Consider the following 72,089-nt stretch of genomic DNA (forward strand, 5'->3'; position numbering starts at 1 on the left):
ACTCAAGAGGCAAATTTATAATTTTACTTTCCACCTCCAGAGTTGCCCTTTGTATAGTCCTATTAATGGCAATGTCTGATTTAGAAGAAAGCCAAAGCAGGAAGTCCCTTCAGCTCAAGGCCATTAGGGGTTGTGATTCCATCCCAGGGACCTTCAACCCTCATGCAGTCCCACTTCCAATTGCTGTGCTTGTAGCAGAGGGGGCAAGCTATGCAGGACTTTTTGCCATTTATCCCATTGAGACAGTTTGGCCTCCAGTGGCCTGGTTTCCCCATACTAATGGCTGTCACCTGAAGGGGTGTTCTTAGGGCAACCTGGAGGGTGCTGGCAATCTTGTAAACCAGCCAGTCATTGAGTCTTCCTCTCATCTCTATGCTTCTCTTTCTCCTTAGCCCTGTCCTCTTTGTCCTTATCTCAGTTAAATAACTGAGGAAGTTAATTTGAGAATTTCCTATATAGGGGCATTGGGTTCTGAGGCTGACTTTTGTAATTTTCTCCCAGTTCATTTTTAGGCCAAACCATATTACAAACAAAATCTAGCTTTTTGTTTTAAAGTTTCAGGAAACTGAACTTTCCCAAGTTTTTGAGGATGCATCAAAGGGGTATCGCATGTGGTATGGAGATATGATTGCTCATCTGTGAAGAGACAACAGAGGAGAAATAAAAAGAAAAGAGAAGGTGTCCCCTCTTATTTCCCTGTTATTCTTTCCTCAACAGGATGTCTCCATTCACCCTTAGGGTTCTGGAATGAACCAATCTCACTAGGTACCCTTAAGTTTGGTCCTATCTCATCAAGATTACTTACTAGAAAAAAGAGGAGATAGTGGAGTAAACAGGGCCCCCCCTATTCATCCTGGGGGTTTGAGAATGAACCAGTCCTACCAGGTACCCCTAACCTTGCCTGCATCTCTGTTCTGATGGTAATCTGTTCTGTGCCTGTAGCCTAGGACCAGCCTTCATCTCTGTCCAATGCATACTTTTGTCTCTTGCCCTGTGGCTTTGGGCCTGCTTATATCCTTGTCTCCAGGACCTTATAGTGACTCTTGCTTGGAGCATTCTAGGAACAAAATGATTATCTCTTTTCTCAGATTACCACTTCCCATGTTCTCTAAGTAGATGAAAAGCCTGTTTTTCAGCTAACTGCCACAAGGAGCTGGACTTCTCTACCGTTGAATGTGACCTTGAAGGTCTTGATGCCTATTGAGAAAGGCTTGGAAGTGATTCTGGAAAAAGGTAAAAATTTCTATTTTGGCTTCCTCTTCCTCCTGGGGTAACATGCAGAACAAATGCTTAAACAGACAGGAAAATCTCCATGCTGTAGAAGGAAGTAAGAGGAAGTGAGAGGAATACTTGGAAAGCCTTCATATGCTCTCAAAAAATGGAATCCCTTTTATTTGAAAGGGCAATGTTTATTTGCCCTCTTGACATAAAGGAGGAACCTCTGAAACACTTGGGGCCTGGGATAAGGGCTCACAAATAGCAAAGGAAGAATTTTTCTTCCTCACAAGGGAGTGCTAACTCAAAAAAAAGCAAGTTGGTTGAGTGCTTAAAGGGCCACAGAATGAGGTCTCATGCAGACAAACAAAATACTTCAAAACCCACCAGAAAATTCAACCCTGGAGTGTAACAGGGATGAAAAGCTTATTGTAAGTCATAAGGAGCTGGCAGAATCGGGCTTCTGATTAGTGTCTGTCCTGGTAATGAGCCAACAGACATCTGCAAGGGAGCCCATTTCTTTGCTGCCATGCAAAGCAGCAAGTGCCACAGGTGCACGAATAACAAACAGTGAGTGTGTATTTAAGGCAGAGAAGGAAGTAACCTGGTATGCAAAGTGAAAGCAGATAAAAGGCACACTTGCCCATGAGGTAGTGTCCAGCCAGTGTGCAAGCCCATTTTGGGTTACATACAGAATAAAACAGGAGGGTAGGCAGTGCAGGTTTTGGGGAAAGAGCCAAATGTAGTTGAAAAAGCAGAGGAAAACCCAGACATTGCATGGTCTTAGGCTTTACCCCTGTCACTGTCTTAAGCGTCCTGTCCAGGAGGCCATTAGTGTCGCAGGTCCACTTGGTGCAGATGCCCAAGTCTTTTCCACCCCGTGAGCTGAGAGATCTGCCAGGGGAAGTAGAGCCACTGTGGCCATGAGGAATCATTCTGGGGGTTGTTTAGTAAGCAGGAGAGTGAAGGGTGAGAAGCAAACCATTTACGGAGGTTGATCACCTCCAGGCAAAGAAGGCAAGGCATAGAGGTATCTTACCACTGGGAAATGTATCCAAGTCACATGCCACCAAAGTATATTAGCAGTGGCAAATCTATACAGGTCTGCAGCAACTCCATTCTTGCCTCCTCAAAGATAAGAATTCCTCCAAGGGGCATAAGGCAGCGTGAGAGACCAAGAAAGTTTTAGAGCAGGAATAATCTCTTATTAAAAAGTTTTAGGACAGAAACAAAAGGAAGTAAAGTACACTTGGAAGAGGGATAAACAGGTGATTTGAGGGATCCAAATGTACTGCCGGCCTTCAACTTGGGGTTTTATACATTGGCATGGTTCTCTCCTCCCTTAATTTTACCTTGGGGCAGGCTGTTCTCATGTGCAGTGGTGCATAAGCAGTGTGTTAACTGAAGTTGTGTGCATGCTTATTAGAGGCATTTTTTTCACTTACCAGTCAAGTGTTCCTAAAGGAAGATAATTTACCAGTTAAACTGCCATTTTGCCTCTCAGTCCACATGCTTGATCCCACTCACCCAACTCCTGTGATCTCTTTAGGAACCTGCTCATAACCAGCTTCAGGTGTTTTCTATCTGTTGGGAGTGTGCCTTTTCCTGGCACCAGCTGTGACTATTTATTAGTTTAGAGAGACAGTTTAACAATTTCCTGACCATCACCTGATGGTCATCTGATATTCCTTGGTGGGGGCGCTCTCCTGCCTTGCTCATGTCTGCCTGGCTACCTCCTCTCACACACTGAAAAGAAATTCCTATTGGATCCTTCTGGTTCTGTCAAACTTCATTTTATTCCTTGTTAGGGAAGGCCTATTTTGCTTTATGTATTGGAGTTAGATTGTGGTAATTGCTTTAGGTGCTTTATTTACTCCAAAGGCTTGTCCTTTCTGGGATCAAACCAAGGACTCAGTGAGGTTTCTTCACTCTGGATGGATCATAAATCTAATGTTTCCCCATACTACACAGCCTTTCCTAGCCCCATTCATCTTTTAGCTTTGTAGCAGGTAATCTTGTAAAGTGTGAGCATAAGTTGCCAAGACCTTGGTTAAATATCTGTGATGAATCTTCTTTCAGACCCCCTTCTCCCACACAATTCTTCCTTTTCAGAACAACCGTCCTTAAAATTCTTGTCAGTTTTTCAGTTTGCAACTCCAGTATTTGTGTTATCTGCTCAGTGAAACCACAGTTCTGCTTGGATTTCATCTCCATGAACATTGGCATAAAAATGTCTCCAGGTAGAAACCTCTTGATATCATGGCACTGCCCTCATGTGTTTCTCTTCTTTCCAGGATTATAAGCATGAGTGGTCCGTTGGTCAGTGCCTAAAAACTGTTGCCTGATACATTTTGTCCAATTTTATCATAGTTTTTGATGGAAGGATAAATCTGGTTTCAGTTATTCTATTATAGCTGGAAGTAAAAATCCAACTACGGCCAGGTGCCTTGTCTCATGCCTATAATACCAGCATTTTGGGAGGCCTAGGTGGGCAGATCACCTGAGGTCATGGGTTCGAGACCAGCCTGGCCAATATGGTGAAACTCCGTCTCTACTAAAAACATAAAAATTAGCTGGGCATGGTGGTGCACACCTGTAATCCCAGCTACTCAGGAGGCTGAGGTAGAAGAATCACTTGAACTCGGGAGGCAGAGGTTGCAGTGAGCCAAGATCTCACCATTACACTCCAGCCAGGGCGACAGAGCAAGACTCTCAAAAAAAAAAAAAAAAAAAAAATCCAACTACACCTTTGGAATATAGTTGAGGAAACACAGAATAATCAAATTTACATCTCTTTTATCATAGGATTTGAAGTTATATAACAGTAAAGCTATGTGCGGCCCTTTAGTAGGAAGTAAGTAGATATGATTATGGACAGTCATGTAATTCTTATGAGTAAAATTTCCCCCACAGTTTCTCCTATCTGTAAAACACAGATCCTAATACAAATGTTTCAAATTTGTTACCAGTTTTTAATAAAGTAACATTTGTAAGGTATCTGTCATATTGGAAGTACATAGATTTTAATATTTTCTCTAATTAAAAAAGTATATAAATATAAATTATTACAAATGCTGAAAAGATTAGTTGCACAGATGTCTCTGTTTTCCCTCAGGTTTATTATTTTTGTTTAATTTCACCAAAAATAATCTGTCGGTTATGACCGTAAGAAATTAAAATTGATGAAACTGCCCAGATTCCTCATCACAGTGGTTGTGTGTCTCTGAGAGTATTTTCAAAACAGGATTATGTGTCAACCAATATAATCTCCTTTTTCATTTTTTAAAAAATCTCTCCCTAATTCAATATTACACATTTATTAGTCCTTGAAAACCGAGACATTCTACTTGCCTCATTTTTTTTTCTTGCTTCACATACATTTCAAAGTTTTCCTTGTTCCACTCAGTCATCAATGCTACTCTGCAAATTTCATTCTCAATCCAACACTTTAGAAATTGTGAACAGCTCCTTAGTGTGTTTTTTATATAGCAAAGAGCATAATCTGCATCCATTCCCTTTTTTCAAAACATTTAATCCTAGAAATCTTTGCTTTTGTTGACTTCTTTCCCTTTATTCTCCTTCCCTGTAATCCTTTCAAATAAATCCTTTTACTGTTCTTTTCATTTTATAATTCTACAAGCACATTATCTTGAGAGAACTTTAGTGTCCTTTAAAGTAACTTTACTCACTTTTTAACTCTCATGATTTTCAAAGACAGAATCAAAGAGGGAGATAAACAAGGGTTTGCTTCACTTTGTATTTAGTAAGTGAGGTACACTACAGGTAATAACACTACATGCCTGATTGGTAGTTTAGTTGTCAGAGGAAGACAGGGCTAAGGGGCACTTTATCAGAGCAGTTATAATACTCCAACAATGGAAATTATTTCATAACCCCTCAGCAAGAATTTCTATCAGCTCAGTAAAAGATACATTTAATGAAAATCAAGAAAGAATGGCTGGTTAACTTTCTATTTAAATAAAAAGCCATGTGACTATAATTGCCAATTTTTTGGTCTTCTGGTTAGTGCCTGATGTTCATCGTTGGCCTAACTCATAAAAATAGAGGGATTCTTGACCTTCTATGTCCACATTTGTTGGGCATCCTGTATGAATTATGGTCATTCTATATCCTGTTTGTCAGAAGTAGTCCTAACCTAGAGCCTCCTGATGCAATTCCAGTTTTGGAGACTGGGGTTTTTTGTTTGTTATTGTAGGTTTTGCTTTGTTTTGTTTTGTTTTGTTTTTTGAAAGAACCAATCTGAGAGGAAAAAAAAATCCTAATATAGAGAATAGTGGTCTCAATTTATAGTTTTTCTTTATATTACTTAATAAATAAATGTACTCAAAATGTATTAAATGTGTTTAAGAATTTTTTATTACTATAGTAGATAGGAAACCAGAACTAACTGCCCATAGAGATGGTATAAAATTAATACGATTAAAACATATTATTAACTTCTGACCAAATACCTTCGCTTGGAGAAGGCTATGCAACTAAGGCCTACCTCTCTTTTATAAAAAGGGAGATTAGCGAAAACTGAGGGTTGTTAAATAGATCTTAGTGACAATGTGAGAATTTTCTCATGATGCAATCAGAAAGATTGAAACCAAATTGAAAAGAAAATCATTTTCTCCCCATGTAATCCAAGGTAATTTAAAGCTGTGTCTTTAATACTTAAAATCATCTCTATACCAATAGTAGTACATGTCACACATATTTTGGAGACTACCAGAAGAAAAACCCTCTTAATCTTAGCATATAGATTTATCATAGCTGTTTTAAAGTCCCCTGCATTTTTCATCTTTTCTAATCATTGAACACAAAGCATTATTCACTTAATATAGAGGGCTAATAAAAATGTCAGTGTCCTTTGAAATATTTACTAATTAATAGCCACTATCAGTCATTTTTTTTTCTTGTAGTTATGGTTTCTATCATGGTAAATAACTATATTTAGTTTTAAAGTTCTAAAAAATTAATCATGCTTAATCAGCATGACAGGTCTGAACAAATTGCAATCTTGTCCAGAACTAAAGCAAATATCTAACTAGGGAGAAGAGCAAATGTTTTAAAGTCAAGTTTTTAAAAGAGACACTAGTCCTCAGTCATATAGCTCACATTCATTTTCTTTAACTTAGTAAAGAATCCCTTAGTAAATCTGTAGCTTCCTGAAGGCAATTATGATTGCCCTGAAGATTTATATTATGCTATGAAAGTCATATTTATACTCATACACAGACACACACACATCCTTACCCACACATATGCAAACACACAAATAGAGCCCTGGGCAGAGTCCAAACTACATCAGAAAGGAAACAGGAGACTGAAAACAGAAAGTAGGCACAAAGTGACAAGAAAAGATGTTTCACAGCATAAGAACTTAAAAAAAAATCTCTGAAGTCACAATTCCAATACAGCCCACAGAAACCCTCTTTCCTTGCAATATTGTTTATTACAACACACATTTTTCTTTAGGTCCAGTGCAATAGACGGGCCTCCAGCATACTCAGAAACATCTCAATTTCTGAAAACAGGCTTGGGCTCAAATTCAGACTTGCTTATAGCAGAAACTCGCAATATGATTTGAAAAGTATTCTGAAAAAGTCCTTTACCCACAATAATTATTGATCATTTCTTATGCATCTATACACAGATTTTTGCAAGATATTTCAATCTGGAAGGCAACTCCTTACATTTATCTACCTAGAAAACTCTTACTTAGCTTTAACGCCAGTCCAACTATTTCCCTTATAATAATCTTTAGGCTTAAACTTGTTTTGCTTGTGCTCACACATCCCTATTCTTTAGGCTTTATTACTTTTATGTATTTTACTTCATTGCCTCCCTCACTAATCTAGATTTTGAATCAGCTCCTGATAGTTTCAAGTATCAGCTTGGCTTTTTAATTAGTTTAGAGACTTAAGGAAGGCTCAAAAATTTTTTTAAACTTATCTTTTATAGCAGCATGATTTATAGTCCTTTGGGTATATACCCAGTAATGGGATGGCTGGGTCGAATGGAATTTCTGGTTCTAGATCCCTGAGGAATCGCCACACTGACTTCCACAAGGGTTGAACTAGTTTACAGTCCCACCAACAGTGTAAAAGTGTTCCTATTTCTCCACATCCTCTCCAGCACCTGTTGTTTCCTGACTTTTTAATGATTGCCATTCTAACTGGTGTCAGATGGTATCTCATTGTGGTTTTGATTTGCATTTCTCTGATGGCCAGTGATGGTGAGCATTTTTTCATGTGTTTTTTGGCTGCATAAATGTCTTCTTTTGAGAAGTGTCTGATGTGGCATTATTCACAATAGCAAAGACTTGGAACCAACCCAAATGTCCAACAATGATAGACTGGATTAAGAAAATGTGGCACATATACACCATGGAATACTATGCAGCCATAAAAAATGATGAGTTCATGTCCTTTGTAGGGACATGGATGAAATTGGAAATCATCATTCTCAGTAAACTATCGCAAGAACAAAAATCCAAACACCGCATATTCTCACTCATAGGTGGGAATTGAACAATGAGAACACATGGACACAGGAAGGGGAACATCACACTTCGGGGACTGTTGTGGGGTGGGGGTAGGGGGGAGGGATAGCATTGGGAGATATACCTAATGCTAGATGACGAGTTGGTGGGTGCAGCGCACCAGCATGGCACATGTATACATATGTAACTTACCTGCACATTGCGCACATGTACCATAAAACCTAAAGTATAATAATAATAATAAAAGAAAAAAGAAGGAAAAAAAAAACAAACTTATCTTTTAAAATTGTAATACCTTATATTAAATTAAAATAAACAAAATAAAAATATTATCTGTATTTTTCTGATGTTTAAATAAATTTATATATTACGTATATATGTGTGTGTGTGTGTATATATATATATATATAGAGAGAGAGAGAGAGAGAGAATATATACACAAAATGTCCAGCACGTTTTTGAGACTCAAAACATGATGGTGAGTAGTGTTATTTTTTTAACTTTACTATAGAAAACAGTTAAAATCTTATCCTTAAGAGCTATAAGTGTATATTATGCATTTATGTATATAACATAGGTTATATATCTTGCTATGCTTTAAATGTTCATGTCCCTCCAAAATTTATATGTTGAAACCCACACACCAAGGTGATGGCATTAGAAAGTGGGACTTTTTGGAAATGATTAGGTCATGAGGGCTCTTCCTTCATGAATAAGATGAATATACTTATCAAAGGGGCTGCAAAGACATGCATGGCCCATCCAAGTATGTAAATGGCTTGCAGACCCACTGTTTGACCATATACTTACTAGGTATGTTTGATAAATTCCATTTCCTTAGCATGTCCTTCTTTAAATTACATTCATAGATCCATTTGTATGGATTTCTTTATTAATCTACTTTAGTAGCTTACAATATGACTAATTTTGCATCTTTAATTATTATAATTGAGTTCTGGAGCTATGATTATCTAGATTAGCATCAGTCTCACTCTTTTCTCTCAGTATCTTTCTTCCTTCATCCTTAACCAAGAGTATCTGGGGCTTATTCAGTCCAAAAGAGTTTAGGCCTGCTTCCAAACACTAGACATATAAATAAAAATAGAAAATGAATTTATCCACAGTATTAAACTTTTTTCCTGCAAAGTTTATTATTTTGACAAAAATATAATCAGATTATTAAAGCAAGAAGACAAGAGATAAAAATATTCAACACTAAGTGTTTTTTGACTTCCAAAATAAATAAAATTGGAACAAAATTCCCTTCCTTTTTTCTATATCGCTCCCTTTGTTACAAACTGATATTTGCTTGCTTGTACAAACCAAAGGAGTTGTGTATGTTACTGCAAACCAAGTAGCTGTGCTGATGTTAGGTAACATTTAGTCTCCATCTTTCAGAGAAAGATATGGGAATGTCACCCATATAGAAATAAGTATATTTATAGATAAACATAAGCATATAAAACATTTTATTTCTATACCTGAACACAATGCCTGGAATGTTTTAAGTGCTAAGCTATAGAAATATTTTTTAATTTATTCTATATCTATCTCCTTGTATTTTTATAGATGATAGGTTCAATCAATTTTAGTCGTATTCTCAATTCAAATTTATAAAACATATACTTCTTTCCAGAAACTGTGCTAAGTATTTTACATATATTTTCTCCTGTTGTCTGTATATCAATTCTATGAAGTGAATATTATCTCCATTTAACAGAAAACTGAATCTTAAAAGGTATATCTGAATTGCTCATAATACCTAATGGAACCAGGATTTGAATTAATTTCTCTCTAAATCTGGAAGCAAGATGATTAGCCAGCATGCTAATAATACTAACTCTCTGCTAATTAAAATGCAAATAATCCTGGATGAATAACATGATAAATCCCATAACATTAATGTAAATGTGTTTCTCAGATAACTTTCCTCTAATGTAACAAATTGTACATTAGAAGGACATGATATGAAGGCAAAGGATGAATTTAAATATTAGAACAAGTGATAAAGGGGAGGAAGTGTGCTACACTCAGCCAATCTGATCTTTATTTTCTACTTTATTATTCTGCTTTGCCTAAGATATTAATATGCAATCAGTTTGAAAATTAACATATTTAGAAAAGAAGTACTTTTACAGTTTCATTGTATGACACACATCTGACACATAAACACAGATACAAGAGTGTGTCAAGCTTACATGCAGACATAGTATAGACGAATTAAAGTGGTATAGATTACTAATCTGTTTTTTTCTTTCTAACAGTTCTGGATTATATAAAATAGGAAAATTAAAAATTCTGATGGAATATTTTTCATCCAAATTATATAGGAAATGTTAAGATAAAATTGTATAACTCTACTATATTTGATTTCTACCAGTTAATTTATCTATCTAGAGATCTATCTCTATTTAACTGGAAGCCCTCCACACCAGAGGACACCAAGGATTATATACGCACTTTAACTTTTTAAAAATGGAATTTGAAAAATTACTCAAGGTTGTTTTTATTATGTAATACATGTTTGCAATAACAAACTAACAATGGGAGATAAAAGCATAAGGGTAAAGCCACTTAATATTTTAAACAAAAAAATTAATCAGGTATAATTTTCATTAATAGAGTATATAGGTACATAAACCATTTTAGAAGTAAAAAAATTATTTATGCACATTGCTTACATTTTCATATATACACATTGTGATGGGTTTCTATCTATTTAACATCTCTCCCAGTATGAAACGACAACAGGAATAGGGGCCACTTCATAAATGTGCTTAATGCTTAAGATAATGATACTTCGGTAAACTTTAAAATTTAAATGTTATCTGGGAACAACTTGAAAATAGGGATCCTGCCATGTTCATCTTTGAATACTCAGTGCTTTGCAAAATGCTTGACTTATAATAGCTGGAGATGATATTCAGAATTAGGTTTCCCCCTAATATTTCTTAATATTGCAACTACATTTAGACATTAAGAATTTTACATCTTGCTGTCACATTCAACAGTTACATGTATATAGTGTTCAACCTACCCTTGTAATGATCTAAATAATACATTTTAATCTCAGAATTGACTATGAGCACTTAATCTAACCTTTGATATGCAGTTTATATAGATCCTGATATTTCCCTCTTACATTGTTATCAATCTATTTATGATATAAAAATTTTCATGGCATTGCATCAAAATATTACTACTCCTTAGACACTATTAGTCACAACTTCTAACTCAGTCTGTCGTTTATCAATATACATTTTGTAAAGTAGAATCTCTGGACGAACTCAGCATATTGTGCAAGTGCACTTCTGGACCAGTGACCAGACTCTGAACTACTTATGTTTGGTTATGATGTTTACCCTTGATCCAAAAAGGTCTGATTAAGTGGATGATGGCGTCACATGGTGAAATAAATGACTGAATAAGGACAAGAATGTGTTGATTAGTTTGTCAGCCAAGCAGACATGGAGACTGGCATTAATATAACCATTTCCTGCTTCTTAAAAAGCTTTCCTATTCTTTATGTTTATTTTGTGAGACTAGGTCTCCCTCTCTTGCCCAGGCTGGAGTATAGTGGTGTGATCATTGCTCACTGTAACCTCAAACTCCTGGGCTCAAGCAACCCTCTTGCCTCAACCTTCTGCAAGCTAGGACTACAGGCATGCTCTGCTACAATAGCTAATTTTTCTTCTTCTTTAAAAAATTATAACATTTTGACTTTTTTTTTTTAAGATGGAGTCTGCTTCTGTCACCCAGGCTGGAGTGCAGCCGTGTGATCTCGGCTCACGGCAACCTCCTCCTCCCGGGTTCAAACGATTCTCATGCCTCAGCCTCCTGAGTGGCTGGGATTACAGGAGCGTGACACCGCATCTGGCTAACTTTTGTATTTTTAGTAGAGATGGGGTTTCACCATGTTGGCCAGGCTGGTCTCGAACTTCTGACATCAGGTGATCCACCCACCTCAGGCTCCCAAAGTGCTGGAATTACAGGTGTGAGCCACTGCGCCCGGCCTGTTTTATTCTCTGAAGATTTTACTTCAGATTTCTCTGTTGATAGGCACCTTAAGGTTTTGTCCTTGGATGTACATTATTTTTCTTTGGTTTTTCTCAAGACATAATAATTCTTATGAATTCATTTATCACATATTTTATGTGTAGTTCTTGAGTCTGTAATTTTGGCTTCAACCATGCTCTGAAATGTTAAATCTACTTTTCCAACCACCTACTTGCTTTATGTGCTTGAATGTCCGCTATATTTATGTATATTTGTTCAAAAACAAACATATTATTCTTAATAGCCACTAAATTAATGTCCTCTTCTGAAATTGATATTTTCATTCCTGGGATGACAATTCTCTTAATTGCCAAGATTTGTCCTTGGATTACCCTTTCATTCTCTTGTCCTTTATCCCCTACGTTTAGTCAGTTGCTGAGTACTATGTAGTCTGCCTCCACATTATTTCCTATATCACCTTTTATGTATTTTCATATTCAGTACGTGGTTTATGCCTTTATTATTACTCTTAGCTGGACTAAAATATTCAACAATTTTCCACTCTACACTACGTATTACTCGCAGATTAATCCTCCCATGAGAATTTTAATTATATCGGTCTTAATTTCAGTCAAGACTCAGGACAAATAAATGGCACTCTCAAAGTTGTGAATTTTAATGGAGTTTCATACTAAGATTTAAAAAGGTGCTGGTCAAGTGAAGAAAAAACACAAGGGATAATACTATACCCAGGGGTTTACATCTCACTGTTTTTTCCATTGTTATAGCTGAAGGAGATAAAAAAGAAAGTGATTATTAGAATCTAATGACACAAAAGGCTGTGTGCAAAGGCCACCTGTCATGAGGGAGGTAGCAAGCCCAACAAGAAGGGAATCTAGGTATGTAAACCACTTTACTCTCCTTCCATCCCCTAGATGGCCTGCAACAGCTTCTGATTGGGCAAACCCAACTGGAAGCCCAAAGCCAGATGGTTCCATGAATGTGGTATAGATAGGTGGGCTTCCTAGGGTAAGCAGTGGAAGGTGTATCTGAAGGGGAAAGTAGAGAACAGTGCAGCCACCTTAAACATTCACTAAAGTGCTGTTGCCTTCTAAAACAAGCAAAATGCATTTAAAACCTTTCATTGAATGACCTATATCTTTACCATTAGGTTTACTGGCCAAGTTGACCTACAGAATCAGTCCTTGCATTTTCATTTTCATTACATTATCTGACTTGTTCTTTGTTGAAATACATTCTTTCTTCCCTTGTCAAATCTCCTATCACCTGAAAAAATATATATGCTTTAATCGTTGCATCACCATTTCTCATCTACATTTATTTTCCACTATATATATAAAAGGCATAATTTTAATTTTTATCAATCCAACTTCTGTCTAATTGCACACTTAGTTTTTTTCCTTTTTACACTTTGTGGTTTGCAGAATTCTTAATTCCCCAAAAGACTCCACCTTACCCCAATGTGCATGCCCTGTATAATCCCCTTACCCTTAACTGTAAGCAAGACCAGTGAATATGATGGAATATAATTCCTAGGATGATACTATCTTACAAGGCAAAGAGATTTTTCAGATATAGTCAGTTAACTTTGATGTAATCAAAATGGAGAAGCTAAGTGGACATAACCTAATTAGATGTACCCTTAAAAGATACTGGACACTTTCTTAGAGAGATGTAAATCATGATAGATTATCCTGGCAGCTGGAGGAGCAGAATGCCATGTTATGGAGAGGACTACATGCAGGAACTGGTGGACAGCTTATAGAAGGTTTATAATTGCTCCCTGTTGATAACCAGCAAGAAAGCAAGGACCTCTGTCTCATAATTAGAAAGAATTAAGTTCTGCCAATAATTAGTGAGCTTGGAATAGGACATTGAGCCTCCACTGTGGTGGCAGCCTCGGCCAGCATGTGGATTTCAGGCTGATGAGACCCCAAGCCAAAGATCCAGCTAACCCATACCCAGAATCTGACCATGGACATCATGAAATAATACATTTTTGTTGTTTTAAGCTACTGAGTTTGTGGTAATATGTTACACAGCAATGCAAAACTAATATATACTTCAAGCATGTAAGTATCTAACTCAACTTTCTAAACTTAAAACTTACTTGAAGGCTGTGATTGTCTTCTACTTCTAGAAGATAGAATACCCTCTGAAATTATAATCAAAACCATGCTCTTATAACAAGTCAGTTACAGAGTGTAGGTGAAAATTCACGCCTTATGACTTACCACACAGAGCAGCCTTTCCACCTCCATTCTCTAATTGTTCTCCTGATGAAAACAATTAGTCTAAATAGACAGATGGAGACCCAAGAGTTACCTAGGTGGGTTCAAAATATTAGGTAATGGAGATAATCTAGAGTAGATAACAGCAATCTATTTTCAAGGTGCCAAAGGGTAGTGTGGATTTAAAAAATGAATAATATTATACATATACAGCAGCATCAGTTTGGCTTTGATTTTTTCAAACATAAATATTAGTTTTGCTGCTGAAAATAATTTTTTTACTAAGCAAAAAGATAGCTCAAGCTTATAAATGATAAAAATATTAAAAAGTAGTTTTTCATTCAGAACCCTCAAAAAAGAATGATGTTAGATCTCATAGTATTGAATGGTCAAGATAAGATGCCTCAAAAAAACATTGAATCAAGAGGAGACTTGATGGGAAAGGAAGGAGGTAGCACTTCAGAAGATGAATGATTTTAAAGACAGCATTTTCTTCCTATAAATGGAGTTACAAAACAGAAGGCAGATGCTGCCTGATTATCTCAGATTCAGCTAAAGTGGGATGTCATTTGTTATTCCAATTTACAGAAACTGCACAAAACAGTCATAACCAGAGCACATTCTCTTTCCCTGCAACACGTTAATCATCATTACATCTTTTTTCTGATCACTCCGGAAAGAAAAGTTGCAGATGTTCAGGGAATGGGTCACTCATAAAAAAGAGAACAATTCTTGAGATTAGTGCTTTTCTGCAGATGAAGTGAACAGAAATGAAATTTTATAATTTTGAAAATCAAATTTGAAGTTGTATCTATTTTCATGTTAATCACATTTTAATAATACAAATAAATATGAGGGAAAGAATTTTGTCTTTTGTTTTCTACTTTTTCCCAGGGTACTTAAATTTTGAGACAAATACAATGAGACAAGTTCGCTTTTGTTCTAGTATTGTTTTTGAACTCTCTAATAGAGGATTATATTAAGTTTGTACTTTAATTCACTGTGGTATTTTAGGAAATCATTTTTATAACTCAGTATGATTCTGAAACCCAAGTTTCCAGTTGACTTCAGAATAGGTTGGAAAATTAGTATATTAATTCATTTACTTTGCTTTTATATGTTATCTCTTCTCTGTTGATGCTCACTGTTAAAATTGAGATTTATAAAAACACAAAGGATAGATTTATAATGGGTGGGGCAGACACTGCATTCAGAACCGAATTCTGAAATAATGTGGGACAGAAAGACAGGGAACCTGAAATGTTGGTGTATTTATTAGTCTGTTCTCATGCTGCTAATAAACACATACCTGAGACTGGGTAGTTTATAAAGGAAAGAGGTTTAATTGACTCAGTTCAACATGGTTGGGGAAGTCTCAGGAAACTTACAATCATAGCAGAAGGGGAAGGAAACACATCCTTCTTCACATGGTAGCAGGAAGGAGAATGAGTGCTGAGCAAAGGGGGAAAAGCCCTTCATAAAGCCATCAGATCTTGTGAGAACACACTCTCTATCATGTAATATATATTTTATATATATTTTATATATATATTATATATAATATTATTACATATATATTACAATATATTATATTATATATATTATATATATATCTTGCGCTATAACATTTTCACAGTTGTGTCTAAGTCCTCCTCATGCTCCTAATCTATATACATAGAAAAAATATAGACAGCATTATATACTTATCTATCTATATCATCTATCTACCTACCTATCTAACTCTATCATCTATGTATGTTTGTATCTATGTATCTATGTATCTATCTATCTGTCTATCATCTTTCTATCTATCTGTCTAATGTATTTATCTGTCTATATGGAAAAGAGAGAGAGAGATCATGGTAAACCTGTGCGTGACTTTTCATAAACAGATTGTCTGCTTCCATTTGTTTACCTTTAGATTATTTTATATCTCTTTTATATCATCAAAGGACACAGGATCTGATAATGTGGCTTCAGAGCAGATTTTTAATCAATACCCCTTGAATCAAAAGAAATTATATAGTTAAATACTTTTAAGAATTTATTCACCTTTTTGTGATCAAACATGGAAAAATTTTCTCTGTAAAATCCAATAGAAACGACATCACTGCTCACATAGATGAATGCACACAAAGCAACATAGACTATAATACATTGAATAACACAAATGAAGGTTTTATCTAAGATGTTTGCCTTTACTTCTATAATTAAATAGACATCTATTTTTATAAAACATAATTGAACTGTATAATAATGCTAACATGGTCAACATAATGAGTAAAATTTGAGTTGAATTAATCTGAATACAAAATAATTTCTTTTCTAAGAATAGAATTAAAGTAAGGCATTTACTTCAAGTGGTGATTACTATAACAAAAATAATCATTTGCACCAAAGTTCAAAAATGCATATGCACATAGAAATCAAACGCGATTCTTTAAGAACAATTATATTACCTTTTAACATGAACAGAGTTATACATACCTTAGCTTGATATATAACCAGTATTTTTTGTTAAGGATTTTCTACCAAAAAGTACTTTTATTTGTTGCAGAAATTACTGTTCTTGTGTATTCTCCTAGCGTTATGATTTTATATAATTTAAATGTCAGCAAACTGAAACCTTGATGTTTTATACCTTCACATGGCTATCTCAAACTGAAATTTGACAAGTCTCATGTTCTATAATAGAGTGACTTCCAAAACAAGTAATAATGTCTGATTTAAGTACGATTTCATGACTTAAAGGAAAGCTTTTTAACTCAGAAGTTTTTTGTTGTTGTTTCTTTTTGGTTTTTTTACATTTTTCCAGTAATTTTCAAAGTCTGGAGGTTTTTCATTTGTCCACCCAGGTTTTTCCTCCATCCTTCTTCACCTGGTTAGTGTCTTACTTATATTGGGTCAGTAGAATCCTGCCCTATGGCTTTCTTTCTTTCTTTTTTTTTTTTTTTTTTTAACTTTTTTCCTTTTCCTGAAACAGGGTGGAGTGCAATGGTGCAATCATGGCCTACAGTAGCCTGGGCTCAAATGACCCCTCACCACAGCCTCCTGAGTAACTGGGAATACAGGCACATGCCATCATGCCTGGCTAATGCTTTATTTTTTGTAGAGATGGGATCTCACTATTTGCCCAGATTGGTTTCAAATTCCAGGACTCAAGTGATCCTCTTGGCTTGATCTCCCAAATTTCTTAAATTACAGGAGTGAGTCACCATGCCTGGCCCTGCCTCCTGGCTTCTAATTGTGGTCTAGCAGTGGGGATATTGGAATTAGCGAAGATGTTGTGTTCATGGTATTTATTTTATTGCTCACTCACTCCCTGCGGCATCACTTTTGGCTGGTTGTGTCCCTCAACAAAGGCCACAACTCCTGTCGAATGCCATATGAATTTTCTTCCTCTTGGTTTCCTGCTTCCTGCCTTTGATATCTGAATTGCTTGCTCTGATGTACTGCACCAGATTTTATGGTTTATCCTTAAACTTTCCTTAAATAAAATTCTCTAAAAATAGCCACTTGAAATGTATAATCCTTTTCCTACTGAGACTCTGACTGATATAGTTAGTTCACAAAGTAAAAGTAACTAAGCATCCATCCCTTGGGTTGGGAAGCTTACTAGATTGACAAAAATAAAGTAATTGCCTTTTTTCGGTCTCTTTTGTAATATTTACTTATGTTAAATCTTTAACCTTTTTTTCTGCTCTCCATTTTCTCTCTTGGGCTAAACAACCACTCTTTTCCATTTTTCCATAAAGACGTTTGAAGTTTCCCGCTTTAGACTAATGGTAGGAAATGGAGGAAAGAAAATGAAACTTTAAAGGGAAGAACAGTGGTAATAAGAGGTAGGTAGGAGAAAAGAAAGGAAAAGAAAAGAAAAGGAAAGGAAAATGGAAAAAGAAAAGAAAAGAAAAAAAGAAAAAAGAAAAGAAAGAAGAGGTAGAAATTCAAATTCATTTTCTTGCTGCATTTTACTTTGCCCAACCTCGGTCCATAATACTGAGAAAAAAAGAGGAAGGTAAGGAAAACATTAAAAAGAAGGAAATTGTGTCCTTTCACTGTTGCACTTTTTTTTAAAAATTATACTTTAAGTTCTATGGTGCATGTGCACAACGTGCAGGTTTGTTACATATGTATACACGTGCCATGTTGGTGTGCTGCACCCATTAACTCATCATTTACATTAGGCATATCTCTTAATGCTTTCCCTCCCCAATCCCCCCACCCCACCACAGGCCCCGGTGTGTGATGTTCTCCTTCCTGTCTCCAAGTGTTCTCATTGTTCAGTTCCCACCTATGAGTGAGAACATGCGGTGTTTGGTTTTTTTGTCTTGTGATAGTTTGCTCAGAATGATGATTTCCAGCTTCGTCCATGTCCCTACAAAGGACATGAACTCATCATTTTTTATGGCTGCATAGTATTCCATGGTGTATATGTGCCACATTTTCTTAATCCAGTCTATCATTGCTGGGCATTTGAGTTGGTTCCAAGTCTTTGCTATTGTGAATAGTGCTGCAATAAACATACCTGTGCATGTGCCTTTAGAGCAGCATGATTTATAATCCTTTGGGTATATGCCCAGCAATGGGAAGGCTGGATCAAACGGTATTTCTAGTTCTAGATCCTTGAGGAATTGCCACACTGTCTTCCACAATGGTTGAACTAGTTTACAGTCCCACCAATAGTGTAAAAGTGTTCCTATTTCTCCACATCCTCTCCAGCACCTGTTTTTTCCTGACTTTTTAATGATCGCCATTCTAAGTGGTGTGAGATTGTATCTCACTGTGGTTTTGATTTGCATTTCTCTGATGGCCAGAGATGATGAGCATTTTTTCATGTGTCTGTTGGCTGCATAAGTGTCTTCTTTTGAGAAGTGTCTGTTCATATCCTTCGCCCACTTTTTGATGGGGTTGTTTTTTTTTTCTTGTAAATTTGTTTGAGTTCTTTGTAGATTCTGGATATTAGCCCTTTGTCAGATGAGTAGCTTGCAAAAATTTTCTCCCATTCTGTAGGCTGCCTGTTCACTCTGATGGTAGCTTCTTTTGCTGTGCAGAAGCTCCTTAGTTTAATTAGATTTCATTTGTCAATTTTGGCTTTTGCTGCCATTGCTGTTGGTGTTTTAGACATGAAGTCCTTGCCCATGCCTATGTCCTGAATGGTATTGCCTAGGTTTTCTTCTAGGGTTTTTATGGTTTTAAGTCTAACATTTAAGTCTTTAATCCATCTTGAATTAATTTTTGTATAAGGTGTAAGGAAGGGATCCAGTTTCAGCTTTCGGCATATGGCTAGCCAGTTACAATAAATGTAATCCACCATATAAACAGAACCAAAGACAAAAACCACATGATTATCTCAACAGATGCAGAAAAGGCCTTTGACAAAATTCAACAATGCTTCATGCTAAAAACTCTCAATAAATTAGGTATTGACGGGACGTATCTCAAAATAATAAGAGCTATTTATGACAAACTCACAGCCAATATCATACTGAATGAACAAAAAACTGGAAGCATTCCCTTTGAAAACTGGCACAAGACAGGGATGCCCTCTCTCACCACTCCTATTCAACATGGTGTTGGAAGTTCTGGCCAGGGCAATCAGGCAGGAGAAAGAAATAAAGGGTATTCAATTAGGAAAAGAGGAAGTCAAATTGTCCCTGTTTGTAGATGACATGATTGTATATTTAGAAAACCCCATCATCTCACCCCAAAATCTCCTTAAACTGATAAGCAACTTCAACAAAGTCTCAGGAAACAGAATCAATGTGCAAAAATCACAAGCATTCTTATACACCAATAACAGAAAAACAGAGAGCCAAATCATGAGGAACTCCCATTCACAATTGCTTCAAAGTGAATAAAATACCTAGGAATCCAACTTACAAGGAATGTGAAGGACCTCTTCAAGGAGAACTACAAACCGTTGCTCAAAAAATAAGAGGATACAAACAAATAGGAGAAGATTCCATGCTCATGCATAGGAAGAATCAATATCGTGATAATGGCCATACTGCCCAAGGTAATTTATAGATTCAATGCCATCCCCATCAAGCTACCAATGACTTTCTTCACAGAATTGGAAAAAACTACTTTAAAGTTCATATGGAATCAAAAAAGAGCCCGCATTGCCAAGACAATCCTAAGCCAAAAGAACAAAGCTGGAGGCATCACACTACCTGACTTCAAACTACACTACAAGGCTACAGTAACCAAAACAGCCTGGTACTGGTACCGAAACAGAGATATAGATCAATGGAACAGAACAGAGCCCTCAGAAATCATACCACACATCTACAACCATCGGATCTTTGACAAACCTGACAAAAACAAGAAATGCAGAAAAGATTCACTGTTGCACTTTCATTGTCATTACAGCAACAATTTTAAGACCTCCGTGTAATGTACTGCTCTTCCTATAACCTCAATTCACATTTCATCTTCTCACCTCTCTTTATCTCTAAGATTTCTCATATTAGATCAATCTTTTAAGCATTCTTTCTCACGCTACACATTTCAGTTTCCATTTTCATGTCTTATCACAATTCTGTTCTGTTGGTTTCATTCTTAGAAATATTTTCAGCTAATTGCAGCAATATTTACCACACTACTCAATGTTTGTTACAAAAAGAAATAATCTTTTTATACATAACTGATATTAGTCTAATGTTTACTCCAACTAAAACAGTTTAGTTCACAAACCTAGCTCTGAGCTATTAGGGAGGCCAAGAGAGTCAGCATATTGATATCTCAGACAGTAAATGTGGGTGAAAACAAAGTGAAAAAAATGGATAGAGAGTAGAAAGAAAATCAGGCTGTTAGGAAACACAGGTCAAGTAACAAAAACAGTCAATAAGAATTAATTTGAATGATGATGTCATAAGAATTTACGTCATAAGAATATCATTATTTTAAACTGAAGTTCACTGCCCTCAAATTATTTACTTTTTAGTCAATGGTGTTTCAGTATCTGTTCCTGTTGATATAGTTTGCATTAGCTTCATGAGCGTATGAAGATCCTGGGAATCACAGTCTTAGAAGGGTTCCACCTTTTCTGAGCTTTTTCCCCAGGTTCTCATGGTGAAGACCCAAGAAGGACCCCTCATAGCTTTCCTACCCTCATGACAAGGGGAGGAAAGATAAATCTTTGTAAATTACAACTAGGGCCTTCTCCCTAAAAAGAGGTCTACTCTCCAGTTAGTAGTGCTTTGGAAGAACACAATTCTGAAATCTTATATCAGCTGCTGGAGGGAAATTATTACTCATTTTAACCTCCTTCAATATTCTTGTCTCACCTAAGGAAATTAAGAGGGAAATACAGCCAAAGGGGATACTGATTCAAAAAAAAAACCAATCGGAAGTGAATCAATAAAGGAAGGAAATAGAATCTAGGAGTAAAATGGCATACAACTAAAGGAGAGACCTAAATACAAGTAAAAGACTTACCCCTGAGACAAAGAAGAAATTTAATAATTGGATTTTTAAAATGTCCCCCTTCTCACATCCTACTACCACACCAAAGTAGCTCAAGTATAATAGTGAATTCCAGCTATTCACTGAATTACTGAATAACAGTATGTTATACATATACACACATATATGTATATGTATGTATATATTCAGTTATATATACCAAATAACAGTATGTATAAAGCCCAAGAGAGAATATAAAAACATGGACACTAGAAAAATTAGAAGATTCTTATATCTATAGCCACAAAAAAATTTCACACAGCTCAACTCATAATCAGATTTACATAAATGCACAAATGCCTATTTACCAGAGATCTTATTGTCAAATACAACATATCTGGCTCTCAAGAAAAAATTATGTCATGCCAAAAAGCAAGAAAAATAACATATTGAAGAAACAATGTAATCATCACGATTAAATTCATTCATGACATAGATTTTGGAATTACCTTACAGAGAATTTTAAATGCCTATGATTGATATATTAAGGATTCCAGTGGGGAAATAGACAACATACAGGAATAGATGGGTATGGCAAGTAGAAAGAGGAACATTTTTTTAAAAAGCAAATGTTAGAACTGAAAATCACTGTAACAAAAAATAGTGTGTTCAATGGGTCTACCAGATTACTTGACATGATTGAGGAAGAATCAGTGAGCTTGAGATGTATCGCTAGATTATCTCCCAAATTGAAATGCATTGAAAAAAAAAAAGACATTCAGGAACTCTGAGGCAATTTCAAAAATTGTAGCAGACATGTAACTGTAATATCAGAAATAATATAAAGAGGAATAAATGTTTTAAGTAGTAATTGCTGATAATTTTTCATAATTAATGAAATATCAAATCAGAGGGCCAAGAAACTCAGAGAACATCAAACAGGATAAACACCAAAATCTACACACAGGTATATTTTTATTAAACTGAAGTAAACCAAATGCAAAAAAGGAAAAATGAATAATAAAGAAAAACTAAAATATATTAACAATAAGAGAAGAAAGGATAAGAATTACAGCAGACTGTTCATCAGAAATTATGTGAGCCAGAAGAGAATGGAGAAAAATATTTTGAATTGAAGGAAAAATAAACACTAACCTAGAATTCTATATCCATTGGCAGTTTTCCTTAAAGGTTAAGAATAAATAAAGACTTTATCAGACAAACAAATTCTCATGGAATTTATCAACAGCACATCTGTCCTGCAAGAAATATTGAAAAATAATTTTCAAGCAAAAAGGAAATTACATAGGTCACAATTTTGAATTAACGTAAATATAGAAGAGCATCTGGAAAAAAACAAATGAAAGTCAAATAAAATATTTTATTTTTCTTATCCTTAATTTATCTAAATGATAATCTTAAAAAAAACCAATAACAATGTATTGGGTGAGGAAATCATATAAAAAAGTAAAATGAATTACAAATATTCCAAAAAAGGTTGGAGGAAGTAATTGAGAATACTCTTTTATAAAGAATATGAACCAGTTTTAAAGCAACGTAATATTGTTTTAAAGTGAATTTAGATTAAAAATAATATTGTAAACTATAGGGTCACCCATAAATTTTTTTTATAATCAACATCATTGATGAAATAAGACAGGAGAAAAAAAAGAATTATTTGAAATACTGAAATGAAACTAGGTAAGTTGAGAGAAAAACAAAAATAAGAAACAAGAAAAATTCAATGAATAAAAAGTTACCAACATGGTAATTATCAATCTGACTTTATCAATAATAACTTGAAATGTAAATGTTTAAATATGTTTATTTTAAAATAGTTTGTTAGAATGGATACAAAATATCTAATCATATGTTATACAAAAATATAGATTTCAATATTTTTTTTAAATCCTCAGGTTAAAACTTAGAGGATAAAGATATACCATGCACACAGTAATCAAGTGAAAATGGAAAAAACTATATTAATTTCAGAAAAAAATGATTGCAGAAAATACAATGCCAAAATATAAATTATTACTGACAAACAGATAAGCTGGACTATATTAAAGTGAGAAACTCCTAGTCTGTGAGAGACACTTAAGAAAATGGAAAAGCAAAACACAAACTGAAAGAAAATGCTGCAAAATGCAAATCTGCTAAAGTACTTGCATCAAATTATGTTAAAAACTTCTAAAACTTAGCAATAAGAAAATAAATAGCTCAATTAAAAACGAGCAAATGGTCTGGACACCTCAACAAAGAAGATGTACAAATAACGAGTACTTACACATGTAAAGTAAAATAAAATTAAGGGATATTAAAAGGAAAAATAGGTATCTCATTGTGGTTTTGATTTGCATTTCTCTGATGGCCAGTGATGATGAGCATTTTTTCATGTCTTTTGGCTGCATAAATGTCTTCTTTTGAGAAGTGTCTGTTCATATCCTTTGCCCACTTGTTGATGGGGTTGTTTGTTTTTTTCTTGTAAATTTGTTTGAGTTCATTGTAGATTCTGGATATTAGCCCTTTGTCAGATGAGTAGGTTGTGAAAATGTTCTCCCATTTTGTAGGCTGCCTGTTCACTCTGATGGTAGTTTCTTTTGCTGTGCAGAAGCTCTTTAGTTTAATTAGATCCCATTTTTCAATTTTGGCTTTTGCTGCCATTGCTTTTGGTGTTTTAGACATGAAGTCCTTGCCCATGCCTATGTCCTGAATGGTAATGCCTAGGTTTTCTTCTAGGGTTTTTATGGTTTTAGGTCTAACGTTTAAGTCTTTAATCCATCTTGAATTAATTTTTGTATAAGGTGTAAGGAAGGGATCCAGTTTCAGCTTTCTACATATGGCTAGCCAGTTTTCTCAGCACCATTTATTAAATAGGGAATCCTTTCCCCATACACCAATTAGAATGGCAATCATTAAAAAGTCAGGAAACAACAGGTGCTGGAGAGGATGTGGAGAAATAGGAACACTTTTACACTGTTGGTGGGACTGTAAACTAGTTCAACCATTGTGGGAGTCAGTGTGGCAATTCCTCAGGGATCTAGAACAGAAATACCATTTGACCCAGCCATCCCATTACTGGGTATATAACCAAAGGACTATAAATCATGCTGCTATAAAGACACATGCACACATATGTTTATTGCGGCACTATTCACAATAGCAAAGACTTGGAACCAACCCAAATGTCCAACAATGATAGACTGGATTAAGAAAATGTGGCACATATACATCATGGAATTCTATGCAGCCATAAAAAATGATGAGTTCATGTCCTTTGTAGGGACATGGATGAAATTGGAAATCATCGTTCTCAGTAAACTATCGCAAAGACAAAAAACCAAACACCGCATGTTCTCATAGATGGGAATTGAACAATGAGAACATATGGACAAAAGAAGGGGAACATCACACTCTGGGGACTGTTGTGGGGTGGCGGGAGGAGGGAGGGATAGCATTAGGAGATATACCTAATGCTAAATGACAAGTTAATGGGTACAGCACACCAGCATGGCACATGTATACATATGTAACAAACCTGCACATTGTGCACATGTACCCTAAAACTTAAAGTATAATAATAAAATAAATAAATAAATAAATATATGTCCAGCATATCCAATTAAGAGAAAAAAAAAAAAGGAAAAATAGGCTGGGCAGGGTGGTTCACGCCTATGATCACAGCACTCTGGGAGGCCGAGATGGGTGGATTGCTTGAAGCCAAGAGTTCAAGATTAGCCTGGCCAACATGGTGAAACCCAGCCTCTACTATAAAATGCAAAAATTAGCAGGTGTGGTGGCGGGCACCTGTAATCCCAGCTACTTGGGAGGTTGAGGCATGAGAATTGATGGAACCCGGGAGGCGGAGGTTGCAATGAGCTGAGATTGCACCACTGCACTCTAGCCTGAGTGACAAAGTGAGACTGTGCCGCAAAAAAATAAAAATAAAAATAAAAATAAAATAAAATAAATAAATAAATAAATAAAATAACAATGCGATACCACTACAGACTAATTAGAATGGTTAAAGTCCAAAAAATATCAATTTTAGATAAAGATAACAAGCAACAATATTTTTATTCATTTATGATGGGATTGCAAAATGACATACACACTTTGAAAGATAGTTTGGCAGTTTCTAAAAAAGCAAAACATTGTCTACCAAATGATTTGGCAATCATGCTCTGAGGTATTTACCCAGTTGAAAATATGCCCACCTAAAAACTTGGGTGTGACTATTTATAGCAGCTTTATTAATATTGCCAAAAACTAGACACACCTAAGATGTCATTCCATAGATGAATGGATAAACTATGGCACATCAACTCAATGGAATCTTTTTCAGTGGTAAAAAAGAAGTATGAAGCTATGCAAAAACACAGATGAATCTTCAAAATGTATTAAGTTAAAGGAGTCAGTCTGGATAAAGGATACATACTTTATTATTCTATTAAGTAACATTTAGAAAAGGCTAACCTACAATGATCAACACCCAAGTGGTTGCCAGTGGTTTGGGGGAAGGGGGCACATTGAAAAGTAGCACACAGGAGCTATTTTAAAGCAATGGTATTATTTTCTATGAAACCTTAATGGTAGATATATGCCGCTAAGTATTTTTTGAAGCCCATAAAATTGTAAAGCAGTAAAAGTAAATTTTAGTGTATGAATTTATTTTTTAAATGAAACAGCCAAAAGATTCAGAATGGAATTCAGAATTTTCAAAGCAATCTGTTTTACAAATGTATGAAATAAGCTCACCAAAGAGGCTTGGAGGAAAAGATGCCCTGAACAAGTAACTTTTGCAATGAATGTAGTCTTTACAGACTAAGGGAGAAAGAAAATCCACACAAGAGCTGCATTCTGCTTAATGAAATTGTTTCCCATAGGTTATGGACTAACAATTTAAGACACTGCTATTTATGTATATTTGCATAGAACAATTAAATCGATGATAGATGTTGGCAGTGATGTTTTTCACTGTTGAAGTGGGAAGTTACAGACAAGAAAGAGAGAAGCATAGAATTATCCAAGCAGTTCTATATCACAGTTGGAAACATCAGTATGAATTCATGTTTAGCTTAATATAGAGGCAAATAAATACCTATATCAATATTTACTGGTATGCGTAATATATCAGTTAGTATGCACAGTATATTTCCTTTCTCTCTCTGTTAAAGTAATCAGTGTTTTGTTTTTTTTTAAGACTTAGTTAATGAATATGCAGTCTGAACTTGGATCGTCTTGAAGTGCCAGAATGTAAGGAACCACTCAAAACCAAGCAAACAGAACCACAAACAAGTGAAGAGGATATGTCAAAAGAACACAAGAGCCAATTTAAAGAGTTCCCAATGGCCAAAGTTGGAACAATTAGAGCAACAAAATGAAGTAGGAGTAGATTATAATCCAAAGCATGGCATAAATATCCATGAGTCCATAGTTATATAAAATAATGATTGAACATGTAAATAAGAGGGCAGAACATACAAATCTCTTGTGCAGAGGAATTCCCAATACTGTATTGTCACTACCCTGCCCTCTATGAGATGGAGTATAACTCTCCACTCTTTAAATATGAGCTTCACATAGTGAATTCTTTCTAATTACTACAGTATGAAAAGGGGGAAAACAGTAAATGCATAGTGGAGAAATCTGACAAACACTGTGTCAGCCAGGTGATCAAGATTAACTGCAATATCGTAAATCATATTGATAATATTGATTCTTGACACAAGGTGATGGAAATCTCACTTTTGGTCTATGGTTTTCCAAAAGCCCATGACCTTAGTCTAATCATGAGAAAACATCAGACGAATCCCAAATGAGGGATGTGTTAACAAATAACTGATGAATATTGTTCAAAATTGTCAACGTTATCAAAACTAAGGAAAGTCTGGGAATTTGTCACATCCAAGAACAGCTTAAGTAGACGTGACAACTAAATGAGCTGTAGTATTCTATGGGAAATCTGGAACAGAAAAAGGACACTTAGTAAAACAAAATAAATCTGAAGAAAGTATGGCCCTTGGTTAATATTAATGTTTCATTATTGGTTCATTGATTGTGACAAATGCACAATACTAATATAAGATGTTAATATTAGGCAAAACTCAGTATGGGGTATATAAGAACAAGCTAATGTCTTCAAAACTTTTCTGTAATTTTAAAAGTATTCTAAAATTGAAAGCTTATTTTAAAAATAGATTCACCATCATTCACACACATAAATCCTAGAATTATGAAATTTAAGTGCTAAAAAAAGTCTTTCAGCTTCTTTAAACATAAAAAGTAGCTCTATTGAAGCAAAGGAATTATAGTACCTTACTCAAAAAATTACTTTGAGAATCAAATAATGTGTCTTAATGTCAATTCTTATTCATAGTGATAGTCTCAATGCCTAAAGCAAGTTTGTTTATCGATTAAATAAAGCAATCACAACATTCCCTTATTCTCTTTTTCACTCTAGCACACACAGTAATCCATTTAACCATCTTTACCTTTCACTGAGTTAAAAAATCAATCAATCAAAGATTAGCTGGCTCAGGCAAAGAAACAGGGGCTTCAAAATGATGGAATAGATTCTTTTGAAAAGTTGCATTTCTATGTTGGGATTCAGAAAGTGAAAAGTGGGAATGTGTATTTAATTAGCTAGATAATATACTCCATGTTCAGAGACTGGTATAGAGTCAGTACAAAGTAAATGTTAGTAATCACTGATGCTTTATCCAATGAATTTTTATTAAGTATGTTTCATTGTTTGCTTTAAATAATACATGAGCTTAATATAGCCTGTAAATCTACGTATTAAGTGTGCACTATGCATTTGACTAAGCTATGAAAGTTAATTAAAATATAAATATACAACAATACATATACACATGAACATATATTCTTGATTTGGAACTCAAAAATAATGAATGAAAAAGAATGTATGCAAATGAAAATAACATAAAACAATAAAAGGTTGAAAAATGGGTTAATCCATCAAGAGCTTATCACAAGAAACTGTATTCAATGTATTTGCAACTATGTTACAGCAACAAGGTCAAGGAGTAGCTATGAACCAAATGAGAAGATTCAGATTGTTAAAGGTGGAATTCTAAGAGGAAAGAGTTAGGCAAGAAAGTTGCTGAAGTTCTGTAGGACTTGCTTTTGCTATACACGGAACAATATAATTTTGAGAACAAGACTAAAATAAGAAAAAAGTAGGCCCAGTGATTGCTGGGTTTAATGTGTTTAAACAACAGGTGGCTAGGTTATGAGGAACAGATGAATAGGAGATCATAATTAGTTATTGTTACATTGAATATTAAAGTTTTGTGTGTTCAACTGTTTTGTCTGATGGCAAGATCCAGTATATACCTATTGTCATACATGATTGAATATGAAGAATAATATGGTTGAAGCCAAGTCAGTGGGTATGGTTTTTTTTTTAATATCCAAGATGAGTATCTGTGTACTTGTTTACCTGAAACAACATGGTGTATACTTGATGTCCTGGCATAATTATCAGTAACACTTTTGTGCACTCTCGAAGTTTACTAATTTGAATACAAATTATAAGATCATCTCCTCACTTTGGGCCAGTAGCAAATCGCCATAATAATTTGGAAATAGCCAGGAATTCTTAAGAAGACGGAACAAAGGAGAGAAGTGGAAAATTGTAAGTTGATATTTTGAACAGGAGCTGAATGAAAACTTTTGCATGAAGCAGACAGAGTAACAGGCTGGAAGCCATCCAAACTTATCTCCTATTTTTTCTTAGCAGAGCTCTTTTTGGACAAGTCTAGTTTATTCTGTTATTGCAGTCCATGCCCTGTACTTTATCATGAACTTTATTCATACTATGCCCCTATATGAAATAATCTTTCTCTTCTCCTTCTTCAAAACAATTTCTTTAACAATTCAAAGCTTAGCTCCAAAATGACCTCAATAAAATACCTTCAAGAAATAGGAATAAACAGTCATTCAAATTCTTTAAGAACTGCAGAATTTAATTTTTGTTGATCTTGTCCTGCAGAACACATACCAAGTCCTGGTGAATTTTCGATAGTCTCCAGTGACTGTTGAAAACTACGAAAATAGCCTAGTGAGAAATATTTGATGCTCATACTTATAATCAAATATAAACATCAGTTCAGCTCAGGATTGAGGTATGTTTAATCTCTCCATACATACTAAGCTTTTATCTTTTAATAAAGAGACGATAACTACATATGATATACGAGTTTGTAGCTACATTTCTATTGAAACTATTAGCCTAATAAAGTTTATTGTATGACCTATTTTGTATGTTGATACACACAGAAATACTAGTGGCTAGGTTAATGCCTACATCCTGAGAAGATATTCATCAAGGAAGCATAATACAAGTGAAGAAGTATACATGTTCCCTTTGTATTTTTAGTGATGGATATTATTTTGTTCGGTTTTGTCTGTTCTGGGGTTAGGCAAGCTCCCTTTCTGTACTGCAAAGTTATAAAATTTATCTTTAAAGGCTTTATCTTATTTATTTTTAATATCACATAATAGTTGCCTACAGTTGATAAGGCTCGGGAAGTATCACCCGCTAATGCCCTCTGCCGGTAGAACCTTATGAAAGATATTTCTGCATTTGAGAATAGTTGTTCAGTACTGTAATTCATTACTAAAAATCCCTTAATATTATGAGCAAAAAAAACCAATTTATCATATTTATATTAACTATCTTTAAAAAATGGTCTATACTTATATAAAGGCAGCCTTATATCTTTGAAAAAAATTTTAAAGGACATGAATGTCATATGATTCTTTCTCTTAAGAAGTTCTGTTCATTATATTAATGATTCATGGAGGACTTCTTTAAGAGAAATAATTTCACTTGCTTACAGTATATTTTCTATTTTTACTGCAAATAGATATACTTTTGACAAAAGTTGTAAGTAAATAACTAGCCTTTTTTCAACAAATTAAAATATATGGCTGGACTAAATTATAAGAAGATATTATCTTTTAATCATAATAATGTCCCCTTAGCTGACAATTCTATTATTACTTTTAGATGATGTATCAATTGAAACCCAAATATTATGTGTATTTGCTTTTTAAGAGACTCATTACAATTGCACAAATTTGATGAGTGACTAGGGAGTTTTGAAGTGAACCAAATGACATGTTAGAATTTTAAAATAAACCAAGGTTAGTGTTAAAAATTTACCAACACAAATTTCTTTCATAGCAATATTTCTAGTACCTATTCTGATACTCTAAATAGACAACACAATCTTCTAAAAACTTTTATTATGTATTACTTATATGCATAATATGATATAAAATTTAATCATTAAAACACTCTATATGAACTTCTTTTAATAAGTTTCAGTTAAACAAATTCTAACAACAATTTACCTTTATTCTCTTCTCTGTTTCATTCTAATTCTTTATTTTTATAAATACAAGTCATGAGGTACACACATATGCTTCTGTGTGCATACTTTTTGACTAGATAGATGGTTTAAAAACCTCTGATATAATTGTCATGGGATCCTTGGGGCGTTGCCTCACCATCAGGAAACCTCTGTGGCTACTGGTGTCTTCTGCCTAAGTATTGCTTGCACCTGCTGGACTCATTCTGCTCACTCAGCCCAGAAGGCTATCCTTGGCTCCTGTTAATGGCCAGGATCCCCGACCTGCCAAGGACAAGGCAGTTGCAGAGCAGCAAGAGGTGTATAGGCAAGTGAGTGCAGGTTCTGGCCACTGCACACAGCCAGGCACTCTGGCTGCTGGAGAGGGGCAAGGAGCCCTGGGAGCTGGCACAGGTGCCAGCTCTGTGCAAAGCTATGGCTGGACCAGATGCACGTGGCTGCTGCTTTCGGCAACTGCATCTGGACAAGGCGAATGCAGTGTCACGCAGAAGCCTGGAGATGCCAAAGAAGGTGTCACAGCCCTCATGCAGGGAACCACTAGGTCTGGGCTCCCAGAAGGGCTGCAGTTCTGCTCTCCTTCTTGTTTCCCGCAACATGGCAAGTAGTGGTGGGGGGAGGATTTCAGCCTTGTTTGTGTTACAGCTATTCTAGTCCTGCCATTCAGCATGTCACGAGTTCTTTTCCCATGTCCGGGAAGAATGAGTGGACAACTGAAGGGTGAGCAAGGTAAAGAGGAGCTTCCTTGAACAACAGAATAGTTCTCAGGAGACCCATAGTTGGTAGCTCCTATCTGCAGGCAAGTTATCCTGTCTGAGTGTACAGCTCTCAGCAAAGAGGAGACCCCCAGTGGGTAGATCCTCTCCGAAGGAAGGTTATCCCTATGTCTGCTCAAATCTAACTGAGTCTGAGGTTTCTATGGGTTTCAGAAGGGAGGAAGTGCATGCTGATTGGTCCATGGGTGGCCATGGGTGGGCCTTGAAAAAGCACCATAAGTTATCACTCCAGAACTGGCAGCCCAGCCCCCAGGCCTCAGGCCATCTTTGACCTGAAGGTGTGGTTTCACTGGGGACCTCCCCATTTTGCCTGAGAGCCTATCTGCCTCTTGTCACCATCCATGGTGCCCAGGCTGCTCATGGCAAGGGGCGCCTGTAGGCCCACGCTGAGCCACCCTCAGCCCCCACCCCAGCCTCCCTCCTATGCTGGTCCACGCCCAAAGTCTGGAAGGGGCCAAGGTGACAGGTGGCTGGCATGTCAGCTCTGCCTTGAGCATGTGCACACCTGGCCAGGTTGTGACTGTGCCTGGGCTCAGCTTTAACTTTGCTCTGAAATCCGAGCAGGTGCTGGGGGTGGGGAGAGGCCAGGCGGCAGGAGCAGGCACTTCCAAGCCTGCAGTGCAGAGAGGCTTCCCACCCATGAAAGTGCAGAGATGCCTGGGTCTGCAGCTGCAGCTGAGTGGCAGCAGCTGTGCCTGGGAGGGCAGGGATCCCACCCGTCCCACTTGGAAGGGGACAGAGTTCTCTCCTGGCTCTTGTCGGATCCATGGAGAATGCAGCCCTGGCTGTGCCTGCCACGCTGCAGCCAGCATGGCAGCAGCTGGTCCAGACCTCCGCTGCTGCCATCATAATCACCGGCATCAGCACTATTCGCAGTAGCAAAGACATGGAATAAAGCTACATATCCATCAATAATAGATTGGATAAAGAAAATGTACGTATACACCATGGAATACTATGCAGCCGTAAAAAATGAGATCATATATTTTGCAGGAACATGGATGGGGCTGGAGGCCATTATCCTTAACAAACTAACACTGTAACAGAAAACCAAATACTGCATGTTCTCACTTATAGGTGGGAGCTAAATGATGAGAACACATGGGCACATAGAGCGGAACAACACACACTGGGGCTTATTGGAAGATGGAGGATAGGAGGAGAGAGAGGAACAGGAAAAATAACTAATCGTTACTAGGCTTAATACCTGGGTGCTGAAAAAGTCTGAACAAGAAACCGCCATTTGTTACATTTTTCTGTGTAACAAACTTGCATATGTACCCCTGAATTTAAAATAAAAGTTAAAAAAAAGAACTGGCATCCTAATAGCCTCACTTTTTCCCTCAGTACAAATTCCTTCAATATAAGAACTGTTTGAGTTTTAGCTTCTGAATATTGTATCATAACTATTGCAACTTTTTTCCTAATTAATCATAAGTTTATAAACTTATTAATAGTTAACATAATTTGGCTCGTCACCAAATTGTTAGTAATGCCCAAATTCCAGATTTAATCTTTTTAATTCTGACATTTTGATAGCCTGGCTTTAGGATGGGAACTGGGGAGACTAATACCAGATGTTATTCCCAAGGAAACTACTGGAAATTGTAAACTTTAGCAAGATAAGCAAGATGTATTTTGGAGAGATGATGTGAAGACTGAAAAAATAAGGCTTCTCTTAAAGGGCTAGTAGTGTATTTTCCTATTCACGTGTGATAACAACCAATTGCATATAGTTAATTGCATTGTTTAGAATATTGCAAAAAAATGCTTTAAAAATTAATTTTTCCTATAGAGTTACAAAATGATATTTGAGTCACCTATTTTTAGCTAGTAAACATAAAATTTCAAATCAGTTCAGTCTTTAAATATTACACGTGAATGATGACAGACCTATAACTTACAGCTATTTATTTTCACTCAAATCATTCCAGAAAGTATTTAATATTATTGAACAGCTCCATAACTTTAAATGACAGTAAAATAATACAGGTAAGTAGTTACAAGCGTATGGTAGACATTTCAGTCAGCCAAGCTTGAGATTTAATCTCATTTCAGCCATGTTGTGCGTGTGTGCTGTTGGCCAGGGTTCCCGATCAATCAGTATATTTTTGCACTGTGTAAAATGGGTAAATAATTGTGTTCTAGAGGAATTACCTTAATGATTATATGAAATAATAATAATCACTTAGAGCAATTCTTGTACCTAGTAAACATTCCATTAAAGATATTCATTCCATGTTTCTTTCCACGCAAGCTAATTTTTTATTGAATGCCAGACATTTTAAATTTTATGTCACTGGGTTTTAATGAAAAAAAAATTCTTTGAAATGTGTCCCGGGATTCAGTTAAGTTACTCAGAAACAGTTTTATTCTTTTGATGCTTGATTTTATGCTTTGGTAGACAAGTCCAGAATAACTTTTAATCTAGAATGTATTTGGCTATACGAAGGACTCTACTTGATAAGGCATGTGCCATTAGAATGTTCCACTCCGGTCATTCAGAACATGACCCACTTCCAGCCCTATGTGATCTCCAGTAATTATTCTGCTTGTTCCTTTCCAGTGGTCTTTCCTTGGTCATGAGATTCCTCATGAGTGTGTGCCAATCCACATTCAGAAGGAGATGTAATATTTATCTGCAGACTTCTGGAGCTCTCTCTCTCTTTCCTGTCTAAAATTCTGTTTTGTGAATTCTAGCCAAGTTGGCCTTCCCGAACTCTATACTCTGTCTCCTCATCTTATGAAGATTAGCATGCTCCAGTTTGGGCAATCTGTCTTGCACTACAGCCTAAAAATTTTATACAAGAATTGGGCCAGAACAATCTTAGGTATCATGTTATTTATTTTCTTTATTTTGCTGGCCTAAGAGTCATGTTGACCAATGAAAGGAAAACAAAAGTGGCTTCTTAAACTTGGTAGTTTTTTAGTTGTTAAAGATGGGAGGTAAGTCTAGTTCCAGTTATAATATCATGGCTAAAACCATTTTAATATAATGATATCTTAAAAACACTTTATTTTCTTTGAATATATATATTGGCTTTACTTCCTATTCTTTCAATCTCATTACCCACACATCTCTATTTCTATTGTTATAGGTTTTGCACATCCTTCTGAAACAATTCTGTATAAAAATAAATAAAAAGAGAAAAGACTTTGCATAGGATAATGTATCAAGCAATACTAATTTTATAATATTTTTATTAGTTTCAGGTGTTACCTTTGTTAATTCTTCCTTTCTTCAGGATAAGGTGTTTCTTCTGAGGCTTTCTCCCTGGATTCTTGAACTGAATGCTTTTTCAAAAATTATTTTCCATCTTTCCTGGCTTTTGACTAAATGCATTCAAGGGTTCACCTTTCTGGCCTTTAAAGGAATAACTTTATTGCTCTTCTTACATTTATTTTATTCTGTCTCCTGATTCAATTCTCTTTTAAGTTTCATGGTACTCTCAGTAAAACCTCCCATTTCCATTTTTCTTTCCTATTAGACACTCCATCTTAACATCCTCTTCTTATGGCTGGAAAGTTTAGCTGTTTAAGGGTGTAGTTACATATCAGTGGAACTATATTTATTTCAGGTTTCCAATGGTTCTAAGTGGCAGAATCTTAGGTCTCCCGGGCATATATGTAAGGTTATAATGCTTCAAGTACATTTCGATCTCTCTTCTTCTGTAAAGACTGAGTTTATTGTCAGATGAGTAGGTTGCGAAAATGTTCTCCCATTTTGTAGGTTGCCTGTTCACTCTGATGGTAGTTTCCTTTGCTGTGCAGAAGCTCTTTAGTTTAATTAGATCCCATTTGTCAATTTTGGCTTTTGTTGCAATGAACTCCAACAAATTTACAAGAAAAAAACAAACAACCCCATCAAAAAGTGGGCGAAGGACATGAACAGACACTTCTCAAAAGAAGACATTTATGCAGCCAAAAAACACATGAAAAAATGCTCACCATCACTGGCCATCAGAGAAATGCAAATCAAAACCACAATGAGATACCATCTCACACCAGTTAGAATGGCAATCATTAAAAAGTCAGGAAACAACAGGTGCTGGAGAGGATGTGGAGAAATAGGAACACTTTTACACTGTTGGTGGGACTGTAAACTAGTTCAACCCTTGTGGAAGTCAGTGTGGCGATTCCTCAGGGATCTAGAACTAGAAATTCCATTTGACCCAGCCATCCCATTACTGGGTATATACCCAAAGGACTATAAATCATGCTGCTATAAAGACACATGCACACGTATGTTTATTGCCGCATTATTCACAATAGCAAAGACTTGGAACCAACCCAAATGTCCAACAATGATAGACTGGATTAAGAAAATGTGGCACATATACACCATGGAATACTATGCAGCCATAAAAAATGATGAGTTCACGTCCTTTGTAGGGACATGGATGAAACTGGAAATCATCATTCTCAGTAAACTATCGCAAGAACAAAAAACCAAACACCGCATATTCTCACTCATAGGTGGGAATTGAACAATGAGAACACATGGACACAGGAAGGGGAACATCACACTTCGGGGACTGTTGTGGGGTGGGGGGAGGGGGGAGGGATAGCATTGGGAGATATACCTAATGCTAGATGACAAGTTGGTGGGTGCAGCACACCAGCATGGCACATGTATACATATGTAACTTACCTGCACATTGCGCACATGTACCATAAAACCTAAAGTATAATAATGATAATAATAATAATAATAAAAGAAAAAAAAAAGACTGAGTTTATTAAGTTAGTAGGAGATAAATATAGTTTTTCAAAATAAATATTTTAGAAGAATCACACAATATAGTCTGTACGAAAAATCCTTAAAGAAAAATTATAACTTTGTGCCTGCTTTAAAAAATAAAAACATTGCCCTGATTATATTAAAAGCTTCTATCCTGTAATTATATTATATTTTAAATACACATTACCATCTGATTCATCCTGGATTCTCAAATATTTTTCTTCTGAGTCCCCAAATAGAATCTATTTTATCTCAATAGAAGTACAGATGTGTTTCCATTTCTCCAAAAGGTTTTTCTCTTCATTTTAATGAGGCCTGGGAAAAAAATAAATTCAGGTGGTCAATCAGCTCTATTAATTCATAAATTTCAGAATCTTGAAAAATACCTGTAGGGGGTGTTCTGTACCACAGAAATTCCCATTCAGTATCAAGACACATTCTCTCAGCTGCTGGAAGAGTGGATTATGTCTCATTTCAGAAATTTCCCTCTGCTAAACAAAGCTGCCTTACCCTAGGTTCTACCCTCTCTCTCAGGTATCTCTCTCTAATCTAATGACTGGTGCAATTCACAGCACCTTTGCCTTGATACATGTCAATTCTGAAGGGCCATGAGAACTCCAGAGTTCTCTGTTGCATCAATTCAAGCTTTTGCTACAATTTTATCACAGTCCAACTTCTCCCTTTGCAAATCCTGCTTCCCCACTTACTCACAAGGGTGGTTGCGAAGCTTGTTACAAACACTGTGCACGCAAAATTCCATCTTGGTGTCTGTTTCCTTTAAATCCTAACCTAAGACAAAATACCTGATCAATTTTTATGCTAAATATATTTCGCACAAATTTTCTGACTTACAGTACTCATATTTATTAGTACCTATTTATCAGTATTTTTGCCCACTCTTCCACTCTTGTTGCAAAGTTTTAAAATGTGGCATATCTTTAATTTTAATATTAATGTGTTCAGAAACCTGAGTTTTATATTTGATCTCTTTTCCTTTTTCAAACAATTTAATAGATTAATTATTCCCCTTCTCAATTATCCTAATTTCACACATTCCTTTTATCTCAAAAAATACTCCTCTATCTTTCATTATCTTTTAGCTATCCCTATCTCATTAATTCCCCTCACAAACTTTGGAAAAAGTGGTTTATACTGAAGTAATTTACACTCACCTTCCCAGAAATCTAATTTTTACACAAACCTATGATTAAAATTCCCACTCTATTAACAAGTAACTTTTTCATAAAACAGATCACATTAAGTATGTATTTTGTTTAATTCCCCTAGTTCTCACTCCCCTTTTCTGGGAACCTCTTTCCTTCCTTGATTTTTATTAAAACGCTTTTTTATCTGGACACTTTATCTCAATTTTTTAACCTTTTGTATCTATTTCCATTTCATAAATACTGGCATTTCTCAAGGGTCAACCATGTTTCTCTTCCCTTCCTATCTATACAATTTTTAAATAACTGACTGTAGCCTCTATGCTGATGGCAGTCAAATTTATACAATTTGTCTGGATCTCACACCTAGATTTCAGACCCAAATTTCCAATTTAAATTTACCACCTCCAATTTGATAATCATGAACATTTCACAGTTAACTTGCCAAGAAAACAGTTTCTGCTTCTTCTCTCAAACGTGAACATTTTATTTTATTGTTTCCTACAGTAAATGACTTCAATATTTGCATAATTATTCAAACAAGATCATTGTAAAGTATCGTCTCTCTCTCTTCTAATCAATCATCAAAGCAAATCAAGTACTTAATTAGCTATTCAGCTTGACTCACTTAGTTCCATTTCTTGCTATAATGTTGAAAACTCTTCCCCTGAGACTTTTCATTTCTATTATTACAACTACCCTTAAATTTCTGTCTATGCCTACATCCTTTCCAACCCTTCAATACATTCTCAATACCACTATCAAGTGATTTACATTCTAGTATCTAAAATTATTTTCATTAGTAAAATCTATACTGTCACTTCACTTTGTACAGGAATACGTCTAGGTTTTTTGTTTTTGTTTTCTTTTTTTTTTTTTTTTTGTAGCAGGGCATATAATACCATCATGATCAGGTCCTTGAAAAAACTTCTAATCTCACTTCAGTGTGTGCTGCTCACTCTCCAATTTAAAAATGATTACAAAAACGAAATTAGAGGCGGGGCTTCAAGCGGTTGACAAGAGGCATTTTGTATTCTTAACCTCAATGAAGAAGAACCAAAATAGTGAATATATAATCACATTTCAAATATATCATCCAAGAGAAAACACTGAAATTCAAAAGAAAAGTGATAGGAAATACCTAAAGTAAAAGAAAGAGGGTGGTGGGGTAGCTTGCATGGCCTGGATTGACTGGGAGCTGAGACAGACTCCCAAGTGTGGGAATAAATGAGACAGGGGTAGAAGTGAGATCCTCAGCAGCCCGCATTCCTCCTGTGGACTCCTGCAATCTTAACCACAGGGGAGCCCCTTCACACTCAAGGGCCCTGGAACTAACATAGGGAGCTGCTGGTAGATTATATGATGGCACTACTCCAGAGAGAGAGCTCACGCTGGGTCCCACATGCTTTCTGAGACCTAAGCAGCTTTAGCAAGATGCCATTTTAGAGCCCCATCCCAACAGACTATGCACTGTCTTGGAGCCCAGCTGAACTGGGACTGACCACAAGAGAATTACTAGTTGGTGCCCCGCGGTTAATTTGCAAGTGAGGCACGATTTACCACCATCGGGTTAAGTCACAAAAAAAGAGCAGGCTACTGCCTCCTGACCTAAAGCTCAAGCACCATCAGAGCTGAGGCATAGGCAATGTGCACATTCCCCACCCACTGCCGTAAGCTGCCACCACTAACAGCAGTTCAGCTGTCCTCAGTGGCAGAACAACAATGTGGCCATTGCTACTTGTCATCTGAGTATTCTGCTGGTGGCATGGAGATCACCTTGCCCCTCCTACTATGGCTGTTGCCTGCACACACACATGGCAGGGCCTCAGGACAAGTTGACCCTGGCTGGCTTTGTCCCCCAATGCCAAAACACATAATCTAGGGGCCAGGGGATGGCTTAGCTCAGTCCGACATTGTTAGATTCTGAGCACTTTTCCTGGAAACCTGAAGTTGGGCTTACTCACCTTGCTGCTACCACCACTACCACCACAGCTGACACTTAAATGCACGCAACATCAGCGGGCCTGGAGATAGGCCCATCAAGCCCATAGAAGCTATTGCCAACACCAGCATGCATAGCCCAAAACCAAGAGGATTGTTCTGCCACTGCCACTGCCATTACCAGATCCCCAGGGTCTTGAAAACCCACCCACCCATCTAGCATATAGCTGCCACAACTGGAATCTCAGTAAGTCACCTGGAGGCCCAAAAATAACCCTCCTGGACCTGCTAACACCAGTGTCAGTGTGCACTGCCCTGGGACCCAAGAAAAAACACTCTCAACCCAATGCTGCTACCACTAAGCCTGAAGTCTGGCCTACCTGGAATCCCATTGCCCAGCAAGACATCACCACAGACTCCGCTAATAATTGCTCCCTAAAACACCAAGGAAATCACAAGCATGAATGATACTATTTATAGCTAAAGAAGTCATACAGAGACTACACTACTGCACACACATCCCAAAAGGCCAAAATGCCCTACCCAACCAACACCATAGACACAAATTCAGGATAAAGTTGTCCCCTATAAATACAAATTCACATAACCGGAAGAAGCAACTGTTACACCAGAAGCACAAATATCAATGTAAAGACACATGAACCATGAAAAAGCAAGAAAAAAAAGACCACTTCTTTACTTGATAGTAAAGAACCTCAATGAGATAAAAATATCTGAAAAACAAAACAAAGAAATCAGAAAAACTATTCAGAATATAAATGAGAAATTTATCAAAGTGATAGCTATCATAATGCTGGTAATCCCAGCACTACGGAAGGCTAAGGCAGGTGGATCACCCGAGATCAGGAGTTTGAAACCAGTGTGGGCAACATTATGAAACCCCAGCTCTACAAAAAATAGCCAAGCATAGTGGCACATGCCTATAATTCCAGCTACTTGGGAGTCTGAAGTGGGAGGATCACTTGAGCATGGGAGGCAGAGGTTGCAGTGAGCTAAGATGATGCCACTGCACTCCAGCCTGGGCAACTGAGTAAGACCCCGTCAAAAAAAAAAAAAAAAAGAAAAGAAAAAAAGGGTCAAACAAAAATTATGAAACTGAAAAATTAATTGAATGAAATGCCAAATATATTCTGAAGCTTCAACAATAGACTAAGCACAAGAAAGACTCTCAGAACTTGAAGGCAAGTCTTTTGAAATAACCCAATAAGAAAAAAATATAAAAAACACAATAAAAAAGAATGAGCAAAGCCTTTCTGATATAGGGGAAAACATAAAGCAACCAAATACTTGAATTATTAGGGTCTAATAAGAAGAAATAATGAATAGATTAAGAAATTCATTTAACAAAATCATAAATAAAAACTTCTCAAGTCTAGCAAGAGATTTGGACATTCAGATATAGGAGGTTCTTAGAACCCTAAATAAATACAATACATATAGATCTTATCTACAACATATTTTAGCCAAAATGTCTAAAGTCAAAGACAAATAATTCTATAAATAGTAAGTGAAAGCATCCACTCACCTATGCAAAAAAAATAAAATAAAAACTCTCATCAAACTAACAGCAGATTTCCCAGTAGAAAGTTTATAGGCTAGGAGAAAATGGAATAATACAATCAAATTGCTGAAAGAAAAAAGTACTGCAAGGATATTATATTCTGCAAAACTATCCTTCATAAATGAAAAAGAAATAAAGTCTTTCACAGACTAGTTAAAAACTGAAAAAAAATTTTAGCCACTGCCTGGTTCTACAAGAAATGCTCAAAAGTGTCCTAAACCTAGAAGTGGAAGACTACTATCATGAAAACACATGAATGTATAAAACTTAGTCATAAAATGAACACACAAATGAGGAAAAGGATACAAATTGTACCACTATAGAAAACCACCAAAGTACAATGATGAAAATTAAGGGTAAAATAAAGGAATAAAAGTATTGAAGACAATTAAAAATATAACAGGAACAAAATCTCATAACCTTATATTATATCAATAATTAGCTTTGCATGTAAATAAATTCTCCACTTGAAAGATATAGACTGAACAGACAGATTTTTTTTAAAAAAAGGGGGAAAAAAAACCCACATGACTCAACTATATGATGCTTACAAAAAATACACTTTACATGTAAAGACACATATAAGCTGAAAGTAAAGGAGTAAAAAGATATATTTTATGAAAATGGAAACTAAAAGCAAACAAAAAACAGACTTTACAAAGAGTAAATTTTAAAAAGACAAAGAAAGTCATTATATAATGAAAAAGAGATCAATCCAGCAAGACATGACAATTCTAAATATATATGCACTCAACATATGTGAGCACTATTGTGAGCACACAGATTCATAAAGCAAATACTGCTAGATCTAAAGAAAGAGAGATAGATTCCACTACAATAATAATGATTGACTTCAACAACCCACTCTCAGCATTAGACCCATTATCAAGACAGAAAATATACAAAGAAACATTGGTTTTAAACTTGATTTTAAACCAAGTTGACCTAACATACATTCGTAGAACACTCTACCTGACAACTGCAGAATATATATTCTTCTCAGCACATGCAACATTCTCCAGGAAAGACTATATGTTACATTACAAACAAGTCTCAATGTTTCCTTAAATGAAATCGTATCAAATATCTTCTCAGATCACAGTGGAATGAAACTAGAAAACAATATCAAGAGGAACTTTAAAAATTATATAAATACATAGAATTTAAACAACTTGTTCCTCAATGATGATTGGGTCAACGAAAACATAAAATTGTAATATGGTTTGGATCTTTGTCTCCCCCCAAATGTCATGTCAAAGTGTAATCCCAAATGTTGAAGGTGGGGCCTGCTGGGAGGTGACTGGATTATAGGAGTGGTTTTATATGAATGGTTTGGTACCATCCCTTTGTTGCAGTTCTCATGGAAGTGAGTTCTCATGAGATCTGGTTGTTTAAAAGTGTGTGATATCTCCCTCCCTCCCTCTCTCTTCCTTCTGTTCTGGCATGTGACATGTCTGGTCCCCCTTCACCTTCTGCCATGATTGTAAGTTTTCTAAGGCCTCTCCATAAGCTAAGCAGATGCTGATATATTTCCTATAGAGCCTGCAAAACTGTGAGCCAATTAAACCTCTTTTCTCTATAAATTGCCAGTCTCAGGTTTTTCTTTGTAGCAATGTGAGAACAAATTAATACAAAAAATTGGTAAAACGGCATATGGCATTGTGATACAGATACCTGAAAATGTGGAAGTAGTCTTGGAATTGGGTAAAAAGGCAGAAGTTGAGATAGTTTGGAGGGTTCAGAAGACAGGAAGATTAGGAAAAGTTTGTAACTTCCTAGAGACTGGTTGAATAGTAGTAACCAAAATGCTGATAGTGATATGGCCAGGCTGATGAGGTCTCAGATGAAAATGAGTAACTTATTGAGAACTAGAGCTAAAAACAATTTTAGCTTTTGCCTTAGCAAACAACTTGGATGCATTGTTCCCCTGCCCCAGGGATCTGTGGAACTATGAACTTGAAAATGATGATTTAGGATTTCTGGTGGCAGAAATTTCTAAGCCCCAAAGTGTTCAAGAATTAGCCTGCTTCTAATATCCTGTGCTCATAAGCACGAGCAAAGAAATGACGTAAAGTTGGAACTTATATTTAAAGGGGACATAGAGTATAAAAGTTTATAAAATTTGCATCCTGACCATATGATAAAGAAAATCACATATTCAGGAGCATTTAATCAGACTACATAAACTTGTGTATGTAATCAGGAACCAAGTGGTAATAGCCAGGAAATGGGGAAAAGGCCTTGAAGGCATTTCATAGACCTTTTCAGCAGCCCCTCCCATCACAGGCTTGGAAGCCTAAAACTGAATGATTTCCTGCACCAGGGCCAGGGCCCCGCTGCCCTATGCAGCCTCTGGAAACTGCTTCCTGCACCCTGGCTGTTTCAACTCCAGCTGTGGTACAAAAGGGCCCAGGTACAGCTTGGGCCACTGCTTCAGAGGGTGCAAGCACTAATACTCAGTAGCTTTTAAGTTGTGTTAAGCCTGTGGGTGCTCAGAGTGCAACAGTTGAGGCTCAGGAGCCTCCACTTAGATTTCAGGGGATTTATAGAAAAGTCTGGTGTCCAAGTGGAAGCTTGCTGTAGGGGTAGAGCCCTCTACTAGGGATGCATGGAAGGGAAACATGGGGTTAGAGCACCCCACAAAGTCTCCACTGGGACACTGCCTATTGGAGCTGTGAGAAGTGGGCCACCATCCTCTAGACCCCAGAATGGTAAATCCACTGGCAGTTTGCACCCCACACCTGGAAAAGCTGCAAACAATGCTAGCTTATGAAAGCAGCTGCAGGGGTGGAGCCCTCAAAAGCCAAAAGGGCAGAGCTGCCCATGGCCTTGAGAGCATACCCCTCGTACCAGTGTGTCTTGGATGTGGGATATGTTGTCAAAGGTCAAAGATTATTTTGTTGCTTTAAGATTTAAACAGCTCTGGTGGGTTTTAGGCTTGTATAGGCCTTGTAAACTCTTTCTTTTGGCAAATTTCTCCCTTTTGGAATGGAAGCAATTACCCAATATCTATATAGCCTCATCATATATTGGAAGTAACCAACTTGTTTTTAATTTTACAAGCTCATAGGAGGAGTGTGCTAGCCTTGTCTCAGGTGAGACTTTGCATTTTGGACTTCTGAATCAATGCTGGAGTAAGTTAAGACTTTGGGGACTGTTGGGAGGCCATGATTGTATTTTGCAATGCGAGAGGGACATGAGATTTTGGAGGGACCAGGGACAAAATGATTTGGTTTAAATGTGTTTCCCCACCCAAAACTCATGTCAAATTGTAATCCCAAGTGTTGGAGGTGGGGCCTGGTAAGAGGTGACTGGATCATAGGGACAGTTTCTCATGAATAGTTTAGCATCATCCTCTTAGTGCCGTTCTTGTAACAGTGAGTTCTCATAAGATCTGGTTGTCTAAAAGTATGTGGTATCTCCCCCTTTTCTATCTATCTTCCTTCTACTCTGGCCATGTGACACGTCTGCTACTTCTTCACATTCCACCATGATTGTAAATTTTCTGTGGCCTCTCCAGAAGCCAAGCAGATGCCCCTATGCTTCCTGTACAGCCTGAAGAACTGTGAGTCTACTAAACAATTTTTCTTTTTAAATTGCCCATTCTCAGGTATTTTTTGTAGCAATGTGAGAACAGACTAATACAGATGGAAGTCATAAAATTTTTGGAAACAAATGTATATGGGTACATAATATAGCAAAACCTGTGGGATACAGCAAAATCAGTACTAAAAGGAAAGTTTATAGTAATAAACACCTACATCAAAGAAGTAGAAATGTTTTAAATAAAACATCTAATGATGCATTTTAAGGAATTAACAAAGCAGAAACAGGTGAAACCCACTATCTGCAGAAAAAAACAATAAAAATCAGAGCAAAACTAAAAGTAATAGAGACTAAAAAAATAACAAAATGAAAAATTAGTTTATTGAAAAGATTTTAAAAATTGATAAGCCACTAGTGGGATTAACCAAGAAAGGAAGAGAGGAGGCCTGAATAAACAAAATTAGAAATTAAAAAGGAAACAATCAAAATATAACAGATGCTGAAGAGGCTGCAGAGAAAAGAGAATGCTTATATACTGTTGGTGGGAATGTAAATTAGTTGATCCACTGTGGAAAGCAGTTTGAGGATATCTCAAGGAATTCATTTTTTTATTTTTATTTATTTATTTATTTGAGACGGAGTTTTGCTCTTCTTTTTGAGACAGTTTTGCTCTTGGCTGGAGTGCAATGGTGCAATCGACTCACCGCAACCTCTGCCTCCCAGGTTCAAGCAATTCTCCTGCCTCAGCCTCCTGAGTAGCTGGTATTACAGGCATGCACCACCATGCCTGGCTAATTTTGTATTTTTAGTGGAGACAGGGTTCCTCCCTGTTGGTCAGGCTGGTCTTGAACTCCCGACCTCAGGTGATCCACCTGCTTCAGCCTCCCAAAGTGCTGGGATTACAGGCAGGAGCCACCAACAGAACTACCATTTGACCCCCCAATTACTGGGTATATATCCATAGGAAAATAAATCATTCTACAAAAAAAAAAAGACACATACACTCATATGTTTATTGCAGCATTATTCACAATAGCAAAGACAGGGAATCCACCTAGATTCCCATCAATGATGGATTACATAAAGAAGATGTGGTAAAAATACATCATGGAATGCTACACAACCAGAAAAAAAATGAATGAAATTGTGTTATTTGCATCAACATGGATGTAGCTAGAGGCTGTTACCCTAAATGAATTAATGCAGGAACAGAATACCAAATACCACATATTCTCATTTATAAGTGGGAGCTAAGCATTGGGCACACAAAGACCCAAAGATGGGAACAACAGGCACTGGAGACTCCAAAAAGAGGGGAAGGAGGGAAATAAGGCTAAAAAACTACCTGTTGGTTACTGTACTCACTACCTGAATGGCCAGATCATTCACACCCCAAACCTCAGCATCATGCAATATACCCATGTAATAAATTGCACATGTATCCCTTCCATCTAAAAGTATAGCTGAAGTTTTTACAAGTAGACAATATAACTGATACAACAGAATTACCAAAAGTAATTAGAGAATACTGTATATAACTATTCACTAACAAATTGGAAAACCTAGAGGAAATGAGAAAATTCCTAAAAACATACAAAGTACCGAGATTGAATTAAAAAGAAATAAAAACCTGAACAGGCCAATAACAAGTAGTAAGATTAAATCTGAAATAAAGTTTTGCATCAGCCAGGCGTGGTGCTCATGTCTACAATCCCAGCACTTTGGGAGGCTAAGGCAGGTTGGTAGCTTGAGTCCAGTCAAGACCAGCCTGGATGGCAAAACCCCATCTCCACAAAAAAATACAAAAATTAGCCAGGCATGGTTGTGCATACTTATAGTCCCAGCTACTGGGGAGGCAAAGGTGGGAGTATGCCTTGAGCCCAGGAGGTAGAGATTGCAGGGAGCCATGATTGTGCTACTGTATTCCAGCCTAGATGACAGAGTAAGATTCTATCTCAAAAGAAAATAAAATACACGAAAAAGTCTCCTATCAAAAAAAGGCCTAGGATCAGATGCATTAAATGCCAAATTCTACCAAATATATAAAGAACTAATACAAGTCTTCCTCAAACTATTCCAAAATATTGAAGAAGAGAGAACTCTCTTTGACTGGTTCTGTGAGGCCAGCATTACCCTGACATCAAAACCAGAAAAAGACACAAGAAGAGAAAACGACAGGTCAATATCCCTGATGAACATGGACACAAAAGTCAACAGAATACTAGGAAATTGAATTCAACATCACATAAAAAATCTAATACACCATGATCAAGTGAGATTTATACTAGAGGTATTAGGATGGTTTAAGATATGAAAATCAGTAAATGTGATATATCATGCCAACAGAATGAAGGACAATAACAATAGGATCATCTCAATAGACATGGAAAAATCATTTGATAAATCAATGTCACTTCATGATTAAAAACTCAAACTAGGTGTTGAAGGAACATATTTCAAAATACTGAAGGTCATATATGGCAAACCCACAGCTAACATCATACTGAACAAGGAAAAGTTGAAAGCATTTTCTCTAAGACCTGGAATAAGACAAGAATAACCACTTTCACCACCTTTAACCAAAATAGTGTTGGAGATCCTAACCAGAACAACCAGGCAAGAGAAAGAAATAAAAAACATCCAAATTGGAAAGAAGTAAGTCAAATTGTCCCTCTTTGTAGATTCCACAACCTTACATTTGGGAAACCTAAACACTCCACCAAAAACTCTTAGAACTGATAAACAAATTCAGTCAATTTGCAGGATGAAAAACAATAAAAAAAAATCAGTAGCATTTCTACACACCAATAAGAAATACATAAGGCAATCTCACTCGCAATACCCACAAAAATTGTAAAATACAATAAAATAAATAGAAATTAATTTAACCAAGGAGGTAAAAGATCTCTGCAAGAAAAACTACAAAACACTGATGAAAGAAATTGTAGAGGAGACATACAAATGGAAAGACATCACATGTTTACGAATCAGAAGAATTAATAGAAGAGCCAAGATGGCTGACTAGAAGAAACCAGGAAGAGCTTCTTCCACTGATACCAGAACATAAAATTGACTGGCAAACTGCAATCAGATCTTAGGAAAGAAGGCATTGAGAGTGGATAGAAGGAGGACACAGGCCCTGGGGCTAAATCAGAAGAAGGCTAGGAACCCTGTACAAGTTTGCTGAGCACCAGGATTCATTCCTGGCACCCAGCAACTTCTAGGGGAGGGGTCAGTGAAATATACATGGAGTGGGCCGCTCTCATCACCCATCTCTGGTATCCTAGCTGCAGAGACCCCCACAATCCCCACGGACATTTGAATTAACAGGGAGAACTGCACAGAGTGTTGGCAGAGACAGAACTGGAGACTGCATAGTGCCTAGAAGGTTTGTCATGGGGATAGCTACAGTGGAGCACAGCCATGGACTTCCATCAGCCACAGCTTGCCATACTCTTCTAGGTGGCTTTAGTCTTTGTTAGCTGCCAGCATGGAGCATGCCAGGCTGTTTTGACCATGGGACAGAGCCAGACTGATCCGAATGCCCCCTGTCTGCTGGTCTCTCCCGCAATTCCTGCCTGGCTGCATCCTCTGAAGCATTTGCCAGTGGCCACCACCATAACTCTTTTGTCAGCAGCCCCCACCTTTCCATCAGAGTGCTTTTGCAGAGGATCTCCTACCAGTGGGCATTTCCCCACAGACTCCCCTTCACATATGCACTTGGGGACCTGCTGCTCCTCTGGCATGCATGCACTCATGACTGACTCATATTCTCACTTATAAGTGGGAGATAAACATTGAGTACACATAGACACAAAGATGGGAACAATAGACACTGATGCCTACTGGAGAGAGGATGGTGAGAGGAGGATGAGGATCGATAGCTACCTATCAGGTACTGTGCTCATTGGTGGCAAAATCATTTGTATACCAAATCCCATCGACATACAATCTAACCATGTAACAAACCTGCACATGTATCCCCAAAACCTAAAATAAAAAGTGAAAAAATATCCAATGATTAAAATATGTTAATAAAATTTTTTATTAATAGATTTTTAAAAAGAAGAATTAATATTGTTAAAATGACCATACTGCACAAAGCAAACTACAGATTCAGTGCAATCCCTATCAAAATATGAATGTCATTATTCACAAATATAGTAAAAATGATTCTAAAATTTACACGAAACCAAAAAGAAAAAAAAAAAACCAATTAGCCAAAGCAATCCTGAACAATAAGAACAAAGCTGGAGGCATCACACTCTCTGGCCTCAAAATATATTATGAGGCTAGAGTAACCATAATAGCATGGCACTGGTATAAAAACAGACACTGACCAATGGAACTAAAGAGAGAACCCAGAAATGAATTCATACATTAACAGCCAAGTCATTTTCAACAAGGTACCAAGAAATTTCAGTGAAGGAAGGGTGTTTTTTTCAATAAATGGTACTGGGAAAACTAGACATCCAAATGCAGAAGAATAAAACTAGACCTCTATGTCTCACCACATAACAAAAATCAACTCAAGATGAATTAGAAACATATGTAAGACTTGAACATATAAAACAGGTGGAAGAAAACAGGGAAAACTCTTTAATACATTGATCTAGTATAAGTTTTTGTATCTAAGTTCTCAAAAGCACAGACAAAAAAAACAAAAATAAACAAATGATACTATATTAAATGTAAAAGCTTCCTCACAGCAAAGAAAACATTCAAAAGCATAAAGAAACAACCTGTTGAATGGAAGAATATATTTGCAAATGATTTCTTCAATAGAGGACTGATATTCAGAATATACAAGGAGTTCAAAAAACTCAACAATTAAAACTACATATAATCCCATTAAAAAGTGAGCAAAAAAACATTAATAGACATTTCTCAAAAAAAGTCATATAAATGACCCACAGGTATGTGAAAAAATGTTCAACATCACTAACCATCATGATAATGCTATCAAAACCACAATAACATATCATCTTACCCAAGTTATAACAGCTATTATTAAAAAGACAAAAATAACAGATGTTTGTGAGTATGTAAAGAAAAGGAAACTATTATACATTTTGGCAGAAATGTAAATTAGTGCAACCATTAGGGAAAAGAGTACGGAAATTTCTCCAAAAACTAAAAATAGAACCACTGTACAATCCAGTAATCCCAGTACTAGGTATCTACCGAAAGGAAAAGAATTCAGGATATTAAAGGGATACCTGCACTCATGTGTTTGTCACAGCATTATTTACAATAACAAAGATATGGAATCAATTTAAGTGTCTGTCATTCAACAAACAAATGTGAACAAAGAAAACAAAGAAACGTGAACAAAGAAAACAAAGAAAATGTGGTTTATATACATAATGAAATACTATTCAGCCATAGAAAATAAGGAACCCGTGTCATTTGCAACAACACGGATGAACTTGGAAAACACTGTTAAGTGAAAGAAGTCAGGCACAGAAGGGCAAATACCACATATTCTCACTTGTATATGAGAGTTAAAACTTGATCTCATGGAGGTAAAAAAATAGAACAATAGGTACCAGAAGCTGGGAAGGGTATGAAAGTAGGAAAGGGAACTAAAGAGATTGGGGAATGGGTAGAAACATGCAGTTACATAATACTCATGGTGATGGATATCCCAAATACCCTGACTTCATCATTACACATTCTGTGCATATAAAAATACTCACATGTATCCCACAAATACGTAGAATACCATTTCCTTTTGATAAAGGAAAAAATGTTAAAAATAAAAATTATTACAAAAAAAAATTAGACTTCACATTATTTGTCACAACTATAACTTTTGGCTTTTGGTCTGATGCCAACATCCTCTGTTTGATATTTTTTTTCTTTCTCTTCTTCAACTTGCTACTAAAAGACTTCACTTAATCATAAGCTTTCTTACCTCAATAGGTGTCAAGTTCCTTGTATGTTTTATTGGGTATCTGTCTCTTGGGAATTAGTATGTCATTGTTATCTTTTATTTACTTGTTGTGTTGCCTATTTTATTGCAACGTTTTAAAGTCAGATAACTGTTTTATGTATCTTTGTATTCATAATGCCTAACTTAGTAAGCCCAGTAATATTGAATAAAAAATAAAAGAAGGAAAAGATGGCTAAGATAGGTCAATTATCATTAGACATTTTGATTATTAGACTTAATCTCATAGGCTATATGGATCATCTCTGGTTTCTTGACCAAGACAAAGACATGCCACTAATTTTGTTTTAGAAATATTAATCCATTCTTATATGGTGGTCAGATTAAACTGTAAAAATTAAATTTAGAGAAACAACTCGTAGGCAATTCAGTTGTTTTCACAGTTCTGATACATTTTGAAAATATTACTTTTATTTTACTTGAAGCTGAGAGAAAATATTCTTGAAAAGTTGAAAAAGTTACACTTTATGCTAAAATTTTAGAGCCCATAAAAAGGAAAGCAAAACAAAAACCCAAAAGTGAATTTAACCAATTATAAAGGTTTTCAATTTATTCATAATATAATAACAATGAATAACATTTTGTTTAAGCATTATTAAAAATTCTTATGTAACAAGAACTCTTCTATTAAACAGAATTTATTTGAGCAAAGAAAAATTTATAAGTTAGACAGCTTTAAGAAATAGAAGAGATTTTGAGGAATCTACCCAATGTTATGAACAGGAAGTTGTTATAAGCCAAATACAGAAGCAAGTAGAGAAATCACCTGATTGGCTACAACTAGGATTTTGTCTTAATTGGGCATAGCGTGATGAGGCATTTGCCTTATTTGGTCATAGTCTGATGGGTGGTTCCTAGTTTTATACTTAATCAGCTGTTTGGCTGTTTGTGATTAGTTGAGGTATTTATTTATTTATTCACCTAAATCAGTTACAAGAAATGTTTCCACCTTAAGTTTCTATTTACTTACATAGGAGCTCTGGCTACAAAGACAATCTCAGGCTAATGGCCACCTTCTTATTTAATAGCTTCATGGGTGTGTAACCAGTGCAATCCTCAAGGCCCCATGTGTAGAAAGGCCCCACACTTGAGGTTTGACATTCAGTGGCTACCATTTTGAAGCTCTTAATTTTATTTTGAATTTGTATATTATAAGGAAGATATGATAGGACAAGAGAGCATGGGCCAAGGGAGCAGGGTCATGGAGCTTAGGCTTATGTGTAGGCCCCCTTGCACAGTCTTCCTGCCCACCAAGAGGGATCTTCGGCTATCCACTGCATACCTCACGGGCCACTGGACCACTCTCCCAAACCCAAATCCCACTCAGTGACTATTGTATCCCTTTCTAACTGTTTTTCGGTACCCATTAACCATCCCCACCCTCCCACTACCTTTCCAGCCTCTGATAACCATGCTTTTACTCTCTATCTCCATGAGTTAAATTGTTTTGATTTTTAGATCCCACAAATAAGTAAGAACATGGGATGTTTGTCTTTCTGTAAGACCCCACCTCTTCATACCATCACCTTGGATTCTAAGGTGGAGGAAGACACACACTCATATCATAGCAAATGACAACCAGATATATGAAATGGTGCTCCACATCACTAATCATCTGGAAATGCAAATCAAAATCACAATGCTTTATCATCTCATACCTGGTAGGATGACTATTACCAAAAAACAAAAGATGGCAGTCGTTGGCAAGGATGTGGAGAAATTAAGCTAACATTTTTCTAACTAGTTTACAAAACCACCAAACTACTGTTTAGCCTCAAAGAAGAATTCATTCTGAATGTATAATTAAAGTTATTTATTTTAAAAATTAATGACCTTCTAAACAAATTTGACAAAAGTAAACCAAAATTGAGGCATTAATTTTTGAGACAGAGTTATTTGTACGTATATATATTTGGCCTCTTCTGTGTTCTGCAAATAATGCAAAACATTGTTATTAAATTATGGTATATGATGTAATAACCTTATCTACTTAAAGACCATTTTTGCTATAAAATCTACAGAAAATTTTTTTTATAAATGTACATATAAATACTTTTAAATAATGTTTTCTCTTCTGAAAAATAACCTGTAATAATGTCAGGGTAATTTTTTTAAAAGAAGGTGCTCTCTAAAACAATTAGAATGTAGAATATGCCCAACATTCAGTTATGACTTACCATAGGTGATAGATTGTTACAATATTGGGCAGTGAATCATATCTCTTTGTGTCAACACCATTGTATAGCCTCATTGACTCCAGCTTAGTCACATTACTTGCTTTGACTAATGGAACAGTATCATTTGTGTGTTGAGATTTATCCTTTGTTGTTTCCTAAGACCTCCTGCTGAGAAAGCTTTCACTAACTAATGCAATATAGGACCATGGATCATGCAGAATCAGTCTCAGCTAAGGTCAGCAATACCAATGATCCTCCAACCAATAGACCATACCTGTTACCAATGGAACTTCTCAGCTGAGTCCAGTCCAAATTTCTGGTCCACAACGTCACAACATCACAAACAAGTTAAATGTTCTTGTTTTAATCCACTAAGTTTTGGAGTGATTTGTTATGCAGAACTAAATAACCAATATGCCCTATATTGTTTTCAATTATTTTTAAGAAGGTATTATTGATATATCCTGCCAAACTGACAAATATATCAGCTTTTGCTGTGGACCACAGCAGCATCTGGACTTAGTATTTGTCTGCAGGCTTATATGATCAAGGGGCAGTTTCTGTTAGAGTGACAGTTATTTTATTGTCCCGTGACCATTTCAAATTCTCCCTGCTGACAGCAACTGTAAGAGTTTTAATAATGATAATATTCATGATAATATGCATTTCTAGCTACTAGCAACAAAGTAGAGACAAGCCAATACGTTTCAAGTTAGCTGCTACAACAGCTTCTAGATGGTAAGAGTGATAAATACCTTAATAATTTAGACTGGAATGAGTCTCTTATTAGCGAAACTTATTAATAGTACTAAGAGCTCTAAGTTGCTCTGTTTTCCAATAACTCCCTTTGCCAAATTGTGGTAATGTAAACTGAACAATTTTAGAAACATTAAGTGTTTTCACTTGACTAATGTTGGGCATTTTAGAAATATGCATATTTTATTGTTTTAAATAATTTGAAAGGTGAATCATGTAAAATTAATGTTTCCTGACTTTTTCTGAGAAAGATGAATCGATGGAGCTATTCTAAGTTTAAATATTTACAGGAATAACGTTTATTGACTTCAATTTATTTTATTTCTTGAAAAAAATTAGACTGTCTTAATTGTACAGTTCTTTCAGTCATTTTACTATTTGAGCACTGATCGTGATAGGGAGTGGTGGTGGCATTGGAGAATTTTGATATGAAAGATATGGAAATGAGATACCAGACATATGTAAATAATTAATATTCAACAGAAGTTCAGAGCATTTGTAACAGAAATAAATTCAAAGTTTGTTGGAAGTAAACATTCATAAGCTAAAAGTGGCTGATATGTGTAGATAAATAATTATCTCTAGATTTCAGTCAAAATTAACAAAAAGTAACAAAGATACTCATTACCGTGAAACTTCTGAACAGAAATGGAAAATAAATAATAGTTCAAAAACCAAAGTGGAAAGCACAATTTTCTACAAAGGTATACAAGTTCTGTTGACCTCAGACTTCTCCACAACAGTTCTTTTTTTGTTTTTAGACAGAGTTTCACTCTTGTTGCCCAGGCTGGAGAGCAATGGTGCAATCTCAGCTCACCACAATCTCTGCCTCCCAGGTCCAAGCAATTCTCCTGCCTCAGCCTCCTGAGTAGTTGGGATTACAGGCATATGCCACCACACCTCGCTAATTTTTTTTTCGTATTTTTAGTAGAAAGGGGGTTTCTTCATGTTGGTTAGGCTGGTCTTGAACTCCCGACCTCAGGTGATCTCTGCCTGCCTTGGCCTCCCAAAGTGCTGAGATTACAGGCGTGAGCCACCGCACCCTGTCTCCACAACAGTTCTGTGTAGATGTTTGTTTAGTCTGCTTTCCAGATAATTGGACAAAATACATATTGTGTGTGCCACAAAATAACCCAATTCCAGGCACTGTGTGAGATCAAAGAATAGGGAAAACATGAGCCTTCCTTGGATTTATCTCAATATGATAAGAAAAAGACAGATATGAAAGTCACTGGATAGTCAAAATATATGATAATAGTAAGTTGTATATAAAAGTAGTAAGGAAATACAGAGAAGATTAATTCCAAATGGGAGATTTTGAAATGATTCATGGAGAAATAATGTTTTATCTTCCCTTCCCTCATCGCTCTTGATAAGGGGGAAGTCAAAGGGCATTCCTACTAGAGAGTATAGTTGGATGGAAGAATTGAGCTGGAAATTTCAAAGCTCGAAAGGACTGATAGTCCCATCAGACTGTGGGGAGTAGAAAAAGCTCCCCAAGCGGTGGGGAGGAGGTACTCACTGGGTTTCAAGCACACAAAGATGTTGAAACCATTAGGCTTCAGGGAAACTTCAGAGTTTAGATTGGTTAGTCCGCTCTTGCAGGCAAGCCACCTCCTTGCTTACCCAAGTGTGCATGCCCTTACAATTAGCTTCCTTCCACAACCTGGTAAGGACAAAAATGAGATGCACTAACATAAAAACTGGAATTAAATGTTGAGCCATCTGAATGCTGTAGTAAAAGATTCACGATTCATTTTATGAAAGGAATAATGGACATATTCAGAGCAGTTTCGATTACTTGTTAGAACAGATAAACTTATAAATAACGCATAAAACAAACTGAAATGGGGAATGTGTTCACCAGAAAATTATTGGGAAGCAGGGCTGACAAATGTGTGATGGAGGTGCTATTCTAATTGAATTATAGGGAAAGATATTTGAGAGATATTATTTAAAGAGGTATAGATTGATTCCAGGTAATACTTGAAAATGTATAAATATATTCAACAAAATATGGATCAACATTTGTATCTTCTTTAATTTTTAATATAATTTTAATTTCTACAACATCCCCTTGAGATTTTTTTAAATGTATGTCTATTTAAGAGATTTTAAAAATACAACTTTGGTCCAAAAATAACAAAATTATTTATATAAAATCAAGCAAGTTAGTTTAGATCCAGAGCAAGAACATAAGATCCCCCATCTCTCCTAATCCTTTCATACATTTTCACTATCACAACTTGTATTTTCTATCAAATATCTTGTTATTGTTGGGTGAACAAAATAGAAGAGCAATTTATTTATGAATTATTTCAGTATATTCTTAAACCCTACTTGCAAAGTTGCAGTTACTAATATCAGAGTTACTAATATCAGAAACTGCTATAATTTTTAATAGTAGGAACATCCAGTAAAACAAGAATAGCTCAAAAGAGAAGTGTTTAAACCTATTTTGTCTTTGTTCTAGTAAATTAGGTGTTTCACTGGGAGCATGGTATATAGCCTGAATTTTCAAAGAGCTCTTGTTTTCCCTATGGAAGAAAAGATGACATATATCAAAATGAGCAGTTTGGAAAATGTTATTCTTAAAACAAAGAACCTACTCTAGCTACAGTTTGTTATCTTCACCCCAATTCCCAAATGCCAGCCATAGTCACACAGCTTTAGTACATTAGCTCTGTGGCTGACAATATCTTTTCAGAAATGATGTCTCTACATTAGTTTTTACAGCATTATTTTACTTACCAACTTATATTGATCTTGGTGACTCCAGTCATATGTTCCTATTACCACAATCCCTAAATAATATACTTTCCTCTTAAACCTAGCCTCCAAACAGTAAAATTTCCTCTCTATATTGAAAAAGTCATGCTTTATCTTTAAGGTCTACTGTAAATTTCAAAACTTAAGACTCTCAGAAATCCTATGACCAAAGAGAGTTCCCTGCAGAAACTAGTCCTTGTGAAGGAAGTAACCGATGATTGTACAGTGATCTGAAAGTTTTATGTTAATAGAAAATAAAATGTATAAACATATTTCCTAGAGAGTGCTATTATTTTTTGAGAATACCTTACCTCTTAGTTGCAAAAAAATCTGGTAACTTTCAGCTTTAGATAAAATTCCCAGGTCTGGGGACACGAGCTCTGTAAGCCTTTAAAATATTTTTTCATTCTCAGTGAACTCTGTAGATCCCATTTAATAGCAATTTACTTAATTGAAATAAGGCTCAATGAATTTACTTCTATACATCATTTGTCTTTTAAAAATATTATTTTCTTGCTAATAACTTTCATAATATTTAACAAAAATTATTTAATGTATTTGATTAGAATATTTTTAAAAATTATTCTTTCTTCAAATTTGAATGCTTTAAACATAGAAAATAATTCATATCATTTGGGAAATGTTATAAACAATTTCAATGTAATTTTATTTAAAAGTACTTACAGACAATTGAGGTGAAATATTATTTTTGTACCATAAAATGAATAATGCAATGAGCATATAGAGGATAAGTGGTCTAAAGTGGTTCACAAACTGATATCATTTTGCAGAGTATATAAATATAATGTATTTTATGAGTTTTATAACAATGATCTCAAATATTCTTGGTTTCTCCTTGCTCAGATATCTCTCTTTAAAATACCTGATCAATTTTTTAGGGCTGAATATTTATTTCTCCAATTAAAAAGATACTTAAAAGAAAACTAACACAATCTGTTCAACTATAAACAAAAATTACATAATTAATAAGATGTACACATAAGAAATTATAAGTATAGTTTTAGTGTCTCAAGATTCTGGTACTAAATTCCACTTTCTTTTCACAGGGCAATTAGCAAAGGTCTTTGCCCCTCATGATAGGTTAGTGTCTTAGCTATCATTTTTATTCAGATTCATTTTTCATGTCCTAATGTGACATAAACATTTCTAAACAAGCGTTTGCCTCTACATTTTTCCTAGTACATGTTAACACTCTAATTCCTTCACACATTCTGAAAATATCTGTCACTTATCATACGCAGGCTCTTTTCTGATTGCTAAGAATACAATATCAAATAAAATAAACCAAATTTCTATACTCATAGCACTTACATAAGTCAACAAATCATAGTGGCTGAGATCATAGATTCTGGAGCCACTTGCCTGTGTTCAAGTCTCAGACCATCTACAAATTTTAGATGTGTAACTTTCAGCAAGTTACTTAATATCTTTGTAGCTTAGTAATATCACTTGTAATATGAGGATAATTGTACAGCCCTCATATGGTTGAATTAGTTATTCTAAATAAAATTCTTAGAACAATGTCCAGTACATGGTAACCCCCAAATATATGTTACCTAATTTTAGGTATTTTTAGAGAAGACAGGCTATAGACAAATAAAAAACACTTGTATCTACTACAAGGAGTCAAAATTGTTGGTTACCCTCTCTGATAAAGTGAAGAGGGTCAACCTGAAGAGTGTTACATGCAGAGGAAATAGTTAATACTAAAGTCTTTGAGGAAAAACAAAGAAGTTGAGAGTGAACAAGAGGAATGGCAGTTGGTAAGTCCCAAAAGTTAACATTCCCAGTCCCCCTTCTCCTTCTTCTATTCCAGAGACTATGATTCAATAGCCACAGATATTGCTTACTTTTTGCTCATCAGAACAAAACCATGAGTCTCTCAAAAGAATACCAGTAAAATATTTGGCCAATGCAATGTATGACTATACTTATATCTATCACAATGCTTATTTCAGTGACTGGGCTTTTATCATTGTTGGAGAAAGAATGGAACTCAAAGAATCATGATGGTTTGCTGACTTTGTCTGGAGAAAATCATAATGAACATCTGCATTAGTCCTTTTTCATGCTGCTGATAAAGACACACAAGAGACTAGGAATTTAAAAAAGAAAGAGGCTTAATTGGACTTACAATTGGGGAAGCCTCCCAATCATGGTGGAAGGCAATAAGGAGCAAGTCACGTGTTACATGGATGGCAGCAGGCAAAGAGAGAGAGAGTTTGTGCAGGGAAACTCCTCTTTTTAAAACCATCAGATCTCATAAGACTCATTCATTATCACGAGAATAGCAAAGGAAAGATCCTCCCCCATAATTCAATCACCTCCTACCACATTCCTCCCATGACACATGGGAATTGTGGGAGTTACAATTCAAGATGAAATTTGGGTGGGGACACAAATCATATCAACATCACTGGGTTCAAGCTTTTCAATTGCCTCAAGTGAAAATATCACCAGATTGCTTATCTTAGCACATCCAGCCTGCCCTCATACTGTTTAGTGACCTAGGAAATCTATGCTTGATAATTCAAACTATTTTAAGTTTGCTAATGAATCACATCTGCATAGAGATGTCTTCTGTAAATTTAAATATTTTAAATAAAACTTCTCAAGTATCATCTCACATACTGCTGAAAAATTAATATTACCAAAAGCACAATTTAAACATATTTAGCACAGTTTTATCATCCACAGAATACAGTACACTATTTTAGTCAAATTACTCAATCTTTCCACAGTTAAGCCAAGCCATTTATATAAATATGTCTGTGACTGTAGTCATTAATTAATTCAAACTGCCTAAAATTGGGCACTGTGTTTTCTGAACCCACATTTATTGTTTGAAATTGGTGTCACCATTCACTAAATTATCTTTGTTTAGGACTGCCCCTTCCAAGGCCTGTAGCTTCCATTGTTCACAATGTGCATAGGAAATGTAATTCCCTCCAAGAATCTGCCACTGGCTCCTATTTGCCACAAATAACATGTTGTTTATAGATTTTGGTAACCCTCTGTATGTACTTCTTATGTGAAACATCTCATAGATAGAAAAGGTTGGTTAAAAAAATAGAAACATAGAATTATTTAATTGACTTTGAGTCTGAACTTCTCTTGTATAGCTGTTTGACTTCCATCAAATTATTCAACATTTAGGAGCTTCATTTTCTTCCCCTGTAAAATGTCATAATGTTTGATGCTTAACACAGCTACTGGCACATTGCTGGTACTCGAGTAAGTGTTATCTTTAAAATTTGTACATTGTATATTCATATGTATACCTATAGACACTCTCTCACTAAATTCTGAGCTCCATTAAAGCAAAGAAATAACTTGACTTATATTATTTTGTACTCTTAGCATGGCCAAGTTTTAAACCCTCATAAAGAAAAAAAATATATATAATATTTTTTGTTGTTTGGAGTAATATATCTACGATTGAACACCTGTTTATATTTCAGATATCTTGGCAGACCAATGGAGGAATGTTTTGGGTCATTTGGGCCCTTAAGCATAGATGAAATCTCAGAGGTTGGACATGTACCTGTGAACTCTGTGAATACAGCACATTTAGCATGATTTATATATCTCTCTCTCTCTATATTTTTTTAATTTGGTGAGGACCCTATAAAATATGTTATTTCTAATGCATAGGAAGGAAACTGATAACATAATAGACACGTGCATGTACACATATATCTGTGTGCTTTATTATCATGCAGATCAAATCAGCTACCACAAAAAAGTGACTTTTATATTTTTATTGAATTATATTTTATTAAAGCTTTAACCAAATGCTAGAAAAATTTCCAGAATTTTAAGTAAACAAAAATAGTAACTGGAGTTCTTTACAAGCTATGTTAGCAAAAGAACAAAACCCTCTTCTAGCACGGTGAAAGCCTTTCTTGTAAGGTATAGTTTATCCACCACATCCAGTGACAAAATAGGCACACTTTCAATTGCCTTTCTTTGCCTTTGGTCTTAACCCAGGTCTGAGAGGAATTTAATCTCATTGTCAGAGTTTACTTCAAATGACTTTGCTGTAATAGGTTTAGAATGGCTTAGGATCGTCATTTGTTTCCATGATTATCACTTCACCTGAGCTAGCAATTACAACTCCCAAAACAACATAATGGAACACAATACAATGTATGGGAAACTAGCATTATCTCTGAAATTGAAGTATCAGCAGAAGACAATATACATATGTGTATCGTGGAAGGATTTTAGCCCAATGTTCTTGGTAGCATCCACTTTATGTTAATATTATTTATTGTTTGCAATTATTTTCTCGATAAAGCTGTTCCCTTGGCCATGCCTGCACATATTTGGAAGAAGCAATGCTCCTAGAGGATCATGTTCTATCTTAGTCCTCTATAATAGGTATGAAAATATGGCCTAAATTATATGCTCAGGATTTTAAACCACTCAGGCAGACCAAGTGAAAGTAAGATTTTGTGGTTAAAGCTAATTTACCACACTGACTCTCTCTTTTATTCCCTAGTGTAATTTTGTTTTTATAAGACTGTGTATATCTTGCAGGCAGATATTAAGTTTATTTAAATTAATGCATGTAGATATCAATAGGCATCTATAGAATGTAAGACTAGACACTGGAGCAGATGACAGTGGTAAATGAAGGCCAAACCAATACAAAGATAGGTAGCTTAGGACATATTTAAAGCATTTCTTATAGCTACAGATTTTTATTTAAAAACATTAAATAGATTTATTTACACATAAGATTGCAATTGTCTGAATTCCTTGAAAGACCACTTATTAGGTTGACTATTCTTTATTTCTTTTTTCATGTTTATTGTGGTATAATTGACAAAAATTGTATATATTAAAGGAATTCAACTCGATGTTTTGATATACAAGTACATTGTGAAATGACCTAGGTTGGCCTTTTATAGTCCTTTTTATAGAAGTATTTTACCTATACACAGACACACACACATACTCACAAATGCACATCATTTAATTAAAATTGAATCATTTAGCTATAAAATAGAGGCATCTTTGGGAATTCAATAAGTACGAAACTATAACATCCTGTCTAGTAACTCTTCTGAGAAAGGAACTAGGATAGTAAATCAGGAGATGTTAGTGAATATTAACCCTCAACAAGAAATGTCAGCCCCTTCCAAAAGCCTTCACCAGTTGTGCTACAAAATGTTCAAAGCATATGTGCCACATGCTAAAAAACTTTTAAGATGTTTAAGAGATGGTATAAACATCTATTTATTATCTCCAAATCTATACTCTCTAAATCAGAATTCTTTTTCTTCAGACTAATAGGTTATTATTTAATAAATAGGACATCCAACATTATATAATGAAAATTGATTTTACATTTTATCATAAATTCCATTGTCAATAGATGGCAATAAAATTCTTTGCAGTGATTTTTTCCCTTCTCTTCAGTTACCAGTTCTTAATAAAAATTTCATAAATCAGTGAGGTTATTTATATCTGAAAAGTTATGTATTTCTACCATTATAATTTTACATGTCAATATAGGCCAGCTATGGGGGAGATATAGCTTGACATTGCTTTATTAATGCTGACACTTTCCAATGGATTGAAGAAGTTTTTATCCTGTTTATATATTAAGGCATGTTATTGGCATTCAGATGCCGTTTCTCCATCAACTAATCCACTTCAAAATATTTGCATGAAATCAAATTTGCTTACCAGTCAGCAACATATAAAATATAATTTACAGACTTGAGTTCACATTAGTAAAGTTTAGATACTTAGAGCATAGAATTATCAGTCAGTCTCATTACCAAGGGAAGACAGGCACTGTCACTTTGCCTGTCCTGAGTTGATTTATACAGTGTATATTTCAAGTGTTTAAAAAGATGTCAAAGTTGGAGTTTTACTGATAAGGTTGGTAATATTAAGATGTGAAATTTGTCATTTGTACAATTTCATGAAGTGACAGTCTCTTTTTCTCTTATGAAATTTACAAAGTAAAATTTAGCCCAATTGCATTTGAACAAATTTGAGGCTACACATACATTATCTAAATAAAGCATATTAAAATACTGCAAATGTTTACATATTAAATCATGTTTGAATTATGTAGGCAATTTAGGTAATTACAATATCTATTTATATTGTAGTGGGATTTTTATGTAAACAATTGCCTAGGTTGACCATTGTGCCATGGGGAGATATTTAAAAAATGTCCAATAATACCTCATTCTGTGACAATACAGTTCTGAGTTATTTAGACCGTTAATTTAACATGCTTCTTAAAACAAAGTTATGAGGTAGGTACTGTAATTATTCTGTTTTAGAGATGAGGGTACCGAGTTACAGAAATTACATAATTTACACAGGCTGACAAAAAAAGTAAGGGAGGACGCCAGGATTAAAGTGCAAGCATTGTCTAACTTTGTTCACAACACCGCATGACATGGGGCTCAACAGGAACAGAACCTGAGCTGCTCTGAGGGCTGAAGAGGAGATGAGATCCTGAAGATGGGGACTGAGTAATGCTATAATAGTATGTTTCTAATGGGAGAAATGTGTTCTCAGTGGAGAACTAAGGTAAAAAGCTTTCCAGCATTTCCATGTAAAAGCAAAACTACATCTTACAGGCTTTCAGAGAAGCTATACACGGTTTATATGTAACAGAGCTGGCAGTCAAAATTATATGGAACCCATTGGAATGAAGGAATACTTTATTAGCTATCTAGCTAATAAAATTGTAAGTAATGTGATCTTCAAACAAAAAATAATAAGATTGGATTTTGGGGATTGAATGTTAGGAGGAGACCAACTATTCATCCCAGCCTATCAGAAAAGAAGGAGAAAGTAAAGCTATCTGTAGATCATGCAAGGAGAAATAAATTATTTGTCCACCAAAATACTACTGACTTTTCTTATCCAGGGGAAGATTTTCTTATTTTGTTTGTTTTATTTTATTTTTTTCTTAAGGAAAAGAGTCAAAATTTGTATTGGACTCTCACATACGATGTTTGTGGTTTGCTGTATTTTTTAGCATAAGTTTAGTAAAATTGTAGGTAATTCTCCAAATGAACTTTGTTATTCTTAAATAACTCTTTTATGTTTTTCTAAAAGACTGTATAAATTAATTGGTCAAGACAAATAAACATTATTAAGCATTTCTTGGCTATTACATATAGGGAGAATTTTGTCTTATACATCTACTAAAGGAATACGAAAACCTTTGTAATATATACAAGCAATTTTAAAATTTTAGAATAAATTTGGAAAAGATTTCTGACCTCAAAGATTCAGGAGCATCATTGATTTTAAAATGGTAAAGTATAAACGTTATTGGATCTATAATTCTTAAGAACAGGTAGCTGAAATTGTGGACTCTGTCCACATGGTAGATGTAACCAAGGACATAACATGCATGTAACTTGCATATTCATCAATTTTCTATCACTGCAAAACTCAGAGAAAACTCTCGTCGTCTTAAAATTGATGAGTTTTGCTTTTGGCAATTAAAAAAATGCAGAAAGCAGAAGAATGAGGACTCATTTTTGTCTAGTTTCATGTGTAGCCACAGGAACAAAGAGCAAAATAATCAAAGTATACAATCATTTGTACATAGCAAACAAACATTAGAGCATTGTTGCAATTTTTGCAAAGGAAGGAAGAACAACATTTTTGATGCAAATTGGAAAAAATTTTAACTTTAGCATTATTGTAGTAGGGAAACATACTGTACAAAATAGTTTTCATTTAATTCTTAAATGTTTTAAAACTACATTTCTACCACTACGTATGCATATTTTAGTGACTGTTTTTCTCCAATACAGATAAAATCTGTTAATCTGCTTTGTATTATGTTAAGTAATGATTAGATAGTTTTCATATATTGATGAGAAAAAAGGTTAAATTTTTAAATTCTTCTTAGGTGATTATTATTTCCTAGTTTGGACTGAAAATGAAACTCTCCATTAAGATGCTGATTCAAAAGATTAATTGCATTTCTCTGAAAGTAATACAGTAAACAGATGCTCGTAATTATAATGCACTCTATGTAGAATCCAAAAAAATAACTACAATACAAAAATGTGATGAAACTAAGATAAATTAATAAATGCTTTTTAATAAATCAAATATATTTACTTATAAATTATTTCTATAGTGAATATCTATTCCCTGAGTGCTTTAGTTTTTTAAGACAATTTAAAAATATATTCATTATTTAGCTTATATGCATATAATATAGAAATATAGACATATAAGTAAAAACACATGCATACATTCATTCATTTCTATAATTTCAGCTCCTACTAATTCCTACTTACCTTGCTGTCAGTTCTAGAGACAGCTTGAACCTCGGTTGTTGGGAAGAACTAACAATGATATACCATATTTAAATTATGAACATTAGTAATAAATAGTTCAATTATATTCAAATCAGATATTTTTTGTCACTTTAAACTTATCAATTTGGATTTAAAAAAATGTTTAGTTATCAACCTATCCTAGTTTCAGTATGTCTTTCCAGTGCAGGGCAACGTTAGTGTTTAAAATTTATATATGATGGATCATTTAAAAACGTATCCACTTGATGTTGATATGAATACCAAACTTAACATGAATATATTTTGGCCAGTCTTGCAAATGGAACAAAGTCCTCCAAGTGGAATTAATTGAAAGAATAAAAACTTCAAATAATTTTAATAGACAGTGTCAAATTGTCACTCAAAAATTTTAAGTCTATTCAGGGGAGCATTATTTGACATGTTTCATGTAACATAATTTAAACTAGACTAAGCAGACATTGTGAGACTTTAATTGATTTATATTAAAGACATTATAATCTTTAAAAATGTAAAAAAAGGAAGTAAAATTTGTGAAAGGCAAAAAGAAAAATCAAAAGAGACTGAAGTATAAGGAAAGAAATAGATTGATAACGTGACCAAGTTACCATTTCAGATCACTAAGAAAATGATGTTTTATTAAACACTTAAAGGACTGATTAAACTAAGCAGTAAAATTTTACCCTTGTGTCAAATTCTAGTTGATTCAAATGTATGAATCATAAAACTAAAATATAAAGAATCTAAAAACGGAATGAGTAAAAACTAAAAAAAACATGTTTTATTAATAAAAACGTTTTCAGCATGAGCTCTAATGGAAAATTGATCTGATAAAATATAAATACATGAACATATAAATTCTGAGGGGACCCAAACATGAATACCAAAGCAATACTTTTCTTTAAAAATGTCAAACAATAGTAATTATGCAAATTGAATGTGTAGTGTATGCCTCGCATATCGAATTAAGTGAGATAAGGAAGATATCTCCTCTAATACTGCAGGCTTCCTTATTGAAGGAAATGGATGGGGTTAATGTTGGATATAGTATAGTGAGTTAATAACAAATATGGATAAATTAAAAAAAATACAAGAAAGTCAGGTATATCACTTTGCAGGGTCAGAAAATATTTCCAGGTATGTGTAACATTAAGCCTCAGTTTACAATGTAATTAGGATTTAATAGTGCAAAATAAGTGAAGAAGATTATTTTAGACTGAAGATACAGCACATGCACAGACCCTGAAAACAAACATTAACAAAAATTATAAGTTTATATCAATCTATCTATCCATCTATCTATCTATCTATCTATCTATCTATCTATCTATCTATCTATCTATCCACTCTTCCATGTATCTATCATGCATCTGTATTTTAGTTAGGCAATGCTTTGAAATGATACCTAATTGTTATCACTCTTTTCTGATATTCCCCTTATAATTCTATCTACATTTTATCAATGAACTTTGCAATCTCATTTTCATCTAGACTCTTTAAATTTCCATATACAAGGTAATTTATACTTGGTCCTTTTATTTTATATTTTTATTATTTTATCTTTCTTGGCAATCTCATCTGTTGTCTTTGACTCTCTTTGCCATACAGACACTTCTCAAATATCTTTTAGCCAAAATCTTTGTTCTGTTCATCAACCCCTTCCCCAAGTATCTAAGAAATATCACAGGTACTTCAAATCAAGTTCACATCACAATAAACTCATCACTCTCTTCCCCCGCCATGGTGCTTTCAGCCTGTTCTCGTCTCAGGAATAGCATCACAACTTCAAGCCTGATGGCACACAATTTTCTTGACCCTTTACATTTCCTCACTCACGTAATGAATCAATCATTACTTCTACAGATTTCATTCCTAAAATATTTTTCAAATGTTCTTATTGTCTCTATTATCTCCACTATTATTACAGTATTGTCTACTTCTTTTCCTGTTTGGCCCCACTTCTGCCATTCTTCATGTACCGCCAGAGGAATCTACAGCCAGATATAAATCGCAAACTATTACTCTCTGCGGAAAAACCTTTAATGACCACCAAATTACATCATAATAATGTCTCCCAAATTTTTTTTCAATGTGTTTTCAAACAATGTAACATATAGAAATAAAAGAACATGAACCATAAATACCTAATGTAATAAACAATTAAAAAAAAGCAACCACCTGATCACTCTCTAAGTCAAGATCATAAAATTGCCACAATCTAAGAAGCTCCTGGATTGTTTTTTGTTTGTTTTGTTCGTTTTAAAAAAATAAACCCCCCTTCCAAAAATATTGGAATAATATTTACTTGTTTTCTTTCATAATATCATCTATGTATACAACTCTAAATAATAAAATCTAGTGTTACCTGATTACAAACTTAGATCCTTTAACAACCATGGTAGAAATTCTTCATAATATCATTCTACCTCCTTAGTCCTTACTGTCCTCCTTGAAACAAAGAAGTTGGAAAAAACTAGTGTCTAGTAGTATAATTATTAAATTAATTTTTTTCTACAATGAGCCAGTGGTTCCTTGAGCTAAGCGGCTTTTTATAGATACTGCCCAGTGTATATTCCTAATCAGTGACTTCTTCATTCATACCATACTCAAAACATTTTTTTTTTTTTTTGACAATGAGGTGTTTCCCAGCTAGGGAAGGCTAGATGTTTTTTAAATTTTTTCCTGTAGTATTAACTTTCCCAGAAGTGCTTACAATTCTCACATTAAATTGTCAGACATAGATTAGTTTTCTCTGAAATCTTTCGCTTCTAGAGTTCAATTGACACTGAATAAGAAGAGAAAAACCAAGCGGTGAGGCTATTTGCTGAATAAATGAAGGTGTCTCCTCACAAAGTAAAATTCTTAGTCTTTTTGTAGTGATTTTCACTCAGTCACAGGAATGGTCATAGCTTTGACTTCTTGCACCAACCCCATTGTCCATTCTATCCCCTTTCGTGTTTAGTTATGAACATTTGTTTACCAATGGACCGCTCCATAAATAATCTGGTCCTAAATAGGCATACTTGTTGTCCTCAACTATTTGCTTTTATAGAACATGTAGGAGATTTGTTCTCAAACTTAGGTTTTTGAAACAATGTAATTTTAAGTAAAATGTGTTCCTAACAAATATGTTCTACACACGTCTAAAACAGGTAAAGGCGGTCTGCCATCAGATGTTATACAAAGAAAAGGAATGCTAAATTTCAATTATCTCTATTACATAAGATTCACATCAGATGTGGCTTTCAGACATCTAGTATCTATTGATTATTCACTTAAGTTGTAACTAAATAGGTGGCTATGATTCAGAATCTATTAACTAGATGTTTAGTAATAATGATTTCTTGTTGTGTTCCAAAGTAATTATTACTTTTAAAATTTTTATCTTTGGTGTATTTGTGACTATCATGTTTGAGCATAATTTTCTTCTTGAAGTTCACTTCTTTCATGAGTTCTTTGACATAAAATTTCCTTAAATTTTATGTTTATTCTAATAATTTTTGTGTTTCTGAGACATCTAAGTAAAAAGGGGAAGGTCCCTGGAGAATCTCCAACTGGTCTGTGCACTGGGAGAACGAGGTGGAACCACAGAAGTTCATTCATGCCATTTTCAAGGGGAAGAAGTCTGGTCTCTCCTGTTCCTGGGTAGCAACTGGGGATTCAATCTGTGAGGGGAGAAGCCTGCTAGCAGGACTCTCACTTTGCTAGGATTCCCTGTTTCCCTTTTCCCCCCCGTAAACCCTGCCTTTCTCACCCTTCTTCAAAGTGTCTGTGAGCCTCATCTTTCTTGGTTGTGTGACAAGAACCCGGATTTTCCTACAACATTTCTTCTTATTTGTGCTCCATTATAAGAATTTCATCATCAAAAGGACTTAATATATGCATTCTATAATGAGTTTTGTCAAATCACTTATTTTTCCTCATTGACATATAAAGATCATATATAAATTAAAAAGACTTAGCTGTTGAAGTTCTTTTTTTTAGACAGAGTCTCACTCTGTAGCCCAGGCTGGAAGTACAGTGGCGCAATCTCGGCTCACTACCACCTCCGCCTCCCAGGTCCCATTTCAAGCAATTCTGCTGCCTCAGCCTCCCGAGAAGCTGGGATTATAGGCATGGGTATTTTTAGTAGAGATGGGGTTTCACCATGGTGGCCAGGCAGATCTTGAACTCCTGACCTCATGATCCATCCGCTTCGGCCTTCCAAAATGCTGGGATTACAGGTGTGAGACACTGCACTCAGCCCTGTTAAGGTTCTTTTTTTTTGTTTTCTTTTACTTTTTTTTATTATACTTTAATTTCTAGGGTACATGTGCACAACTTGCAGGTTTGTTACATATGTATACATGTGCCATGTTGGTGTGCTGCACCCAGTAACTCCTCATTTACATTAGGTATATCTCCTAATGCTTTCCCTCCACTCTTCCCCCACCCCACGACAGGCCCCGGTGTGTGATGTTCCCCTTCTTGTGTCCAAGTGTTCTCATTGTTCAATTCCCACCTATGAGTGAGAACATGCAATGTTTGGTTTTTTGTTCTTGCGACAGTTTGCTGAGAATGATGGTTTCCAGCTTCATCCATGTCCCTAAAAAGGACATGAACTCATCATTTTTTATGGCTGCATAGTATTCCATGGTGTATATGTGCCACATTTTCTTAATCCAGTCTATCATTGATGGACATTTGGGTTGGTTCCAAGTCTTTGCTATTGTGAATAGTGCCACAATAAACATACGTGTGCATGTGCCTTTATAGCAGCAAGATTTATAATCCTTTGGGTATATACCCAGTAATGGGATGGCTGGGTCAAATGGTATTTCTAGTTCTGGATCCTTGAGGAATCGCCACACTGTCTTCCACAATGGTTGAACCAGTTTACAGTCCCACCAACAGTGTAAAAGTGTTCCTATTTCTCCACATCCTCTCCAGCGCCTGTTGTTTCCTGACTTTTTAATGATCGCCATTCTAACTGGTGTGAGATGGTATCTCATTGTGGTTTTGATTTGCATTTCTCCGATGGCCAGTGATGATGAGCATTTTTTCATGTGTCTGTTGGCTACATAAATGTCTTCTTTTGAGAAGTGTCTGTTGATATCCTTCACCCACTTGTTGATGGGGTTATTTTTTTCTTGTAAATTTGTTTGAGTTATTTGTAGATTCTGGATATTAGCCCTTTGTCAGATTAGTAGATTGCAAAAATTTTCTCCCATTCTATAGGTTGCCTGTTCACTCTGATAGTAGTTTCGGTTGATGTGCAGAAGCTCCTTAGTTTAATTAGATCCCACTTGTCAATTTTGGCTTTTGTTGCCATTGCTTTTGGTGTTTTAGACATGAAGTCCTTGCCCATGCCTATGTCCTGAATGGTATTGCCTAGGTTTTCTTCTAGGGTTTTTATGGTTTTCAGTCTAACATTTAAGTCTTCAATCCATCTTGAATTAATTTTCATATAAGGTATAAGGAAGGGATCCAGTTTCAGCTTTCTACATATGGCTAGCCAGTTTTCCCAGCACCATTTATTAAATAGGGAATCCTTTCCCCATTGCTTGTTTTTGTCAGGTTTGTCAAAGATCAGATGGTTGTAGATGTGTAGTATTATTTCTGAGGGCTCTGTTCTGTTCCATTGGTCTATATCTCTGTTTTGTTACCAGTACCATGCTGTTTTGGTTACTGTAGCCTTGTAGTATAGTTTGAAGTCAGGTAGCGTGATGCCTCCAGCTTTGTTCTTTCAGCTTAGGATTGTCTTGGAAATGCGGGCTCTTTTTTGGTTCCATATGAACTTTAAAGTAGTTTTTTCCAATTCTGTGAAGAAAGTCATTGGTAACTTGACGGGGATGGCATTGAATCTATAAATTACCTTAGGCAGTATGGCCATTTTTATGATATTGATTCTTCCTATCCATGAGCATGGAATGTTCTTTCCATTTGTTTGTATCCTCTTTTATTTCATTGAGCAGTGGTTTGCAGTTCTCCTTGAAAAGGTCCTTCACATCCCTTGTAAGATGGATTCCTAGGTATTTTATTCTCTTTGAAGCAATTGTGAATGGGAGTTCACTCATGATTTGGCTCTCTGTTTGTCTGTTATTTGTGTATAAGAATGTTTGTGATTTTTGCACATTGATTTTGTATCCTGAGACTTTGCTGAAGTTGCTTATCAGCTTAAGGAGATTTTGGGCTGAGATGACGGGGTTTTCTAAATATACAATCATGTTATCTCTTAGTAACTTGAGCAAAAAAGAAAAAAAAAGAAGATTCACAGCATGTTATGTATTGCAAAAATCTCATGGCAAAAAAATCAGAAACAGGGGTGCTAAGAAGTCAGAATCACAGCCAATGCCCTACCTCAGGGGCTGCTTGATCATTGGTACCATAGCTGCTGCCTCTGGATACTGGACAGCAATTTTGTCTTTGGAGTAATTAATACATTGTGCTCTTCTTTTGAGAAGCATAGGTTCATATCCTTTGCCCACTTTATAATGAAGTTATTTGTTTTTTGCTAATTCAATTATTTAAGTTCCTTATAGATTCTGTATATTAGATCTTTATCAGATTCATAGTTTATGAATATTTTCTCCCAGTTTGTGGGGTGTCTGTTCACTCTTTTGATAGTTTCTTTTTCTGTGCAGAAGCTCTTTAATTAGGTCCCACTTGTAAATTTTGTTTTTGTTGCAGTTGGTTTTGGGGACTTAGCCACAAATTATTTCCAAGGCCAATATCCAGAATGGTGTTTCCTAGATTTTCTTCTAGGATTTTTCTAGTTTTAGGTCTTACGTTTCCATCTTTATCTTGATTAATTTTTGTATATGGTGAAAGATAGAAGTACAATTTCATTCTTTGCCATATGTCTAGCCAGTTATACCAGTACCACTATTTATAGAATAAGGAGTTCTTTCCACATTGCTTACTTTTGTTGACTTTGTGGAAGATCAAATAATTCTCTATTTTATTCCATTGGTTGATATGCCTTTTTTTTTTTGCACCAGTACTATGCTGTTTTGGTTACTGTAGCATTATAGAATAGCTTGAAGTCAGATAATGTTATGCCTCTGGCTTTATTCTTTTTGCTTAGCATTGTTTGGGCTATTCAGTCTCCTTTTTGGTTCTATATTAATTTTAGAATAGTTTTTTTCTAATTCTGTGAAAAATGAAACTGGTAGTTTGATAGAAATAGCACTGACTCTGTAGGTTGCTTTGGGCAGTATGACCATTTTCATGATATTGATTCTTCTGATCTATGAATATAAAATGCTTTTTCATTTGTGTCATCTACGATTTCTTTCAGCAGTGTTTTGTAGTTCTCCTTGTAGAGATCTTTTATCTTCTTGGTAAGCCATACTCCTAGGTATTTTTATGGTTCTCATAAATGGGTCTGCATTCCTGATTTGTCTCTCAGCTTGAGTGTTATTGATGTAAAGAAATGCTACTGATTTTTGTACATTGATTTTATATTCTGGAACTTTATGAAAGTTGTCAGTTCTAGGAATCTTTTGGTAGTCTTTAGGATTTCCCAGGTATAGAAACATCATTTGACAAGAGAGATAATTTGATTTATTTTCCTATTTTGATCCCTTTT

Source organism: Pongo abelii, chromosome 2 (assembly GCF_028885655.2).
Source record: "Pongo abelii isolate AG06213 chromosome 2, NHGRI_mPonAbe1-v2.0_pri, whole genome shotgun sequence".
NCBI classification, from domain to species: domain Eukaryota; kingdom Metazoa; phylum Chordata; class Mammalia; order Primates; family Hominidae; genus Pongo; species Pongo abelii.